Source organism: Aythya fuligula, chromosome 9 (genome assembly GCF_009819795.1).
Source record: "Aythya fuligula isolate bAytFul2 chromosome 9, bAytFul2.pri, whole genome shotgun sequence".
NCBI lineage: Eukaryota > Metazoa > Chordata > Aves > Anseriformes > Anatidae > Aythya > Aythya fuligula.
In genome coordinates this window covers 3,758,099-3,830,187 of record NC_045567.1, presented here as the reverse complement: position 1 = coordinate 3,830,187, position 72,089 = coordinate 3,758,099, and the positions used below count along the sequence as shown (strand labels likewise).

Sequence of the window (72,089 nt, the reverse complement as noted above, 5' to 3'; positions counted from 1 at the left end):
GCCTCTCCAATCAATCCCTATCACTCTCAAAGCTACCATTCATCTTGGGATGTCCTCCTGGGACATTATTACCACGTATGAAACCACGTTTTCCCATTCAAGTTTTAAAACGACCTCTATTAAGCTGAGGGTTGCGTCTTCAGTGCACAGTTAACTTGAGTTATTTGTGCTTGAGTTAATATCTCCCCAGCCAGCCTCACGTCACAGTCACAAGAACAGAGAAGTGGAAGGAATCTCAGGAAATCATCTCGTCCAAACCCCACCTCTGAGGTGCAATCAAGTGCTGTATATCTACACTGCTTTTAAAAGACTCCAGCAACAAAGTCTTCATGACCTCCCTTGGCAGTCTTTAGATTCGAAGTTTTAAATCCCCATTTGCTGGCTCATCCCAGGGATGTTTCGGTCGGTTGCGTGCTCACCATACCGTGTTTTCATGATAGATAAAAACATCATTTGTGCATGAGAACATCATGTAGGACCGTATCCTAGCTGTCTTTGAAAAAAAGGTTCCTCCAAATCCACTAGACCCGTCACACACAGTGGCACCATGATAGCTATCTAACACATTTGTGAGGACAACACAGATTTTAAAGTATCAGCTAATAATTTAGACCATTATTCGGTTTTGATAGTGAATAAGCATTAGCTTTCTGTAAATTCTCCATGACATCCCTCCTCTCGGATTCCCCTGCATTTTCAAGCACAGATAATACATTTGGCTTCTTGACATCATCAGGAGAGTCACTCATCTTCCAGTTTTCTTAAAGATAATGGCAGATAGCTTAGCATTTGCAATTTTTTTCATATTCTAGGATATAGTATCAGGTCCTGCTGACTTGCATAATCTGTCTTATCTGTCGAGTATACCTGACCTGTTCCTTTTTATTTCTGCCTGGTTTTTGTTAAAATTAACTGCATTAAGCATCTGGTCACAATTCATCTTTTCTTTGGTGGCTGAAGGGAGAAAGACATCCAACACCTTTGCCTAGGTCACCTATTATTCGCTCATTTCCTCATTAGGTAATAAACGTCTACTTTCCTGTACTTGATTACTCAGGTATGTCCTTGCTATCCTTCCTGCCTTAGTAGCTGCAATTTCATTTTAGCCTGAGCTTTCTGACTTTTACCTACACGTTCATGGATCTGTCCTGTCAGTCCTTGGCAAGTAGAAATGCACATTCTCCCCCCCACTGCTGTAAATCATGCTCATCTCTCACTTTTGGGGATTGTTAGCTGAATGCTCATCTCTCACTCTCTGGGATCATTAGCTGAGAGCGGCCGCGCTGCAAAATAACACTTGCATTGCACAGAGGGATTGGATTACTGCACAGAATAACTGTGTTAGCAGCTGTCAAACTGTGTTAACTCGAGCTGTAGCCCATTTGACTAGACTAGCCAGGCAATTCAAGCAAAACTGCCACCATCCTCATCTCAAAATTTCTGCATTTGGACAAGACTTGAGCTGGGGCAAAACTGAAGTCCTGACTCCAGCGTACTGCATAGTCAAGGCAAGTCCAGAGAACGCTAGGAAGAGATATTAAGTGAATACATTCCTTCATCTCTACTGATATAAAACAAAAGCAACAGGCTGCACAGCAGGAACAGAGGCCTCGCTGCCCACTCATATTTCAGCTCTGGTGACAATGAAAAGGATAAGAAAGTTTGATGTTTTCAGGATGCGGTTACTCCCGGGGTTGCTCCTTCTCTGCTTTCGCACTAGCTCGCCTGTCCCAGAGGGTGCACAGGAATGCTCTGAGCCCACAGAACATCCTCAATACACCTGCTAATAAAACAAAAGGCTTCTAGCAAACCCAGATGAAGCACTACACAGCAAGTACTGTAAATAAATAGGATAGATGGGGGTCCTATTTATCTGTTTTACAAATGGAAAATATCGAGAAACAAATGTAAATGGGAACAAGCTCCCAGAAATGTCCTGCACCCATAAATTTACCATCTAAGAGCACAGCGGGAATGATGCTGGTAGTTCTGTGCTTCGTTTAGCTCCTGCAGTCATACAGCTCTAAGAGTTTCAGTGGAAAAGAAAATAAAATCCTCCAGTCCTTGGGGAAAAGTCACAGTTTATCTCTAGAAAGCATGAAGCCGCAAATCTGAAAAGATGCCAAAGTTGACAGTTAACTGCCACATACTACTGAAGCCTTTTTTTTTTTCCTCCCTTTTTCTTAAACTCTTTCTTCCCACTCCCAGGCCAGGCTCCAGTTTGGAAGTCACTGAATGAATTCCACAAGTACTACAGTTTGTGCTTTCACAAACAGCTTAAAAGCTGAGCTATCAGATTTCACAGCTCTGTGAAGAGGCTGGAACAACTTCAAAGCACTTCTGAAATATCTACTACTTTATTCTGGAGAGACAATGGCCTCTCCGTAGCTAAGGCTGCAACAATCCTTCCGTTCGAAAGCTGATTTTGACACACGCAGTCTCAACTTCAGTAAAATAACACCACCATGTCTGAAATTCACAAGCAAGACCTTAGGGTAAGGCAAAAACTACCTGAAAATACTGAAGCAAATCAGTGTTTGAGATCTCAAAGTTTTTAGAGAGATTATGTGATCTTGGCAGGCTGCATCTCAAAACCAGGGTGAATTCAGAATCCTAAATTTGCTTCCATGTGCTAGTCCTGGTGGAAAGCAGGTGTTTTTGACAAGTTTTTTTCAGTTACTCAGTTATGTGGCTCAGTTTTACACTATCAGAACTAAATCATCTTTAATTTTTCTCTTGACTTTAGATAAATTTTAGAGACAAATACATTCAGCCCTGAATTTATAATGCTTCATAAAGCCTTCCTATCCTGAATTATTTCAGATAGCCAATAGCCATTTTTTAAACAAACATCGTTTTCTCCTTTGATACTGTAGGAACTCTCTACACTTTCATAACTTCTTGCCTACAGAAAACATGCAAGATTTTATACACTCTTTACCAATCAATTTACAATCAAAACCTTCCACCCAATCTCAAGAACGGTTGCAAATGTCTTTTCCCATAAAGACAAGAGCAGGCATATGTTTACATAAAACACATGTTTACTAGGAATAGCAAATTGAAATAAGAAATAGGAATAATAATAATAATTAAAAAAAAAAAAAAAAAGAAAAGAAAAACAGTTATTTAAAACAAGAGCAGCAAAACTGACTAAGCAAATACTGTACTGAGAGTACCCTTCTAAGCTGCAGGTCAATGGAAAATTTTGATTTACAACTGTATCATGTGTAACAGAGCTGCTACAATTCCAAACATGACAACTGGGTGACACGTGTCATTTCCCATGTTCTTATATGTCCTAGTATTTCAGTTATTAAATGACAAGATAGGAAACAGTAATACACTGATCAGTGACAATAAAGCTGGTGAAGGATAGTCAACATTTATCAAAGTGCAACGGGAGCTATAGGAAGGACAAAATGTTAGTTGCGCTGATGTTTAGGAAAAAGAAACAACTTGAGAATTCCAAGCAAGGACAAAATGAAACACTAGATTCATTCAGGAGGCAGGATGGCATGTACTTGTATGATACTTGATAGAAAAGTTTATGTTAAAAGGAGAGGAAAGGCCAGCTGAAAGCACGGCAATCTAATGCTTCACCATCCCCTCTCCCTCCTCCTAGGAGCCTCCTGGAACAAACTGCACACAGAAAAGAAGACAAACTCCACACTGCTGATTAATCATAGCTCTTGTTGCTAAAGAATCAGAGGAGACAATAGGAAAGTTTCCACTGAGTTTATCAGGAAGAGGAATTTACCCTGATTACTTAATCCCCTTATCCTCTTGATCTGGTGCTTTGCATCTGTACTACTGCTATCCAGTCCCTGGGCAACAAACTGTTCACATGGCTCGCCCTCTGCCACCGTCCTCCTCAGAGCACTTAACTCACCTGTTTCATTCACAAGAAATGAAGGGAAAAGATGTTTCAACCAAATTAGCAGCTGGCTTTATCAACTCACGTTGGTCTTCATCTGTGGAGCTGGACAAGGTGAGGATGTTGAAGAATATGCCCTGCTCTGTCGTTCTCATCTGTGACAGACATTACTCTATTAACAAACTTCAGGTAGATTATGAAAAGTGTGGAAACTGCCTCTCAGAGCCTCAGCCTTTAAGCCACTTAAAAGGCATGAGCTGTTCTTAGATGACACTACTAAATTTGGGAATCTGTCTCCAGTACTGAATGCAAAGCTGATAAGCCCAACATCCAGTTTCTCTCTTCCCACTTCCTTTCCAATAATCTCGTCATGTAACCTTTATTTTTTCCAAGTTTCAAATGCTACAAATTATGCTTCAAGCTGAACTCCCCAAGCACTGTGTAGCCAAGAATCAGCTCAATGTTCTGTTAGGGGTCCCAATGTCACAAAATTCAAAGGCAAAGCAGAAGAAGAGACTTCGATGGAAATATAGTTTACTTTCCCTATTACTCCTCAAAAGCAAAACAAAACAAAAAAAAGTGAGGGGGGAATTTTCTTGAGCTAGCATTTTAAAAATAAAGAAATAGTGTCTGAAAAGATAGCAGGTAATAAAGATCAGCCACAGTACTGGCTTCAGTTTAAACTTATTTAAATTAGGTATGCTTTCTCTATTCCAAGTAGAGAGTATATCGTTGAGAAAACTTTTTCCCATAAAACCCCTTCCACTCCAGTTCAGATGTAGGCATTATTGTTGAGCCACATTTTTAATGATAATGTTTGGTTTGGCAAGTTTTAGTGTGGTTATCTTGGAAAACAAATATTTCAAGCTATGCTGTTTATTTGATCCCAGTATGTTCCAAATTATTTTGATGAAATTTCAGATGTTGTACGAAAGGAAAGTCGTAGCTAGTAAATCACCTGGAAAGCCCCATAAAGGACAGGTACTGAGGGCCTCACCTTGACAAAGAAACAACACTGGGTTGCTGATCTGTTGCAAATTGGAAATGCCTACAATAAAAGCAAGGGTTCTTTTTATTGCAAGAAGGAAAGCAAATATATACAGCAGAAATAATAGTAATATGACCCTGCAGCAATGCTCACCATTAAACAGAAGGATCATAACTCTTCAGAGCAGTCAGCACTGAAGTTCATAAAGTTGTTGAGGTGGTTCTCACAGCATTCACCTCTCTCTCTTTCTAAAAACTTATTTATGTGCATGCATACACGTGTATGTTATGTGGTTTATCAACTTAAAGGCTAGAGTTCATACCAAGCAGGAAAAGAGAACTATTTCTTTATCAGCACTATCTCCTTTAAACAGAAAAGAACAGAAAAAGCACTGCAAATCCTAATAAAATGCAAAGAAGAAAGATTTAAACCCCAAAATGATGCATGATAGCTTACCCAAGTGTGATTTTTTGTTTTGTTTAGTTTTAGGTCTGTTGCTCTTTAATGATGTCATAAGAATGGCTCTATTTTTCCGCAAAATACAAGAGTTTTGCAAATAATTCACAATATCAGAGAATGATATAAATCACTTTTTATAGTTCTGAATGCCTTAAGAAGTTAATTTCAAGAGTGCAGAAGTAGCAGCAAGTGGCTTGGTTCTCAGAAATGCTGCACAACCTCCGATCCCAATGGAGAAGACTATCTGTCACTGCCTCACACTTAGGAAAATCAGGCCAATTCTAACATCTGGAAATAAATAATAAAGACTCTTTCTATGTCTGTCACATTGAAGCAATTGCTAATGACCTTGTAAAAAATTCACCTGTTTTAAAAATAATACTTCATTGGAAAACTCATAGGTTTGTACTAGTTGCATTTTTGCACAAACGTTCAGATGTATCTCTCCAGCTTTTAAACTGTCCTCAATGAGAAACACAGACATGAAACACCTCCTTTTCAGCTTCCTCCAACCCAAATGCTGTCTGCTTAGGAGTTAGGAATAGCAGCAGCAAGCTGATAGGAAAAGTAGGAAGAGGAGAGCATTGGAAAATTGATGCTTAGCTCCACAGCATTATCAGAATAGGCTGACTGATGACTATGATAACCTTACATACTTTATAGGAAATTTCATTATTTCATTTCTTTCATTACATACAGTATTATAAGTATGAACCACAATTAATATGCAATGACAACAGGTAACATAAACATTGGGCCTCAATTTATTTCCTTCTCTATGCCAGTCATTTGTATTGCACATATACCCAAAATATTACACAAGCATTTCAGAGAAATTCTTCAGGTATCATCTAAATAGGTAGGTAGATTTATCTGTGTGTTTGTCTTCTTCCAGGAGAGCCCTCAAACCTAGCAGCAATACAAAAGGATTGTCTAATTTACTGAGTAGCCTCAATCATATACTGACTGCATTTACACTGACAGAGATCCAGGATGACTATCACCTTCAGGAAAATAATTCCAAACTTCCCTTGCTTCAACAGAAACTGCTGAGCCATACACCAATCTCATAGAAATGTGTCTGTTAATGAAATTGAGTCCTGAGTGAATATTTTACACATTTAAAACACAAATAATTCAACGTTTCCTCCAACAGATACTCCTCTTTAAAAACATCTGCTACAGCATGTGCATCACAACTGCAATACAAAGCAAGCCATAACCTGAATCCCATACAAAAAAAAATGACTTGTAATTCACTATGTAATCCAATAATTAATAAATGCCTACTTAATACAGGTGTTAAGGCTGTTGGGGGACAAAAATAGATTTTTCAAGGATGATTTGTGACTGTTGGTTAGCTTGCAATAAGTGCTGTTTGTACATTTGTTGTTTTTACACACAGATTGATACACACACACTTTGATAGACAGTCACTTTCTGATTCTTCTCCCAGTGTGTCCTTCCTTATCTACTACACAACTATATAGTTCATTTTTTTCTTCTTTTTATTTTCCTTTGGATGGCCATAGTGTATTTCCTTTGAGAAAGAAGAAAATAAATACAAGCAATTTTCACTAACCTTCGCACAGAGAAACACCACTGCTATGGATGCTGTCTTCTACTCCTGGCCAGTCAGGTTCTCTAAATAAGCTGCCCTCTGCCAAGAGACTGGAAAAAAAAGCATTTTATAAATAAATTAATTAGCTTCCTACAAATTAAATTTTTCCTTTCTGCAGTCTTAAAGCTTTTATTTACATTTTCCTCTTTAACGATACAATTGATTAAAGTCAAATTGCATTTCTGTAGGCATAGATTTGCTAAAGCTTTTGATATAGCCCGTTCCAGATGCAGGAGCTGATATGATAGATCTTGCCTGGGAAGCTGCCACTGACTCCAGACAGTGTTTGAAGTGCAGTTATGCAATGAAAGCCTCGATGGCCAGCTACTCAAATTATTTGTTCTTCACAATTACCTGGTCGTTTTGGTACGTGGCTAATTCACACAGATCTGTGCTGGTGGCTGCCTATAGAAACTGCACAACTCTTTGGACAAGGCACAGTTTAATATGTGCTCAGAAGTTACTATATACTGACCACAGAAGTGGTCACTGGGAGTAGTTCAAAATGTTTTACAAGAATGCTTTGATGCTATCCAGAGCAGCGCTACTGGCCAGTAGCAAAACTGTAATTACACTAGCTGGATTTGAAAGCCAGGGTTGAATTGCAAGAATTCCCTCCTCAGCTCACCCGTTCCAGAACTTTATCAAGGCCAATGTACTTTTGGAAAGTTCAGTTCCAGTGAAAATGTAAGGCTACAGCTGAAAGCCTCCTGGGCAGTTTTTGTTTTAAAATCTAGGTCACGTCACTCGAAGAGCAGCTGTAGATTTTCCACACAGGTGCAGAGGATGCAGGGATTCTGTATAGACGAGAAGATACGAACACAAAAATGTTTACAAAACCCTAACTGTATGTGGGGAAAAAAAATATTAACACCAATTCATTATAAGCTTTGTCTCTGGCCTTGCTGCCATCTGTGGTGGGGATTTTGTTATGCAGTGAAACAAGAGCAATATACAGCCTTAAACACTGCCTGGAGCACACAAGCCCTGTGTTTATTCCCAGCGACATATTCATAAATTATAAAACCAGAAGAGGACCACTTTGACTGTGTGGGCTGCAGGAATTTACTTAGTCATGACATGTTCTGTCTGCTACTGTGGCCAAGGCAGGCATTCAGGTGCTCGCAGCCAAAGGCTCATTTGTTTTAGTCAGGTATGTTGCCACTGTACACCTGAACAATGGCCCCATAACTTCCCCCATTGGGGGTGAGTGGTGGCTAGCACATGCGTGGCTTCCCACTGCTGGAGATGGGCTGGGTGCAGCTGCACCCTGGGGTGGCAGAGCCCTCACAGCACTGGAGATGCTCCACAGGGAGGGCTGCAGACACTGGTGACCACGGGCTGAGCCCCCTGACAGCGAGGTGCACCTTGCTCCGCAGGCCTCGAGTGCTGCGCGGGGTCAGGCAAGGCCGGTGCAGAGAGGAGCGATGCTCTGGTGCCAAGTGGCTTCAGGTCAGCAGCCAAGCTTCATGCTGGTCATGCAGTGTCCATGGGCAAAGATCACGGCTGTGATCTTGAGACTACTGCCTAACTTCCAGCTCAGCTGAATTTTGCTGATTTGAGGAACTGTTACCTCTACTCTCCACTCCCTAAACTGGCTCTAAACCAGGGGATTGAGTGACCAATAATAATACCAGAAGTCCCTATTTGCTTTGTGCCTCATGGCACTGGTTTATGGAGCAGAGCGTGATGTTCTCCCACACAAGCCCACGCGCAGTTCCCGTTACCTAGAACACCGGCAGGGAACCACTCCTTTCCCCTCGTCCCCAGACAAAGAACCCTCACAACACCAAACCCCCTCCGTTGTTTAAGCAGCCTCACTGCTAGCTACTCTATTTAAACAACATCCAACACCAATGTCTTAGATTACTTCATATGGTATAATTATTTTCAATATAAGCTGCTGGTCTAGAGAATTATCTTCTTTTAACTCAGCTTACTCTGAAAAAATGAATGCTTTTTTCCTGCTTTAAGAAGTCAGGATACCGTATCATGTTCACATATTTCAGTTCACTGCCATACATTACCCTGATTAATTTTGGCAGTGACAAAGTTGTAGAAGGAATTTAAAGTTGTGATCACATGGAAGCTCTGTATTTACTGCAGCAAAATCAGCATTGACAGTTTAACCTTCATGACCTTTCTCCTCTGCAGAAGCACAGGAGAGTTCTGTGCAAAACCTGTTTCTGGAGGGGATTTTTTTTTGGATATTTTGATCATGAACCCTACACGATCAATGAAAATGTGCACAGTCTTACACTTGGAGAGAGAATTTAGTTGAGAGGTAACAACTTGACTAAGAGTATTGTAGTACAGCTATAGCACCAAATAGGTATGTTAAAAATGGAATTACAGAAGAACACTAAGGCTGTTAAATCAAAGATAGTCATAAATCTAAATATGGTTTGTCAACATTACAAACCAAGAATGTAAGTGATAGACATAAGAAACCTGACTTGTTTGTTGGGTAAATTTACCTTAAATAAATAAATAAATAAATAAATGTGAAGACTTACTGAAAGCAACAAAATAGGCAAATACGACAAAGGAGGAATTTGAGTACATTGGACCTGTAATTTATTTCCTTTATTGAGTTTTGTTTCTGGTTTCCTTCTCATTATAGCTATTGAAGTATTTTTCTTTTAGGGCAGTATTATATCTAATGACAGTTACCTATGTGAATTGTATGTCATTCATGTCTCAACTCTTTGAGAATTGGCTTGAACTATTTTCAGACTGACAGTGTACTTCCAGTAAGTTCCCAAAATAATTTCTGGCCATCCCTGGAGCTAGAAGAGCTGCTGATTTCTGCAAAGTGACACATTAAGTGTCTACATAAAGATCAAGTATGAATTTATTAGAGAGCACCTATCTGAATGTCTACTGTGATGTGATCAATCATAGATTCTTCACTGACAAGCATCTGAAAGTGCTTTCAACCCTGCACACACACACACACAAAGGTACTAAGTAGCAAAATTACACTAAGCAAACAACAACCAAACAAAACAGTGAACTCTTAAAGCTGTGATGTTCATCACAGCTCTGCTTGAAAGAGCTAACCTATTTGGCATCAGTTTATATTGCTGTTATACCTGACAACCATTTTGCGTAAATAACAACACTGCTACGAAAATGGATGGACACACCCACATTACTGTTATCACTGTGTTATTTGCTTATCAAGGATATGTGATGATTTTACAGGGCTGGAAGTTTCATTAGGAAACAATTTCACTGCTCTGCCAGCTAGCAAGGTGTTAACAAACACGTTGGGTGAACGAGACTCTGCTACTAACACAAAGTTCATTCTGGATCTCATCAAAAGAAAGTAGCAAATTCACCTAGCCATTAGTCTTCTAGTTTCTTGTTACTTCTCTTCTAGAGCAAGAAAAAGCTTAATAGGTTGCTATGATCCACACTGGAAGTTGACAATTTTTGAGTAGTATTGTGACCTGTGTGACAGTGTTTGAAGTTGTACTCATGAAATAATGTTTAGAAAGGAAAAAGAGAGGAAAAGAATAAACATGTTAGTCAACTTTTTATTTCATAGGTCTTATTTCCAATGAAATCATGGCATCTAGCTAGTTAGGAACAAAATTACCCAGCCAGACAAAACCACCTGGTATTCCATCCAGCCATCATTTTCAACCAAAGATAACAGAGAGGACAGAGCCTTTTTAAACCAAGTTCTTGACTGTGGAGAAACAGTCTTGTTTCCCCCCCACCCCCACCCCATATTAATGCTAGAAGCTCATATACTCTTCATAACAATCGCAGAGGCTGTAGTTGCATGACCCTGTGGCAGCAGACCAATTTCAAGTTAAGAGTTTTGCACTTTTCCTAATTCTTGGGTCATTTAAGTCCAAGTCAATTCAGTGATATTACTCACAGTATGTCTCCAGAAAGCTTTGCTGGTACGTTCTCCTCGATCAGGGAGAAGTGTGACTTCCATTAATAGATTACAAAGAAGGTTTTTGAGCAGAACTGCAGACATGGCTCAAAACACTTAGGTTCTGGTGGGAACACATTGACTGAGCAACAGCTAAAAAGAAACACAAGATCGAAGGAGACTGCTGGGATAGAGAATGAGACCTTCCAGCAACCAAGTGACTGAACAAGATAACACTAAAAAGAACAGAGGAAGCATTAAAGCGGAAATCTGGAGAGAGATGAAGGGCTGGATACTACTACTGTTCTGCAACAATGAAGCTCACGTATTCTCTTTACAAGTACATTTGTGTTACTCAACACTGCAGGAGCTGAGTAGTTCTTATTCTATATTTAATCCTCCTAGCAGCTCTGTGAAGAAGGTAACAATCATCTTCATTTTGCACATGAAAAAGTAAGACAACAAAATTAACTGGTTTATCCACACTCATACAGTGTTTAGGAGGAGGTAAGAACAAACAGCTCGCTCACGCCTCATTGTTAGCTCTAATTTTAAAAATAACAGAGCAGACAGAAGTGTCTTGATCTTTCACATACATGTGTCATGTTCAGATCCTTCCCCTCATCTTTCGCCTCAGATGACAACCCTCTGGATTAGCCACATGACTGAGAGGCTGGTGATGAGCCAACAGATTACCACACCTCTTCACACAGAGAAAGCCTGAAAAAGAATGAGCCCTGACAAACTCTTTTCTGGCAGGTTTGGGAAAGAGCAGAGTTTCAGCTCACCTTTTCCTGGGGGGTGCCCCTGAGGTGCCCCTGAGGGTTGGGATGGGAGGAGGGCTGTGTTACTGAGGGAAGCCAGCAAGCTCCAGCAACAGGCCACATTATGGCCATCACAGGCCCACTGAGAAGCAGCTGAAATTAATGCAAAGCATGTTGCTGATAAAGGCACACTGGCAGTATGAGTGAGATTACTCTGCCATGTAGCTGAGGGAAGCCAGATGATGAGGTAAAATGGCAGGCTAGGCAGGACATCGATGACTTCCTCCTGTGAGGAGCTGAAAGGCATTCAGATTCAGTGCACAGGGCCTTCAGGCTGCACTGAAGAAAATATAATCAAATTCTAGTTACTGAAAACTTGGGAGTATATAAAGGTTGCTGGAAGTTACTGAAAATTTGGGAGTACATAAAGGTTGCTGGAAGACAACCTTTTCCTCTCAGGTCAGTCATATCCATATTTAAACTTATATATCCACTTACATCCATATTATCCACTTTTTGGCCTTCCACGGGCTGTAGTGTTTGGGACTGAGACTGTGACCATGGTCACCTCATTTCTGTAAACTTTTTAAAAGAAAAACCAACCTCTCGTTGTTGATTTCAGACACTATGGCCAGAGGACAAAAAGAGATGAGTTTGCCTTGCACTCACCTGAGCTGACTGCAGAAAGAATCAGGCTGTGAGAAATTCTGTTGTCCTCAAGCTCTTGCACTCCTCAAATTTCCAAACAGTCTAAAAAGAACTGAATCCTTTCTTTTTCAGTCAATGTTCAAAGAATTGGAAAACCATCACTATGTTGCTCTGAATAAATCTGAAGGGGCAGAATTTCACTGTTGAGGAAAAACTGAGAACACCCTGACATTTCAACATTTTGTTGACAATAAAAGATTCACAGAATAACTGACATTTTACACAGTCTAATTGATAATAGGTTATTTAAAAAACAAACAAACAAGCAAACAAGAAAATGAGAGACAGAGGCTATCATTTCCTAGTTAAATGGGGTGGTGGGCCCTGAGGCCTTCTCCCACTACTGTCCCTGTACAGTCCAGCTTTAAGCAGCAGGATGGGATTTCTAGGCCTTCTTCTGCATCAGGAACATTGCTTCATGACATTAAATTAAAAATAATAATAAAAAAAAAAAGTATACAAGAAAGACTGACTTTGTGACTACCACATACAATATACTTAAAATGCCACAAACCTTTGACTTCTCAAACAGGAACAGAGCTGTAAGGAGGAACTTTTCAAAAGTTTCTGGCAAATTGTCACAGGAATTACCCTGTATTTTTATAAATTCTGTGCCATCACTGCTGCTGTAATAGTTTTTCCCTGTGACATTCTACCCTCTACAAACACAGGAGGCAAGTTCTCCAGTCAGGTCTCATTCCTCCAAATACTCTGTGCTTCCATAAATACAAGCAGGGCCTGAGAGCAGCTGAAAAAGCGTAAATATATATATTTACTTATTTTTTTCCAGTCACAACACATTATGTCATTCTGGTTCATTATCATTTATCTGCCTACAGATTAACTTGATTTCTCCAAAAAGATGAATTCCTTTTGTTTAACCCACAGAGTGCACCTAAGTTTTATTTCATTTGTTTGCTGCCAGTCTCCAAATATAACTGTCAAGTATCCTAATACAGCAGAAATAGGAGGCTGGGGGTCCCAGCAGCCAGAGGTACCTACTGAACAGAACCTTTTCGTAGGTTGTGCAGTGTTGGGGGTATTTCCCAGAAGTTACTTTTCCATGCTTTTTTTGTTGGTTTGTTTTTTCTTCCATGCATTTTGGTAATGCAAAGCACTGATTTTCAAACCATCTACCAATTCAGATCAGAAGATCAGAACAGCACAGAGCTTCTTACAGAAAACATACTCTTGGTGCAATTTATGAGGCACAAGGTGTCCAAGCTCCCTCTCCCTCCCAGAGGCCCATCCATTACAAGCACAGACAAACATTTGATTATCCTGTTACTGCAATCCCAAATGTAGAACGTGAATGTATTTAAATGAAGAAGTTCTAATAATGTCTGCTTTTTTACTAGCCTCCACCTTTTCTTCTCATATATGCTTTTTCAGAACATGTGTTTGGAAAGAAGTGTGTGGGGCAGATCATGGTCCTCCCTATCTCAGCTAGATTTCTCATTTCATCCTTTACGACAATAGTATCATATTTTTTCTACAAAGTTCTTTTTTTTTTTTTTTTTTTTTTTCCAATTTCCACTCTTTTCCATTCACCATCCTACAGATGGGATAATTTTATATGGGCATCCAGTATGTTCATAAACAGCTTAGTTATGGTATCTTTGAAGTCGTAGCAAAATGAAATTACTAGTAAGCAGATAAATACAAGGTGAACTGGACAAGTGTGAATACTGTAACTTTACACCAGTGAACTAGCCTCAAGGCTTGCAGGCCAAAAACATAGGCTTCACCCAAAATGGGTGGGAGGTCACACAAGAGATGGGCAAAGGATTCACTCTCACTTTAAGAGGATAAGTTATTAGTTATTTTCAGTATCACTTCTTCAAGGTAAACTAGCTTAGGCGAATTAAGCTGCAGAACAAAGCACTTACACATCTATCCAGACTGATTCAATTAACAGTTGATGTGCTATACTAAGCTCCTACCAAGTACCAGCTTTGGCTAATCATTTCAAAAGCAAACGTGAAAGCTGTTCATATTGCAGCATTACTCTCAGTTATTGCACAGTAGACTTACGTAACTAAAGTACAACATATATTGAATTGATAGAACCCATTTAAGCACATACTACTCATTACACAGCCCTTGAGTGTTACAGAGGGCATGAATAAAAGCATCAGCTAAAAGTCAACTGGTATAAAGATGGACACAGATGCTTAGTTCTTAAATATGCATAAAGTAAGGCAACAGCACTAGAATATACCTACAAACGTGGCCTGAGTTTCCTTTTTCCTTTCTGAACTTGTATGTCTGCTAGGAAAGAAAAATAAAGAAGACTTGACATTTTAAATGCTAATTAAATAGGTTAATATCAAAGGCTAGAAGAATGAAAATGTATCTGGAGCTTGACAACATATGTGCCAACTCAGCAATAAATTTAGCTTTAACACAGCAATCCTTGCAAAACAAACAAAAACCATCTATAAGCATTGCTAGCACTCCTGCAGACTGCTTCAAACCATTTTTCCAACGCCATTCATTTTCAACCTATAGCACTAATAAATGCATTCAGCATTGATTTTTTTGGGGGTGGGGGTGGATTGAAGCTGCCCCAGTTACGGAAGCAGGAAGAAACAAATAATAACCAGCAACTTCCAGATGAAACCAAAAAAACAACCAGCTCCTGAGCATCTGAGTTTGACAAGCTGATGCAGGACAGATCCCATTTCTTCATTTTCCAACTTAACAAATGATCTCTTCTGTGTCAGACAAAACAACAGAATACATAAAGGGATAAGGTAGGGTAGTACCATATTGTTGACAAATTTGTACTTTAATTTAAAAGGGTTTGCTTTATAACATTGTATTTATTAAAGTCTGGAATTTCTAAGAATAATTATGAAAAAAACATCAAGACTATCATTTGGTTACAGATTATTTTTGTTTAAAAATATTATCAAAATGTATTTGCTAAACAGGCAGGTTTAATTTTACTGAAGAAAAAGATAACCACTAAACCAACATGTTAACATCATTAATAAGGACTTTTTTGTGGCAGTATGTACTAATGACATGAATGGACCCATCACAGCAGCACTATCCTCCACCCACTTCTCCAACCAATATAATCACCATTGCCAATATCTACATTTAAAAAATATATAGACTACATAAATAAAATGTGTTCATAGGTCTATCATTGCAAAACAGTTCCACCTCAATTAAATGTGCTCACTAATGCCTCTTAGCATTTAACAGTAGCTTCCAGTACCAACAAATGTTTTAGTTATTGCTGGAGCATGCAAGCTATCTGAAACAATGCGAAGAACAATGGCCATAAAACACTGTTTTATCCAAGGCACTTTAACATCAACACATGCAAATATTTAGCAACCAAATCAAACACTGAGAATTTATGTTAGGATGGAGAAGGCTGTGGGGAAAGTGTTTGACAGGGGTGATTATTTATTCACTTTACTTCTGAACATATGCAGATTGACATTGCAACTAAACCCCATTAAAAAGGATCATAAGATAAAATGAAAATGAGGAACTTACAAATTTAAGCACTCGTCTGAGGCATGTGGCTTTCTTTTTGAAGCAAATGCTACCTTCTTATATATTCATGGTTCTTTAGAAAAACACATATTAATGCTCTTCATGAGCAACGGACAAGCTCCTGTGGATCAACTTGCCCCTTCCTATATAAACAAGGAGCGATGCCTCACATTTTACCAATCAGCATCAGCCTGTTTTGGTGGAGACTGTCCTGGCAGCAAAGGCCAAGATTCCAAAGGCAGCACCTTGGTAGCCACAGGTCCATCTCAGGCTGCAGCCTCAACCATTCAACAACACTCTCTGGTTTGCCAGTATCACTATTCATGCAATTTTTGCTAGTGATCTGGAATGATTCAAGTATTTTAAATATTTTTAAGCTGTAAGATCCTTCTTAACTGAATATTTTAACTTGGCAAGGTCAAAAAGGGGTTATATATGTGCAATGATAACCAGCAAATCTAAGGGAACGATCAGCCTCCAAGCAAAAGGCGAGGTGAAAAACAGCTGTGCAATGTCCCCTTCATCTAGACTGCAGGCAGAAGAGGACACTGCATTAACCTCAGCCTAACCCCAGACATCATAAACACCTCAGGGGAAAGAAATCCTTTCTTTGAGGGTTTGACAGCCATCGTGCAGAGAGGGCTGGTGCACTGAGTGCCTGACTTTTTGTGGTAACAAAAATCCTGTTGAACGTGCCCTGGTCCATAGAGCTGCTTCGCAGAAGCAAGAGGGAAACCAACAGGGACCTGACATGGCTTCATGGTCAGTTATCACTTCAACAACATTTTGCTTTGACATCCAGGATCTCAGTGTTTCTCCAGTCCCCAGAAGCATTACAGCTCTGCAAATGTTACACACAAAAGAATTTCATATGCATAGACCCAGAGTAAAGCACAGGAGAAGTTGCAGAAGAATTCTTCCTCTTGCACCGAATTCCAGACAATCATCTGGGCTGTTCTTCAAAAATCTCACGCTGAAGTCTTGCTGTAGCTTCCCATGGTTTCACTTGCTGCGAATTCTCCTACTGACTTAAGTGGAAGGAGGACTGTATCCTGAAGATTCCCCAGAAAACTGATTAAGAATTTTAGTGAAATATTCAAGGAAGCATACTCCCTGCTACACCTAATTACAGTATTATTTTTTTTTTCATTCTTAAACTGTGGTGATCCACAGATGTTCTTAAAAACACAGTGGCAACGTCAAAGAAAGCTGGTGGGCGAATCTGAAACATGTGAGACAGCTTACCAAGAAAAACAAACAAACAAACTACAGCAGATAAAACAGTATCTAGTTTATTACATATAGAAAGAGATTTCCAGAATTTACAAACACCCACATTTTCATTCCAGGGAAAGAGTTAATTTGAAAAGTTCACCCTTTTTCATGTTCATTTTGTTTTGTGGTTTCCTGTTGGTTGTTTTTTTTTTTTTTCTTTTCTTTACAATATATACAATGGAAGACTTTGATTTCTTTTTTTTTCTGATTTTTTTTTGTCAGTTCCTGTGCAATTGATGAATTCAAGTTGACACTTGTAAATACCATGTACAGTAAATTTTGTCTTCATTGTAGTTAATACAGACTATTATTTTACAAGGAGTACAAAATTACTTTTCTTTTGGAAAGAACTCAACTCAACATCAGGGTTATCTTACAACTGATAGTATCAGTAAATATGACTGTACAATCAAGGCCCAGGGACCAATGACTCGTATTATATTATTTTCTGAATTACAATCTTAAAACAAGAATAGTACCCTAACTCTATTCTTAGAAGCCTTGTTTTAAGCAGGTTTCCCACTCTGTTTACAACAGAATATAGTATACCTCAGTTCCACATCAAAAAAGATGTGCTGTAGGAAAAGTTACATTTTAATTAAAAAAGTACATGTATAAATCAAAACCTATGTTAAATATTTAATACTCTTCAACCAACATTAAGTTTTGTATGTAATAATTTACAATGATGATTTGTCATACAGGTTTTCAGCAGCAAATGAAGTTGTGTAAATGTGCTAGTAAAATACCCATTCTCACCATGACATAGTGGTGGGCACATCAGTTCATTGTGGCCAGCTAAGTCCTTATGGTAGAGGATGAAGTACGAGAGACTCATTGTCCAGGTGTCACAGTGCTTCTGCTTGGCACAACACAGGATGTGCAGCTCAGTCAACTAACTCCTGAGGTTTGTGTAAAGTAAACAAACTGAACTGGATGCATCGTACCCATTTACAGAGGAAGAGGAGGAGGAGGAGGTGAGGTCCTAGTTGTGATAACATGAAACATTTAGAGTCTTGATACCCATGAGTTAAAAGAAGGATTTGCTGAGGTTGTATAGGTCATCAATCTGAAATGGAAAGAGAAAGAAAATTATCATCATGGGCACTTAAAAAATGTTGCTGCAATCATCACACTACCTGTGCCATCCTCCTTTTTTTTTTTTTGTTGCCGTTTTGTTTTGTTTTTGTCTGTTTTGTTTAAAGCATTATCATCCAAACTGAAAACATTAGCACCTTGAAAAATGATGGCATTCACATTTGAACTGTACTGGAGCATCTGAATCCCCAAAAGCATTTCAAACAGATGTTGGCAAGAAAACTCCAAGCAGTCAGAAATACACGTAGAATTTGCAAGAGATTCACCTAAGCAGAAACAATTTAATGTCTATAATGATTAACCCTGACAAACTCCTGTGACTAAAAAAAAAAAAAATAATAAAAAAAAAAAAAGCAAAGCTCAAACCGTTAGCCTGCTGCTGGCATTTTTACCCACTCCAAGATCTGGGCCTCCTTGTAGGGCTTCCTGGCCACCCCCAAATGCCACGTTTTGCATCCACACGATGGAGCGGGGCTCCCGGTGCCCTTCGGTCTGGCATCCTGCTGGGAACCCCAGGGCAGAGCCTTCAGCCCCCAGCAGGACGCGGTTCCCACTGGGGCCTGCATAACACCCCCATGAAATGAATACTGGTTTTGTTTGAGCGGGGGTTAGAGGACTGCCGCCACTTACATCTGGGGAGTTTCACACCAAAACTGATGAAGCAAGACTTAGATTTTACATAAACGTGTGTCTATTTCTATATTTAATATTAACTACTCCTGAAAAGATATGTAAATAGCGTATTTTCCTCAGTACAAATAAAGGCTTCCCATAGACACACTGAAGTATGAAACTGAAAAGACCTCCTGTCCTATATTCTTTAATTGCCCAAGAAACAGAATTTACTTTGTGTGGTCCTTCAAGTGAAAGGAAAGCCTATCCTTGCAAGTGATGTGTGGTATGCTGTGAAAACTCCCCAGAGAATTATCTCACAGATCTCTTATTTACTTTCAACTTTCTTCTGCACTCATGTTGCGATCTACTGGAATGTTCCTCCCAGGATATCTATGTACACCGTCGCAGAGCCTTGCAGTGTTCAGCTATGCTGCACCTAAAATTAGCCAGCAATGCCATACTGCATTAATAAAGACTAACGACAAAGAAGAAATGGCTTAAATTAAATTGAGGAGTGATGCGTGCATGGAAGGGTGCGTTTCACACCCAGCTGGGGCCCAGCAGGGCTGCAGGAAGAGTTTGGTGACCACCAGCAGGGCCCCAGCCTGACCCTGCTTGGACAGGGCAAGATAGAGAAGACAGGTGCCCACCTTGTCACAGCTTATTGTATTAAAGGAATTTTATATATATATATATTATATATATATATATATATATATATATATATAAGTAATAATTTGCAGTGTCACAGTTAGCTATCAGATCTCTTAACTAGCATTCAGGTAATCTCAACTGAAATATATAATCTAGAAAACAAAATGGTTCATCCAATTCAATTCCTCACCCTTTCAGGCAATGTAGTCCAAGCGCTACTCACAGGCGAGTGAGTAGCATTGCTGGATTGAGAAGTCAGAAAAGCAAAGGAAGAAAGAACAACAAGTCTATCTGAAAAAGAAAGCACTTCCTAGAGGAATTCACTAAGAAAATAGTTCTGGGGACAATCACAGTTACAGCAACCCAGACACTCGCATATTGAAGTCCTGAGCACACGTCAAAGGAATAGAAAAAAAAAAAAAAAAAAAAAAACAAAACCCAGTAGGCTGAAATATCTGGGAGTTTGAGACTGGGGATGATGGAACTGAGCCATGCAGGGTGTGAACAGGAGAGTGCTGTGTTTCATCCCAACTTCAGCTGCAGGTGTGCCAGGGGCATGGACCCTGTCTTCAACCTTGTCATTGCACCTCCATCCGGCATCTTTAGTACAACACGGAAACCTACTTGGTACCCCCTCTACAAAATATGTGGGGTGGTGGTGGTGAAGTATCAAGCAGGAAAAAGAAACTGATGCAAGTTAATTGGAAAGCATTACCAGATCAAAACTCAGTTGTTTTAGTCCGTAATGATATTCCAGTGCACAAGTGCCAGTGATCTTGTAAGAAGAACTAGCATCATCAAGGAGTTCTCTTTAGAAGTTGTTTTAAAGAATTCCTATTGCTTTCCACGGTCTAGAAGTCCATTTAAAAACTGCTCATTGCTTTGGCCTAAGCAGAACACCCCCCACCTTTAGAACTGTAATTAAACAAACAAAAAACAATCCAAAGCTATTCCAGTTCTTGGGGTGTCAATGCACATGTTTAAAACCTGCTACACGTTTTCTACGATTTCAGAACAACAAGCTATACTGGAGGAGGAGAAATTTTCTTCAGATTTTGTGAGAGGAAAAAATGAGACTGTATGTTATGGACCCTCCGAGACTGCTGATTGCAATGATTTGCTTTCAACTCCCCAGTTCCTTTTACAAATCTCTTTCCCAAAACAAGGGCTGTGCACCCAAGAACAACGCCTGCTACTACCACGATTTGTCTAAACACCCAAAGTGCCCAGAAAGCAACCTGCAGGGCTTTGATCCAGGCAATTCTCATCTGTGCACAACTTCTAGCAAAAAGCCCCGTCCTCACTTTTAGAGTACAAATGCTCTTTGTTAGACTCAAAGGAGCAGTTCTTAATTTTTTGGCATAATCTTCTCTCCTCAGTGAACGAGTACAGTATGTTTCAAGGAGAAAGCACCTTCTACAGCGCTGAAGTCATCAGCTGGATACCCCATTGTTTCTTATCAACAGCCATCAGCATTTCCTTAACAACATATGAAAACAGTGCGGAAGACAAGTGTTTTAATAGAGAGCACGACGGCTACAGTGAGCTGAGGTAAGGATCATTAAAACCACTGACATCACCGTTGGCAAGCACAGAGAAGGGAAAACCTGTGTTTAATCTATTTCCTATTCACCACAGGCTTTAGCTGGAGTCCCCAATAATGCACTTTGTGGTTGCCTTTATGGAAAAAATTAGCGATGCAAGAAAAATGTACTGAAACAAACAAGCATCTTTAAAAGTTACTGTAAGGTACCTCTGACAAGTAGTCTCTGCTCAACATCTGTTACAGCACACACGCAGATAACACTAATGCACGTTCCAGCTGGCAGCAATTTCTGCTCCGATCTATTAGTCCAGGCAGGATACAACACAACCAACTGCAGTTCCTATTACAGCACAAGGCCCATTCTTAAATCCAGTAACTAAAAATAAGTGGATACCGCATTTTATTTCCATTATGGGGGAGCTGGAGAGGCATACCTAAAGTTCAAATTCTCCAAGAGCAGAGTGTCTAGACAAGCTACCAATATATCTTTCCTGAAGTTAACTGCATTTTCATACATAAAGGAGGTGCACTGTTAAAATATACTCACGGTGCAATCCTTACTCCCTCCTTACAATCCGCCCTTGTTAAAAGGTACCCAAAGACCAAATGTTTCAGCAAATGCAAAAACTGCAGTGACCCTCAAGTAAAAGACTTCAGTCAGCAGTTAAAGTTTCTGTGTATTGCTGAGGGCCAACAGCGCATCCTGCCCCAAAAACACTGATAGAGACGTCCTCCCAAAGGGTCATTCCACTGCAAAAGATGATGTGCAGTAGCTGTTGAATTTCTGTGATCAATGTGGCAAATAAATGCAACTACTTCATCAGGGATGAACGTAGTGGGGCAAAGCACAGCTCCCAAATGCCAGAGCTGCTCAATACCCTGCGACAGCTGGACATCCGTGGGACACAATGCTGACAGCAACGGGAAACAGCTCTGAAGGCATCCCTAAATGAAGGTATCCCTAAAGGCAACAGAGCCAGGGGAATTAAAAGATCACCCCTGACTGAAGAAACAGTAGATTTTTCTACATCTGCTGCAGGAAGATCATGTCCCAACCCTGCTAACCAAACAGATTCTCCAGAACTGTTCCTCTCCCACCAGCATCTTATCTGAAACAACGAACAAGGAACAAATGCATTTGTTGTTTACTTCAGGACTGTACAATGCGTCTTATTCTGTGTAGATTAAAGAGGGCTTTAGTCCAAAATGAACCCATCTACCTGATACAAAACTAAAAAGTTACAAAATTAAAAGGTCATGAGCAAAAGGTCAAAATTAAATAGATAGCCATCATGAAAACACACCAGAAGACTTGTGCAGAACTTCACAAGCCCCAGTCAGCACCTGACCTGGGCACCTGTGACCTGCCCAGGTAACAAGTGTCTTTAGAAGTCTGACACGAGGCAAACATGTTAAATAGTGCTGAAAAACTCGGTTACAGCTCTCAGTGACTTTTGCACGAGCCATTGTCTAATTATAATGAACTGGCACAGGTCTACTTAAAAGCTGAATTTGTCCATGTCTTTGTGTTCGCCACACTCATGACCATAAGTAGTGTCTGTTTACGTTTTTCTTGGCATTACTAACGTGCACACAGATATGGGAAGTATCCCATTCGGATAAATTAAAAACATCAACCAAAACTTAAACTAGCTCAAATAGCTTCTTTTCAAAGAGATGCATACATACGGTACAATTTTCCCAATCTCACACAGACCTTGAAAGAGTAAAGGAATGCAAGAAGAAACAATGGTTGCTCTAGTATGTTAATTGCAGTCTGAGTACTAACAAAAGGAATTCAAAATAGAACTAAACAAGGTAATTACAACGTTGCTATTTAACTTGACAGGCTATAATCTACATTTAATAAGCCTAGACAAGCTTTTCTTCATTGTACCCTAAAATGCCTATTTCAGCTTTCTTGTGAACATCATAAATAGGGAATTACTGATAATTTGGTTTCACCAAGTCCTTTCCTACCAGACCAGTAAGTGGATTTGGTGTTTTCATCTCCTTTTTCTTCTTCATATAGGTAAACATTTACTGATGGAGGCACCTCAAGACTAGTAATAGGTTGTACAGTCTTTCTGCTATGAACTCAGACAAAATTTCCACCTATCACATATAGCATGGGGAAAAAGCCATCTTCCCCACAAGGGAAGAGTCTTCTCTATTACCCAGAAAGAGATGACAGGAATAAACAAAACTAAATGACTTTTAAAATAAGATGAAGAACACAACAACATCCTCACACTTCTGAAGCTCACACTCCTGTTTCCTGTGTTGTGAGTGTAATGGGAACTAAGCCATGGACATTCTTTGAGGGAGCTTCTGCCCAGCGAAGAGCTTGAACATCTAATTTCAACTTTACAGCACGTCAACCTGACTTACACTCACTCAAGACAAAACTAAAGCCTTCACTGAAGTCAGCAAGAAAGGAAAGGCACAGGCAGGAAACCAAGGAGCGACTGCCAGCAAACATCTAGCACAGGGAGAGAGACATCATTAGAGGTCAGGTTTGTCCTTTGCCACCTGTAAGGAGCAGGAAACAAGCCAACTGTCTGCCCTGCTATGTCGATACTGGAAATAGTCATTCACCACAGAAAAATTGTTTAATGCATCCCCTGCTCTTTTATGCCAAATCAGCAGCACTTACAAGGCTGAACAAAACTGATTTAATTGAATTTCTGATTAAATATCTTTTCAATTATAGGGAAAAATGTACTGAGTTTTTGTTTTTCTTAAAAGAAACAAGATACGACTGGGTTTAAAAAGAAAGACCTTTGATTCTATCAATAGACTCTGTTTAATAAATAAATGCTGCAACTTTCCTTGCTGTGATGCAGCTGAGCATTAGAACAAGAGGACCGCCCAGTAGTTACAAACCAAACAGATGTAGTCCGAGATTCAGGTTGGGTTTTTTTTCTTCTTTATGATGAAATGGAAAACATGAGAAGAGTATCTGTCATGAAAAAGCGCTACATTGTAAGTGGGATTATCATCATTTTTCTTCCAACTTTCTAAGGACAGAAGGTCTGGATCTTTCCCCTTCCTTTGCTAATAGTCCAGGCTGAGTAATCACCTCAAGGCTGAGCCCAGCTTACACAGAGAAATTCCTTCTGTTTCAGGACTGAAAATAATAATGTTACTAGTGCAGTGTTTATGGCTATATCCTTGAAAGAGAAAACCCCTGCTCAGTGTTTATCTTTATTAAAAAATGTAACTATATATCAACCACGTTAACAAGTAGCATTCAAAAACACATCTTCATTCTGCACTTGGCTTCTCAAAGGAGCGTTCTTAGTAGAGATTTTTTTATTTTACTTATTACTTTTATAGTAATTTGGAATTTAGTAAAACTCAGCAACGCTGGGAACCATTGCAACTGCTCCATCCCTATGGGGAAGCAGATGATCAATGCACTTTTAGATGCACTCACACACCCTCAACTTGCTACTGATTTAAATACACACAATTAAATTTGACCAACTTGAGCTCATGGAAGCTGTGCTCATACTATATCAAAGAAACTACATCAGCAGTAGAGCTGAGCAACTCCTAACACCCCGTGTAGCTTCCAGAGCATTAGAATACAACTCAGCCACTGAATCGTGTTCGTTATCTTCCTGTGAACCTGTATTTCACTTGCCTTTCTGTGCTGTGGTCTATCTCCCCACTCCTGCAGCCAGCATTGCCACTTCTCCTCCCTGCTTTTCTCACCCTATCTTATTAAAAGAATAAAGTAACAACAAGACCCTGCATAATTAGTCCCATCTACCTTGGAATTATTTCTGTGACACACACTAAATTGTAAGAGTTCCACCTTAAAGCAAGGTTTTGCACCATTTGGTTTAGCTGGAGCCATTTCCTCCCAATGGACAGTAAGAGGAACAAGACGGAAGAAAAATGGCATTTAAAAGGAAGACATACAGAAGCCCCGTGGGGGATAACCTGGCCAGCTGACCTTCCCTTTGAAATTCTGCCAGTGCAAATTAAGTAGCTAGTCTGCAGCACTTCTGGCAGCAGCGTGGGAAGGAAGTTCGGCAGTGATTTTGGATGAAACACTTCCTCAATTCCCAACAACAGCACATTAAATATCAGAAAGGATAATAACGATAATAAGGAAGTGCTGGAGAACACATTCTCAAAAACAAGCCAAGAGCGCACAGGAGGGGATTTGCAGAAATGAAATGCGATGAAGTAGAAAAAATGTAACCAGAAGTTCAAAAAGCTGAAGTAGATGCAAAGCAAACATTATTTTGACACCATTTGCCATGACTTAATAATAGCAGTTAAAAACAAATAGAGATAGTGCTTTGTTAAGACAAGGAGAAGGCCTTCAGTAAGTGGCAAAAAGCCCCAGTCAAGTTTGTTATAACTTGAAGCTGCACTAGAAGATTATCGAACCACAGTAATCTGTACTCATCCGAGCTGACCTCCCCAGTGCCTCGTGAGCGGGCGCAGCCGTGCTCGGGAGGCTGTGGGACCCCCGCTCCCCCTCCATCAGCTGCTCACCACCCCTGTTTCCAGCCCTAAGATGCTTCCAGCAGTGTTGGTGACAGCTGGATCACAAATAGCTGCCGTCTGTGGATTTGATGGCTTCATCTTGCAAGGTGAACGGCACATATACAACAAACCTGGGCTTCAGGACAACACGAGGGCAGCCTCTGGTTAGATCAGGCAAGGGTCACCAGAGACCTACCCCCTCTCCCACTGCCGCACACGGCTGTAGTGGTGCATCCATGCAGTATTTTCCCCTTCTCAGAACTTCAAACCTGGTGTTCAGGATCCTTTGGCACTTAAACTGACAACTGAAATCCAAGGCACCAGCCAGTTCTACTCTGTTCATACTACACGGTCTTAAACAACAAGAACGCATGTGCACAGGGCAGGGACAAAGTTATCAGTGCTTACAAATGACATAGCATTTGAGATTTTTCTGACTGTATATTGCCAAGCACTATTCTACATTAGATCAGATTTGTAAAATTAAGAAAACTCTACAAGCAAATAGAATTTTTAAATGGAACAGGAAACAAAATTCCAACATAGGAATGTGGGGTTTTTTTATTCATAGGACATGAGTTGCACCCTTCTACTCGCACCGATTTTGCGATGAAGATATTCTGAGCTGCGACGGGATTAACCTTAAAAATAATGCTGAGCACTTCACTGAGGTAGCCTGTGGCTCACTGTACCATTTGAACACTGAAATGGTTGTTTGTACATAGATGAGGTTTTCAAAACGATTGTTATCCAGCTTATTTTCAGAAACCATAGTAACAAGAAAGGAGTAAACAGAGGGCGATGAGAGGGCACAAAGGCAACGTAATGGATTCCAGACACGGGGCTACCTCAAGCTGGAAGCCCATGGGCAGAGGAAGCAGCACCTGGCAGGCTCTCCAGGCACCTGTTTGGATACAGCTGTGAGTTAAATCCAAAGGACAAACACCGATCAGAGAAATCAAGTAAGTCCTTTACTGCTGTTTCTTTAGAGCTCCACTCTGTGAAATCCTAAAAGCCTGAATGCCTGCCAGTATTGTATTTTAAAGATACGAACAGCTTCAACAGACTAGTCTTCACTTGCTCAGTTGCTATGATTTCAGAAGGGAAACTGATCAACACTCACATTAATAACCTCATTTCAACACCCATCTAGCGTTATTAGACCGTATGGTTTCACAAGCAAAAGTCAAAGTAGGTAAAAGTTGTTCTCATCGCAGAATTTGCAGCCAGGCATTTTAATTCAGTAATTCTTTAACTTTTTCAAGGCGTGCCAAGGAGAAAATTTCCCCATATAATGGAAGTTGTTCACAACAGTATCAGCAAGTATCTTGCCAGATGATAGGTACCGTGTTATTGTGATACATAAATCTTCCATCAGTTGTCACATCCAGTATTACGGATAACCCCGTAGAAGCTATTAGTGTAAGTCAACAGAAAATTAAAAGCATATAGTAATACGGATTAGAGGCTTAGCACACACACAAAAGGATCTGTACATGATATTACATCTCATTAAAACATCATTAAGATGTCTTGGTTAATCAATGATTAAAAACATCCACTAAACATTAACCTTGACAAAATATATATAAAATCAGCTTTATGACACAGTATGACTACACTATACAAGCTCATAAAATAAAAAGTTCTCCGTGTTCTTATAACCTAGGACATGAACTTACACCATCTGCCGCCCAGTCTTTTTAACCAAGAGAGGAACTTTTAACTACCTTGGGCTGCTGACAGTCTCAGTGGCTACAAGTACAATTGATGCTACAGCTAAACCCCCACAAAAAATAAACCACATTAATCACTCTTTTGGATTCACTTAATACGAAATGTTACTCAAACTCCTGAGTTTGATATTACCCTATGCTTCCTTTTGCCATCAGGTGTTTTAACAACTGTGTACCCCACTACTGAAATCTTTGTTAACGTTCAGCCACACCTCAAATAATCCATTGATTAAAATAGCCTGAAAAAAGCATTTCTAGGCACTTAAACTTTTTCTTTTCCTTCAGGACAACTGCTCAGCAGATTGCCCAAATGGCAGCTAAACAGGCCAGTTAAGGGGCAAAGACATTCATCTGGAGAGAAGCAGAAATACGGGCAGTTAGCACAAACACAGACAGCACGAGCAGCATGGCTGGTTGCCAAAAGCAGAAAGTATGTCCAGCCATACTCAAGAAACCTCCGCTTGCACTGGTTTCTTTGGTCTGGCTTCCTGAGTAACTGGAGCTCATGCGACTGATTTCAGAGATACCAAGTTGCCTGATGATTTGTAAAAATCTCCGGCCGAGTAAAGGACTCTGCTTCTGAGGCACAGCTCCAGCCAGCGTGGCTCAAGAGGCAGCAGAGACCAAGGGGATCAGCATCCACCCCAGCACCCTGTCTGGCAGAAGAGGGCAGAGGTGTGCTGGGGGCAGGAAAGGACCCATCATACAACACATGGAAAAAAATCTATAGGAAGTAGGGCCTCATTAGGCCCACTGCTCACAGATCATCTGTTGGTATTTGCAGTTTTGCTCAGAGCCGTGTCTTGTCGCTACCATCACTGTTACGTTATACAAAGAGTGTATTAAATTCTTCAATATTACATGAGATTTCACGGCTCGTGTATCGTACGTGGGAGGTCAAACGAGGTGAGTAACATTCTGCTCAGCCTCATCATATCATTTAAAAACCAGAAGCTTGCAGTATACGTCAAGGAGCAAGTGCAGTCACAACGAATGCCTGAGATGGAAGCACCCTGATGTGCGGAGCAAAAATATCAGTGGTTGTAACAAGCAACAGTGCAGTTTTTCTAAAACTCTTGCAGCTTGGATCTTAGTTACAAAGGTAACCCAAACCACAGCAAGACCACAGCCAAGCAGCTACGTGATTCGGTGTATCTCGTGGGAAGTCACTTCCAAAGATCCTGTCTACCTGTGTCTATCCTGAAAATCCATATACCGGGGGGAATAGTAGCAGATACTAACAATTAAGCATGTCCTAAGAAAACTTTCTAAAAGATAGGAACTAGAATACCCCCGAAGTTGCTCATGAGACATCCTTTATGCAACTAGTATCAAAAAATGAAGGTAGTGTGCTGCCAGGGACAACGGAGAAGTGGTAGATAAAAAATTCTCACCAAAAACCCATTAAATTCCCTGGCATAATTCCTTAATTATCCAAGGGAAAATGAAAATAAAAATATTTTTGTTAATACAGGCAACATAAGCAGATTTGAAATACTTCCAGCTTTGAGAGAAAAAAGCAAAAAACTAATACGATCGATAAATAAGCTTGAATGTAACAAGTTGAAGAAATGGTTTTCTAAGCGAACTATCCATCTCATTGAGCCGAGTTTCTCCCCCTGTCCCTTCCAAAACATTTTCCACTTTCAGAAGGTATCTTTTTAAAATTCTCCTTGCATCCCTTTCCTTATCCAACAAACTACTGCACTCATTTTTTATTTTTTTTTTTTTTTTTTTAAGATCTTCATGTGTTTGGAAACTCTCTGCACACCTAGTGGTAGGGACTGCAGATGTTCTTGCTACAGTTAGGAGTACAGATGAAGAATGGCAGAAAGTATCTAGACTTCTACTTGCTAGCTGCCTATTCATGCCTGCATCAAAAATCATTTAAGTATAATTTTAGGTCCATTTCTCTTAAATGAAAGCTTTAATTAAGTTTTATAATAAAAATGCTAGTTTTATCTTTGTTTTTCACGGGCTTTGGGGGAAGAAAACAAACAACACATAGAATCACAGAATTTTCTAGGTTGGAAGAGACCTCAAGGTCATCGAGTCCAACCTCCAACCTAACGCTAACAGCCCTCCACTAAACCATATCCCTAAGCTCTACATCTAAACGTCTTTTGAAGACTTCCAAGGATGGTGACTCCACCACTTCCCTGGGCAGCCTGTTCCAATGCCTCGCAACCCTTTCAGTGAAGAAGTTCTTCCTAACATCTAGCCTAAAACTCCCCTGGCTCAACTTAAACCCATTCCCCCTCGTCCTGTCACCAGGCACGTGGGAGAACAGGCCAACCCCCACCTCGCTACAGCCTCCCTTGAGGTACCTGTAGAGAGCGATAAGGTCGCCCCTGAGCCTCCTCTTCTCCAGGCTGAACAAGCCCAGCTCCCTCAGCCGCTCCTCGTAGGACTTGTTCTCCAGGCCCCTCACCAGCTTCGTCGCCCTTCTCTGCACCCGCTCAAGCACCTCGATGTCCTTCTTGTAGCGAGGGGCCCAAAACTGAACACAGTACTCGAGGTGCGGCCTCACCAGAGCCGAGTACAGGGGGACGATCACCTCCCTAGCCCTGCTGGTCACGCTGTTCCTAATACAAGCCAGGATGCCGTTGGCCTTCTTGGCCACCTGAGCACACTGCTGGCTCATATTCAGCCGACTGTCCACCATCACTCCCAGGTCCTTCTCTGCCTGGCAGCTTTCCAACCATTCCTCTCCCAGCCTGTAGCTCTGCTTGGGGTTATTGCGCCCCAGGTGCAGGACCCGGCACTTGGCCTTGTTGAACTTCATGCAGTTGACCTCAGCCCATCGGTGCAGCCTATCCAGATCCTCCTGCAGAGCTTTCCTACCCTCAAGCAGATCGACACACGCACCTAGCTTGGTGTCATCTGCGAACTTACTGAGGGTGCACTCGATGCCCTCGTCCAGATCATCGATGAAGATATTAAAGAGGACCGGCCCCAGCACCGAGCCCTGGGGGACGCCACTAGTGACTGGCCTCCAACTGGACTTGACTCCATTCACCACGACTCTTTGGGCCCGGCTATCCAGCTATCCATGCCCAGCACAACAACCAAAGAGAGGCCAGTCTACGTTATTTTTCCATCTGTTTTCAGTCAATTTTCAGTAACAGTCAATTTTTCATATTATTAGAAAGGTTTTTTGAGGGGACATTTCATCTTTTTAAATCACATAGGAAACAAAAGAAAACACCCTTGCAACTATTTCATATATAAAATACACATACCATGCAGTTCAGAATTTCATCAGTATAGTGCGCATCACACTCCTCTGCAACATGAATTGCTACTTATCATGTGCATCATATAAATTAAAGGGGTATAATGAACCTTGCCTACAAGTATACATATATAAAAAGATGAGCTAAAGGAGGCTATAATTGCATGAAAAAAAATTATTTCAGTTCATTTCTGATACCTAACACAAACTCCGAGTGGTCTCGGAAATAAGAACTCTCTTGGAAGGAGGAGGAGGAAAAGCAAGAAACAGTTATTTCTACAGATAACTACTTCCTGTATGGGCAATGATAGCTTTCTATTACATTTTATCCACAGTCCCAATAACTGCCTCAACATCTACTTAAAAACATTCCTTTCAACTTCTCAAATGTGTTTCGTTTCTAGTTACCAACTAGGTAGGATGCTTAATGAAATGTTTAATGTCAACTGAGAATTACGACAATTAGAAGTCAGAGCTCCTGCAGCATCTGTAGATATCTTGTTCTTCAAAGACACCAAGATGAAATACAAACACAGGAAACTTTCCTTTCCATGGGTCAGCGTCCTGGTGTTTCAGCAAGGCCAAACAAGCTTTCCAACTTTTCTTTTTGTCTGTGGTTCTCTTCTAGCTACAAGTCACAGCTGGTAGGAGAAGATGCATCAAGGTCTGCAGAGGCTGGCACGTGCAGCATAGCGGGAGCCACAGCTTTCAGAAACAATAACTGAAAGGTGTAACAAGTTCTACTGTAAATACAACTCCGCAATTTTCAGTTATTTGAGTATTGACATAACAAAGCATGGCTTTCAAACAAATACAGCACCTGAAATTTAGAGAGGACTTCCTTCCAACCTTCAAGGTCACCATTTGACACCAGCAACACATCAGAGCTGCTCAGAGTACTGCCGGGAAGGGCTGGAAGGTACAATGCTCAGCCATGCTCCTGAGGATGACCAGATAAAGCTTTCCAATAAATTTAGACTGAGGGACACTGGTACAAAGCATGGTAAAATTCATCCTTAAACTCTGAAAGTTGTCAAAAATATTAGCAAATTATGCCTTCACAGCTCATGGGAGGTGGTGTCCCTGCCCAGGGCTGGAGGCTGGCCCTGGGTGGGCTTTAGGGTCCCTTCCAACCCAACCCATTCTGTGACTCTATGATGATTTACACAGTCAAGATTATTGCTAGCACAGTCCTTGCATAACTGTAAATGTAACTTTTTATTAAATAAATACTCCTTTGCTACTGTTTTTATTTGGCATCTATTTTCCAGGTGTGCTTAAGAGTATGCCCACACATGCTTCCATCCTCTTAAGTCCTTCTCCATGTGCAGACAATTACTTGCTGCTATATTATTTCTCATCTTAAGCTTTCAAGAATGAAGTAAACAACGCATTTTTTTTTTGTGCTGTTCTTTCAGTCAGAGCCATCTTAGGACAGCAAAAAATAGTAACATATTCAGACACGTGCAAGATTTCAAAGCTGTATATTTCCAATGTTGAACTGGCCACTTCAAACACATAAAACATGACTTCACTAAGCAGAGTTATGCTTCATTGAAAGTCAGATCAGAAAATTAATGGAAATACAAGAAAGAAATAACAGGATTTTGGAAACACCCCACAGTTCCCATTGAAAAAAAAATGATTGAGCCAGATAAGAACACAGATGTCTGCTGACATTTTACTTTAGAAGACTTGAAAACGACCTTCCCCTTCACTTAATGGTTTACAAATCAGATCTGGTTACAAAAAAAAACCTGCTACAATCTTTATTTATAAGAACCCCTAAGAAAGCCAAGTTCCTTGCTAGCAACGAGCAGATTTCAACATAGCGGGGCCAGTACCTGCGCCACGGAGCAGCGGCCCCGAACAGCCCGGCTGCTGCCTCCGTCTGCACTCACTGCCTCATCACGAGGCTTTGGGAAAGGCAGCGCCGCTCGTCTTTCTTCTGACTTAGGAAACCAGCATGCAACCCTGAACAATATGTTTATAACATTATAATCCATATTCTGTAATATGTAAACAAATACCCATTACTTAGAGGCCGTAGATGTGCATAATATTAAATAGTAACAGAAAACAGCTGCCTTCTCCTTCCTGATTGTTTATATTTCTAAAGCATCCGCTCTTTAAAATATTGTCCATGCAAATCAAAACATGCTGTGCCTAAACGAAGGACAAAACAACAACAACAGTAGTTTTAAAACACTGCACTTCCTGCAATATTACGCAAATCCAACTCCAGGCTGCAGCCTGAGAGCTTGCCTGCTTCCAAGGAGGAAGAAGCCAGAGGTGGGGAGGGACAAGAGGCAGGCCTGGCTCTGCTGCACAGCTCACCCCCAGCACCTCCCCAGCACCTCTGAGATTGCTGTTAGGTACACACAGGTGTTTTTAGGTGAGGGTGCCTACTCTTTGCCTTCCTTTGCCACGAAACTGTGCTATTATGTCTCTCTCTCTATACATCTGTACAGAGAGATTGATTACATAGAATATAGATATCAATATACATTGATATATGTAACTCAAAATATACAGACACTCATGCTTTGCTGGTATGGGTTAGCGGGAAGCAAGATTTTTCTTACAATTTCCTTCAAATGCCTACAGTATGTGTTATGTTTCCCACTGGTATTAGCTATAGGTACAAACCACGTGCACGGATTTATCCACTACTAGAAAATAACCAACCCAAAACAAATGATCCAGAAGCTTTCAAAGCTCTTGTGACACATGTTTGAAGCAGCTTATAGGCTAACCGAGGGAGAAAACAGACACTGAAATCACTTTTAAACTTAGCAGCTGTGGCACATTGTGTGATCATCAACATTGCTTCGAAACATGTGATGAACATCAGGCTACCTTACCTTTTGCCTTCATTTCCAGCAAAGCAGCATTCAAACAGAGCCCTGTTACCTGCACTGCAGCAGTGCCCAAAAGCAGCTGGCTCGGGGTTTTGGGGATGAGATATGGTTGCAAACCTGCAGGTATCTGCAGAGTCTCACAAGCACATCTGCACAGAACTCGCAACCCAGATTTCAGCCACTTCACAAGGACATCAGTCCGCTGCTGACAGAGCTACCTGAAGTGATCACAAGTTGACCATCTCCTTTCCTGCTCATCCCCAAATGACCTGCAGATGCCAAGTGACAGCTTGGCTACCATGTCACGAATGAGGCGCCATCAGTAACTAGTTCAGCAGGCAACTCCCTTGCAAACAAAGTTTTTAGTGGTTTTGCTGATTTTAGTTAGTCAGTATTGCTTTTATTTTAGCTCACCAAAAAGCTTGTAGAGAGGCTCTTGTGAGAAAAGGACCTGGTGTTTACTTTCTGTCATTTTAACCCTTACCAGAAAGAAAAAGGAAAAGAAAAATTAAAGCTTTTAAGAGCCCCTGGTACCTACAACACCAAAACAACCCAAACAAGCGACACCCAGCCTTCCTATAGCGATAAAACATTTTCTGCATTGGTGGCCATTGTTTCAGGGAAGACCAAATCCCGTGGTAGCAGCAGCATGTGCTGACACACAGGCCAGTTCACCCTTCCATCTCACAGGCTGTGAAGAAGACAGGAGACCTGCAGGAAGGCACTGCTTGCTTTGACTTTGAGAAGAATTTATCTGTCCCCGGATTGAGTTTCAGCGGGGCCCAGCCACCCCTCCGCACGTTGCTGGATCTGGCCCCTTTCCAGGTGGGGAAGCTGCCCGTGCTCCTGCCCCAAACCCGCAGCTCCTCCTGCAGCTGACTTCACTCGCAGGCTGATCAGCCGGGCGGTGGGAAGTCACAAACGCCCAGCCTGATTACTAAATCGCTGGTTACGTTAGCGTTTGCGAGAAATGCTGTTTACAAATTTGAAAGGCCATTAACTAAACACAGTGCAAAACAAGTGGTCTGCTTTATGTTTTTCTTCCGTCATCCCATTCCTACCTCTTTTTGGAAAAAGTGCCTGAGTGGTTCAAGTGGCAGGGCAAGCACCGAGCCCCAGGCCTGCACACGCCGCTGAGCATCCCCGGGTACCAACCCCTGCACGGCAGCTGCAGCAAATCCAAGTCCTTGCTGCACCAGTTTTCCTGATCACTGAATGGCCACCAAGTGAGGGAAATTTTTTTAAACAAGTGAAAAGACGGGGCTAGCTCTGTTTCACATGTAGCAAGATGCTTATAGTAACCACATAGAAAAAAACAAAACAAGCAAGAGTGTCGGAGGTGTCACTAACACAGCCACGAGGTCGCAATCTTGGTAGTTACCGCAAACACAGGAACATCTGCAGGCAGCAGGTGAGAGCTCCAACGTGTACACAAAGAAGAAACAAGGTGAGCTCACGGGAACACTCCTCTACCATTAGGTTCACACTCGATGTGTCCCGACACCCCCGCAGCCAAACCTTCCCCACGGCTCCCCAGCGTCCCGCTCCACCCACCCATCGCCTGCTCCTTCCCTGCTGCACCACACACCTCCACCTGCCTGCCGCTACCCTGCCTGTAGACATGCTGAGAAACCAAACACAACAGTTCGAGAGGCAGCTGTAATTACCTCACATTTCCAAGCACATCTAACAGCCTGCTAGCTCTCCTGCATGCCTCTGCACATCAGCTGGGAACCACCACTCTAGGTGCAGTCTTTCCACAGCTACAAAACTGAGTACGACGAACCTTTAGATAGTGCAGCTGAGCTGTAAGTCAACGAAAAATGTTTATTGCAGATAAAAAAACAACAGCACTGAAATGTCAGATCTCCCCCGTATTTTGTTCTCACACCATTCACCAAATGTTTTGAAGGAATTCATCAACTTAATTTCTCTTGCAGTATCACCCCAAGGCTGCAAGAAGGCATCGAGAACAGCTATCAATATCATCATGGTCATACATCGTTTTTCCTAAAAAGCCAAAATCAAGCAACTGTGTAACTGCACTGCTTTCTTCTGCAATTAGACGATAAGATAGCCTTGGAAATGATGACATCAAGTCACCGCACTGCCACAGCCCAGCATAACAGCGTGCTCTGCAGCAGAGCTTCAACATTTGCTGGAGCTTTCCTATCTGCTTCAATGAAAACCAATACCTCTGGGTTTCACTGCTGGCTGTTTACGTGAAACTAAAGTTAGAAGGCAAGCTGAGCACATCGGGGGAATCAAGACAAGTGTGCAGCCAAGAAAGCTGATGCACAGGGAGCCTGATCTCATCCTTACTCAAGTAAGGAAGTGAAGGAAGTAAATTCATGTTCTGCCAACAAATGTTACCCCGAGCAGAGATTTTGAGAGGTCAAAAAGATGTGTATTTTTAAGTACAATGAAATACAAGTGCACGTCATGGAGAGCTTGCTACCTTTTTATAACCGTCTAAATGCCATTTACAGCAGACAGTTTGGGCTAAACATAAAAAGTCACAAATTTCATATACTGAGATAACTTCCATGGAGGTGCTGAAATTACCTTTCAAACCATACAACATGACTTCTCCCTTCTCATAACAAATAGGTTGTTTTAGAACAGCCAGGAAAGGGCAACCAGGCAGTGCTCTGAGATTTGTGGGAGCAGAAAGGCTGAAGAGATTATATGGATACTTTATGTATCGTTCCACAAGAAACTAAAGGGTTGGAAACACCAAAGGCAAAACCTCACTCAGCGCATAGCTTTGGCCATCTCTGCCTGTGGCCGGGCTGGGTCCCTGCTGCCTGGGGCAGCTGGATTCACAGGGCTGCCATGGGAATCGACTCCTGCAAGGTCTGATGTTCCGCAGCACCAGGAACCTGAGGCAGGGAGAGGACAGGAGCCCAGGCAGAGGTTCGCAGCCTTCAGTATTTAATCTTCTCGTTAAAATAATTTTTCCATTCTAATGGCAAATGTGACAGACGGGCTGCCAGCCCCACGCTAGCCAGAGGTACAAACAGAATTCTGGATACAGCTCATTCGACAACTTATCAGATGTTTTTTCCTCCTTCTAACAAGCTCCTTTTGTATTTGATCCAACCAAGCTGCATCTTTTCTATCTGTGGTAATGTCCTGCAGCCTGCAGCAGCAGCTGGGGACAGTAGCTCTGATTGTCCCCACTTCCCAGCCGGCTTGGAGCTGCATGTCTTCCACCGCCTCTCCTATGCCTCGAGCTGCTGGGAGGATGCAGCTGCCCAAGAAGCCCTCCCTGACATGCTATGTTATGGTCAATTACTTCATTATTAGAGAAGAGTATTTTGGACTCCTTCTGCCAACCTCTCACAGCTAAATAACCAAGCAAAGCTTCAAATCCAACTGCCAATAGGAATACACATATATTAGGAAGTTGGATTGGATTTCAGTTTCTGCTCTACAAATATAGTTGAAAAAAAAAAAAAAAAAAAACACACACCAGGAAGACCACAACAAACAGCTTCCATAGAAACAGAGAAATAGAATTGCTCCAGTTGTACAGGCTGAGAGCTCTCTCCCTTCAGCAGCGAGCAGGCTGTAACGTTATCTGAGCATCCATCTGCAGAAGAATAATGCCCATGCTTTAAGCAGCAAGGCCACTTGAATGGGTATCGAGTGCTCTGAATTCATCACTCTCGGTATGCAGTTTACAGCTTTACTTAGCCACAGAGAGAATCTCAGCATCTTACATTCCTCTTTATGCTGCGTTTGTCAAATCCTCTCTCCCTCAAAAGCGTACTCAGACATGTGCTTTCAGCTGCCATTTTTTTATTCCTCCCCTCGTGTTGAAACTCACCCCTGAGCACTGGTATGCGACACGCAGGGTCTGATGGCCCTCTGCACACCTCTGTGCTGCAAGGGGGGCTCCGCGTCACCCTCAGACTTCACAGAGTTGGGCCAGCGCTCACCTTGGGCCTAGGCCCACCTGGAGCCCTGTGCCGTTTGGAGGAGTGGTAGGGCTGCCAATGGATGCAAAAAGCAGCCCGGCAGTGTTTTATGTTATACTTTGCCCTTCCCTAAAAGGCCAGGTTGGAGAAGGTCTTAATTTCCCCACACACTTCCTTCATCCTCACAGCTGATCATTTCTAGGAAACAGGAAGAAGGCACAGTGGCCTCACCGCCTTTCTCCCCAGCCACCAGAGCAGTAACGCCGTAAGGCAGCGGGGCGCTGAATTTCTCCTGAGTTTTTCAGGCAGGCGCATCCTAGAAGGTGACAAAAAGCAAAGGAGGCTTTCTCCATCCACTTGTTTTTCAGTGCTGCATGCCATGGCTGGCACCAAACCAACTGAAATCCTAAGCCTCCTAAGGTCATGTCTCCGATGTCAGCGCTCATCATGTTACCAACCACTCTGATCATACTCTTTTAGTGCCTTCCTCCCCACCCACCAAGAGTGGCTTTTAGATAGGCTCATCATACTCATCTAATGCAAATTAAAACAGTATTTTTAATTGGTAAATACAGCATCGACATTTAGCAGCATTTTCATTGGACTGGATGGAAACAGTAGATACTCAAAACCAAACCAAAAAATGTACAGAGCTGCTTCAAACAGCAAATATGAAAAACAGTTCACAGAGTAGTAAATATCGACATTTGTATGTACATATTTCATAATTTAAGAAACTATTCCCTGGTCTGAAGAAGCAGCCTTTTTTGTTGTTCTTCAGTTCTGAAGTTACTGAGCAGGCTTCACTTTATACACTTGCACTCGGCATTAAAAATAAATAAATAAATCAGAGGCTCTTTTTCTGTATTCTAAGAAGTCAACGTCTACAGATGAGATTTATGGTCTCTTTCAAGGAAAGACTTTCATATAACTTAGGATTAATTTACCTTCTGAGCTATCAAATTTTACTTCTGAGTTGTGGAAAGAGAAAGAAGGGACAGAGGGCAGGAAGAGAGCGAGAGAAGCTCTCACAGGGCTCATGCTCGGCCTTCTTCCAAGACAACTATGCCCCAGCAAGAGAAATTCAGATGGATATATCCACGTGAATAACCAACTATTGCTAGCACAGCCTTCTTAGTGACAAATGCTAGAGCAGTTTGACACTAGACTAAGGTGAAGGCTGACTGTGTTCAGATTTGGACATAACCTAGCACTTTTATTAAGAGAGCTTTCCGGCAGAATAAATACATTGCAGAACAACAGATTAAAAATGGGTCAAGTTTAAAACAAATGTCTTTGAAAGGAATGTCCTCACCCTTTTTTCTCTTTTTCCTGTTATGTCACTATTAGCATTTGTTCAAATTGGATGTTTTTAGCCTTGCAACCTCTCCAGTCTTAAAATTATGCATAGACTCCAACTTCTCTTTATTACTATGACTTTTAGAAGATTTCCACCCAGCTAAAAATATAGCGAAGAAAACCACTAACAGCACTAGGCATACTGTCTTCCAGTTACTAGTGGTTACCACCCTACAAGCCACTGCTACACTGAAGTTAACTTTAAGAGATTTTCACAAAACCACATTTACTTGAAAATGGTGTAATGCAATCTCTTAGACTCTAACAAAAGAGCTACTCACATTCTTCAGATTAAGATTCAATTTCTTTTAACTGAGGTTTTACTCCCCCTCAGGAGTCCACCCAAGTACTTGCATCAATACGCAGCACTGGCAACTTCGGCAGAGGCTGAAGAACTCACACTTCTCAAAGTGCAGCAGGACATAACCAAACACCAAGGAGTATGTCGTGCTGATCAAGTGATAGAAGGTGTTTGGAGTCTTGTTGCATAAACAAGTGTACCTGCTCCCCACCACAAACACTAAAGGGAGCTATATCTAAATAAAATCTTATCACTTCTAGCTGAGCACTGTCCTGAACCTCTCCTTGCAATCCGAAAGGAAAATGATGAGTGTGACCCAGATGAATCACATTCCCAGATGGATTTCCCAGTCTTTTTTTCCTGGCTAGAAAGAAGGAAATTTTTTCCAGTTTCCTATGAAGCAATAATCATGTCAGCTTGCAATACTGATAAATTTAAATAAGTAGATCAAAAGTCTCCCTGGGAGGTACAGCTTGTTGAACGTGAAAAAAACAGAGAGGAGCCTTCACGCCTCCACCTAACCCTGCTACAAACGAGAATATAATTTTGAGCGAGTGACAGAAAGATACCACAGAGCCATAGAGCCCAGTGTACAAAGTGCCCAGCTGGGTCAGACCCACAGCTCCCCTTGTCCAGAAGGCGTCTCCAGCAGGGCAGCAGAAGGTGCTGTTTCGAGAGAACCTATAAACCATGGTCTGTGCAACCACTACCTGCTGACCAGGACTTCTCCTGACCCTGTCTTGAACCTGCTCTGACTGCCTGTTTTCAAAACATCCTCTGGCTGCAAGCTGCATAAATTCACTAGCTGCTGTGTAAACAAATACTTTCTTTAATCTGTTTTAAACTGATTCCCAACCAGTTTCATCGAGTGTCCTGTAATTCTGGTACTGCAGGATTTCTGTCAAGTTCTGCATTCACCTTACCCACCACCTTCAGGATTTTGTAAATTTTTATCACCTTGCCCCTCTCGGCTTCTCCTCTCCTAACTGGAGCCTTGCAAAAGACAAGAAGTGCTGCTCCACACAGGGCAGCGGTACCATCCCTCTGACCTTGAGTTGCCTTTCTCTGTACTTTCCCTAAACTACATCTTTCTTAAGATGCAGACACCAAAGCTGCGCCCAGTGCTCAACATGCAGGCACACCAATGTTTTAAACATTGGCAAAATGACGCCTTTTTCTGATTCTCAGTACCTTTCTCTTATGATGCCAAAAAGCACTGCCTGTGGTTTTCCGGCTGCTGCTGCTCCACGCTTGCAACAAGGATAGAGGGGAGCTGTGAGTGACAACGACAAGGCCTCTAACAAGTTACAACCCTCAGGTCTGAGGTCAGCGTCACACAGGCACGGTTTAGACACATTTTTTGCTTACTGGAAAAAAACTTGTGCTTGAAGACTTGTGTTTACCTATGCTGACGTTCCTCTACCACGTTCCTGCCCACTCAGTTACAACGACGGCCTTCTGGAATTCCTCAGCACTGACGAAGCATCTGCCTACCCGTCAGGAACAGTAATGTTGGTTTTCATCAGAACTGGAATTATTCTGAGGCTGGTACAAGTTAACAAATCGGGCTGCTGGGTTGAGTAATGTCTGGAAGCCACAGGGAAGGCAACTGAGATCAGTCAATACCACTACAGCTACTTCTATCATTGTGGGAAGATTACTAAAGACAGAAGATTTATTGAGCCAGGCAGAAATCATGGGCAAAATTTTAGAATGTTCTAAAACTAAAGAAAATAAAAAAGAATGACCACACCTCCATGAGTGATGGATGAGGATAGCAAACAATCTCTTTTCCTATCACCTGATCAGATTTGGGAAGAGTACCCAAAGGGCTTTTGAGACATTAAAGACCTGAATTTTGATCTTAAAGGGATTTTTTGGACATTCTCTGCAGCTCTGTTTATTGGCATTAATACCAGCCCTTGTTTAGTCTACAGCTAGCCCTCCCACCTGTGAAAGGGGTGGTGCTTGAAGAAAAAAATAGAAGTACAGGGTAACGCGTTTTTCAGTGCACTTCCATTCATTTCTCCCTTAACAGGCAAACATTCCCTTACAGTCCTCAAAGTCAGAGGACTGATTCTGCCCGAGTTTCACAAACAACTTGCCCAATCCCAATGCCTTCAACTGAGCTTGGAAAACAGACTGAGCAATGCCCAGGAGCTCAGCATGCCTTGTGTGGGCTGGGATGTGCCAGCAGGCACTGCTGATCACTCAACAGGTGGCACTGTCTTTGGACACGACACATTTTGGGTCTTACTGCATGATGTGAGTCGGTAGTATTTGGAACAAAGAAGTGCACCAAATATTTTTAAATGTGTTGAATAAATTAATTGAAACTTCGGTATTTGTAACTCAGTGGAGGGGGGTTAATCTCTTTTTTGTCTTTTATTTCCTACTTGACTTTTCCTTCGATTTGACTTCTCAAGTCCAATTCACTTCTTTCTTCTTATCTGTTTGAAGTTTAGCTGTTGCATGTATCCATAATACCAACGGACAATTCCCTGCATTTACATATAAATAATATACCAGACTGTAATGGATTGTTCACAGCATTTCAGACAGTTCATGGAGGCAGCTACTTGATCATTGCTATGGAGGAAATCAGATCTCCTGCAACACTAACTCTGGTAACGCTCTGGCACAATGACCAGCAAGCAAGGTCCCTAAGGCACTTTCAGATCCATCAACCATCAGTCCTCACTCCTGCTTTGCAATAAGAAATGACTGTGAAGACAGTCTTCAAAACTACCTTTTAAAAAGTTAAAGGAAAATCCAAATAACATTAGAGGAAAAAAAATTACTATCATGGTGAAGCTTGAAGCAGGATTTTTCTGCTAAAGAATTCTGTATTAGAACAAAACTGAATCACCACAATACGGACAGAAATGAAACTAAAACTTATTCAAATTAGAGGGTTGCGACAGCTTATCACAGAAGAATAATTGACCAACAATGGTAAACAAAAGCCTTAAGAACATCTGTGATTAATGCAAGACCTTAAGAAAACAAGTATTTTGGCTCGGCTGCCTCCTGAGCACTAGCTGTTGTACCACCATAGGAACTGTCATCTATCACACACAGCACTGCCAGGAGCCGTCCCCTAAAAGACAGCACACAAACATCACGTTGCATAAGTACAACACTGGAAATCAAAAAAAAAAAAAAAAAAGACAAAAAAAAAGACAAAAAAGAAAAAACAACACTAATTTTGAAACTGAGAGTTTCATCAGACTCTGAAAGCTACTGTTCTCAGCCATAGCTGGTAGTAGATTTAGGTAGCACGGCAGCAAAGCGTGCACTCTCAATGCGAGCAAAGCAGTAGTAACTTGCTGGGAGTCTGCTTCCAACCAAATATAAGTACCACATTCCTTTTGTGTTTTTCATCTTAAAAAAGAAAAGTGTATCCATTGCACGTAACAACGAAGATCTATCCTATTTAATGGAAAAAGGCATCCCGTCCCCCTCCCCCAAGAACTCCACTAACCTCATGATTCTGCGTGCTGTCTCTTAAATAGAAGTCTTTTTTTTTTTTTTTTGCTTCTTTCTGTTTCCCTACAAGCCAGCCAGTCAGAAGCACGCTGCACTATGGTGTCATAGTGGCAAAGCCATGCAGAGAACTTTTTGAACCCACTCAGCAAACAGGACAGACAGCACACCCCCTCCTAGCCCCCAGGGCAGAACACGGCCATGGGCACCCCGAGGCAGAGGTCGCTTTTCCTTCTCTGCTTTTCTCAGCCAGGCACCCACTGCTCTGCTGGACACACCACTGGCATCCCCTCCGCACAGCTGTCCCCAAATAGCTGGATGCTAAAAACAAAATAAAAAGCACTTCCATTCCTAAATGGAAAGAAAATTATTAAGTGACTTCGCTATCAGTAACCTACTGCCACCGAACAAGAAAGATCTCTTTGCAGTGCTACTCTGCTGGAAGCTGAAGCAGGAGGCACATCTCCTCTGCCAGAGGGTTTCTCTGAAGGAGCAGGAGCTGGCCCCCGGGCTCCCAAGCAGGTGAAAATGGCAAACCAGCCCATGGAACGAGCACAAGATTTCAGACCAGACAGCAAATTAAGCACTAGCAAACGTGGGAGGCATCAAGAAGTTCAGGAAAGAAAAAATAAATAATAAAAGGAAGGATTTGTGTAGTAAGAAATGTTACAAAGTAGACATTAGTGTTGTTGCAGTGAAGGAAAAATAGCTGGAAGCATTCAGCTGCATGGCGCTACGTGTTGCGGCCTCTCAGTCTTGACCACACAACCAGCAGCTCCAAATTCCTCTGGGGACTATCAGGAGAGAGCAATTTGGCTCCTAATTATCATGCATCACCATTCCCTCACGTAACGTGCTGACTTTCTGATTCTACACAGGGAATGGTGTTTGCCTCAACATTCAAGTAAAAACAGATTTTCACATTATTAAAAGAATAAATTTCTCTTGAAAGAAAAAAAAAAAACACCTTTCTTACTTATATAGATTTTTATCTTCTCCTTTCCTTATGATTTAAATATTTTCTTTCACTGAGGACAGTCTGTTTACACTTTTAAACAAAGATGCAAATAGTTCATTAAAATGAAGCCATTCTCAAACGTTCTTCCTTTCATCCTAAAAATTATTTCCTCCCTTGTCCAGCTCCAGATGTTCTGCCTACTTCGATCCCACAAGACATCAGAAAGATACAACTTCATAACCTGAAGACAACTTTCCACTCAATGTTACATCTGCTGTCTTTTCCTTGTGAAGTGTCCTAAGTAACAAGTCTGCTGCTCTGAAACCGCACTTTTATCTCTGTTTTACTTTCCTTACAGCCTTTGTACGCAGAATCTGTTTTCACAACATTTTGAAACCTGCGTGTGCAACAACTTGTTAGCGAGTAAACTGCCAGAATACACACACTTGAGATATTAGCATGTGCTAAATCAGGTTTTGAGTTGTAAGTACCTTACTCGGGCATTCCAAGTTTGTTTAACTCAGTGAAACAGAAAAGGACTATTACTATCACATTTACCTTGGCACGTATACTCAATCCTCCACAAAAAAGCACTTGGCCCCACATAAGTCAGAGGCAATAAGTAACATCATTTATAATCTCCTTAGGACAGGCAATGACCGTGTCTCTAACACTGTAACTCATCCCTCTCCTCTCTCAACTTTTCTGCTCTATGTCCTAGATCAAATCTTCTGGTTTCTTTAATCTGCATTTGCCATTTAAAAACACATTAGATTGAAAAAGGCTCCCTGTAAAACATGTGGTACTTTCTAAAAGGAAACAGAAGAGCTGACACATGAAATGAAGACAATGCCTGAAAGATGCACTTACAACCTCGGTATTTGTCTTTTTATACATCTATCCACAGGAGTGAAGAAACATTCACTTTCATTTCCAAGGTGCTGCAGGACTGCCCCAGGGATGTCCGAGCTGAGCACTGCCCGTGTCTGCAGGGGTCACTTCTTAGCGCTCAGCCTCGCCTCACACCCCCGACTGAAGCACCGAAGGGAAGATGCAGTCACCCTCAGTTGACTAGCACCGTTTACATGTGTTCATTTATATCTGTCTTGTTCCATTTGAATGAATTATTAATTTGAGGTTCCCTCTACTAGGACTTTCATCTGTTAAGGCATTAAGCTATTAAGGGAGGTGAGGCACATGATGATGACAGGTTAGTGAATCTAAGATGATTATCTATTATCCTATGTCTTTTATGAATTGTTCATGCTTGACCACAAGGATAATGGACACAGTAAAGAAGAGTAAACAGTTTCATCCAAGATTTTTTCAGCAAGATCAAGCTGTAGCATTCTGTCAGTCACGTGTAACTTGGCCTGCACATGAGAGCAGCAGTGATCCCGCCATGAATTATGCTCACAGAGGTGGAGCACTACAGGGTCCTACTACAGATAACCTTGTCGCTTGCTCTACAGAAATAATCTGAATGATTCACACAAAACTAATACAGGTTTGATGGTCTAAGGAAGTGGCATTTTGTAGCAAGGGATAAGAATTTCAGCACTAATTAAAAGGCCTGATGAAAACAGAATTAAAGTACAAAACACAATGTCAAGTTGCAAAAGAAACAGTATGCGTATTGCCAGTGATAATTAAAGGAAATATTGCACATGCACTTTTCCAAGAAGAAAAGTTAATTCAGTGCTTGCAAGCGCCACGCTCGCTCCTGTCCGTGCTGACTCCAGGGCGTGCAATCCCCTGCGTGTCCCTAGAACAGGTTTTCCTTGCGCTGCCGATCCCTCCTGCTTGCTTGAAACTCCCTCTGACCTCACCAGCAAAAGAGAAGCTGTCCTGGCTGCCAGGTTTAGCATGGCCTGATGTTTTAAAAATAATAACAACTTAACATGTTAGCAGCACGCACTTTAATAAGAGAAGTTGAGGAGGAAAAGCGGTGATGCGGCTCTGGGAAGCAGCGAGCAAGCAGCTGGCCGGCAGCTGGCGCGACCGAGTGCGCACCCGCGAGCTGGAGGCGAGCGCTGAACTTTGCCCCATTTCCCGAATTCCCGTCCCGTGGCTCCTGCCTGTGAGCAGCAGCCCCAGCGCTCGCAGTCCACAGGGCTGCTTTCTTCAGGTTTGTCAGCAACACGCTGCCAGCTCCAGGCCCGAAGCAGCTGAGTAGGTAGCAGCACCTTCCAAAGAGAAGGTTTGTGTCCTGCCTCTCCACCAAGCCACCTCAGCCTCCCACCACGCCGAGCGGGGAATGGACAGGGAGGCCCAGCTGCGAACAAGCCGGGCCACCAGCAGCTCCCCTGCACCCCGCGGCGCCTGTGGCACTGCACTTCGTGACCTGGGGCACTGGACACCACACCTAAAGCCTCTACAGAAAAATCCACACATCCCGAAGTAAATATCTGACTATTTCTAAATCACAAAAGAAGTTGAAAGGTTATTCTATTTTTCCAAGAACTTAGTTTCTGTGCAGCTTTCCTTTTTCTTTCACTTCAGCTGCGGTTCCATTTGTGCCTTGCTAAGTCTCTGCTAATTCCCACCCTCAAATTGCCCCCCCCCGCCCCCAGGTTCCCTGTTAGTTCACCTGAAATGGCTTTTCAGCCCTGCAGCCCCCCCAGGTCACCTGCTCACAAGATCCAAAATACCCTTCTCCCGCTTCCCAGAACACTCTGAAACATTTTTCCATCCTTTACGTGACCTCACCCTTAAGGACACTTTAGAAAACAGCGTTCGATGCCTTCTGACTCACAGCCAGTGGTTTCACTGGCAGCCAAACATGTGCACTCCAAAACACTCTGCAATCTAAATTGCAAATACAGTACAAGTATATCAAGTTCCCTTTACAGTTTACGGCTTCATATGCGAGTGGAAAAAAACTCAAAAATAAACAGAATCAAATGCTATACCCTACCTTATGGAAAGGACTTCAGTTATGGAAGGACTGTGAACGTTTGTGAACGAAAAGATATCCCAAGCGTCTATCTGTGCTTTGATAAAGCTAAGCAAACAGCTTCCAGCAATAAACACAGGGGGAGATCTTTAGATGGCAGTAGGTAAAAAAGCAAGTACAAACCCACACTGAGAAAGAATAAAGTAAAGGAAAACATGGTGGGGAGGAGGGGAGGGAGAGGAACCCATACCTTTTTATCCCCTGAAGTGCAAGATGGAATAAAAAAAAACAAAACTTGTTACAGAATGATGGGTTTGGCATCAAAATTCATAATTATCTTCTCCCTTCCTTTCACCTCTCTAAAATTCTAAGTTAATTTCAGAGCTTTCTGAACTTCTTCCCCAAGGCAAAGATATGAAGCAAACTTCCACTGGAAAACTCCCTGCCTCTTCTCCGTGGCAAAGCACAGCTGTGGAAGGGAAGGGCGTGCTCTCTTTGAAGTCTCGTTATTAGCAGGTCTATTTGTTAAATTCAGCTCTCCCTCTTGCACTGCTCAAGTGATCATGCTGTGCATTTTGATACCTTTCACTTGTCTGCGTCAGTTGCCTGGCCTGGTGTTCTCTCAGGTGCCCTCAAAAGAAGAGCCTCCCAGGCTATCCAGTTTCATCATTGCTGAAATCACTGAGGATTCAAAGTTAAATGACCCGGGTCAGAAAGAGTTGGGAGCTCTTCTTCCCTCTTCAAAATGCTTAAGTTTCAGGTAGTTTTCAGGGCAGTGACCACGTCTGTCTGCTCCACTGCACCGAGAAGCCAAGTCCGCAGCTCACACGGCACACAAAGCACGCTGCACACCCCTGCAACCATTGCAGAGGATGAAAAAGAAAAAAAGAAAAAGAAAAAAAAAAGAGGCAGATCATCTGTCATTGGCTTTTTAAGCATCACTTGATGTTACAAAAGATCCAGTTCTTATAGAATAATGAAAGATGGGCTTCTTAAAAAGCTCTGTGTTATTCTTAAATTCCAATCAGCAAGTAGAGACAGCAAGACAGATTACAAGGTAATGACAGAAGTTACACGTGTGATTCAAAGTTAAACACAGGAAAGGAAGCTGGTACATCCATCGTATTCCTGGTTATAACCTTTATGATGCAGGCTTGAAAAAATCCTACAGCCAGCACTTCTGGGCATGTTTCGGCAGAAACAGCTACCGGGATGGAGGAGAGGGAGAAGGCCTGACGGCTTCACTCGAGGTTTATAAGCACGGTGAGGCTCACCAATCTAAGCCTTATGAAGACTTTGAATCTCGGCAGCAAGTTGCGGGCTTGGACCAGACCCAGCATGGCACCGGAGCGGGTGCAATAACCCGTGATAGTGGCTATCTGTATTGCTTGCACTGCAAGCGCGCGGCAGCCTCAGCCGCAGGTGAAGGCCTCGCTTTGCTGGCTGCTGAGCAAACAGAATAAAATGACAGGCCCTGCCTCAGCAGACCTATAGGGAGAGAGAAAAAAGACAAGCAGATACATCGGAGCACAGGGAAATAACAGCGTAATATTTGTCAACGTGTCGCGAGCTACAGTGCGCCTTGCCAAGGGACGCAGCTGGGCTATTTCTCATCGATTAATGAACGTACAGCTGCAGTGGTGCAACCACCCAGCCTCCTGCCTGTGTCCACATCAGAGGACTTCCATCCAAATGGTGAGGACTCTTATCTTTAACTGTGCTTAGCACACCAGCACAGCTCACACCACTCCAAAAGGCTGAGCGCTGCAGGCTGGGCTTAGGCATTTTCATTCTCCTACCTCAGGTGACTATTGTCCTGCACAGAGTAAAGCTTTAGAAACACCTCTTCACTATTACCAAACACCAGGTAACATTTGGATGGTCAAAAGATAAGTGATGGGTTACAGAGGCAGAGCCTCCATTAACTCCTTCATGGCCAGAGGCCTTGGATGACGTGGGTGCTGCCTCCAAACGCGGCCTGCTGCAGAGGTCACCGCACCACCCATCAGTTACGCCACCCACAAATCTCAAGGCTTCTTCTTTTGAAGTAAAAAATTTCATTAACTCACTTTTGGTCTTAGGGACTTACTCCTTACTTGGCATTTCCTGAAAAGATCCCTACAGTTTTTCTTTGAAGTTCATTATTTTTCTCCCCTCCTCTGTCTAGCTTCCTAGGCCTCAAACACAAGGAAAAATCTTTATTTCCCTGCTTGAAAGAATGCCTTGAGTTATTAGTATTTCATCCATGTTACAAAAACAAGGAAACACACATCTGTTCTTAGCTTTCAAACAAGTAATAAAATGGTAGAAAGCCTAAACTAAAACATTTGCATGTAGATCTTAGAAACATAATCTAGAATATGCCTTGTGGTGTAAAGAAGAACCACCTTTTAGGGCTTCATGGCAAAGTGAATTACTCATCCCTTCTCTGTATGTCAAAGTCCTGCACTGGGCACCATAAACAACCTGCTCACATTTTGTTGATAATGATGTGTTTATAGAACAAACCTCATTGTATTTTTCTACTAGCTAAGTGTTACAGAAAGTTTTGTGCGACACATTTCCCAAGCAGCAAGAGACTGTATGCTTCCAGCAAGCTCAGAGAAAAGAGAGAGAGCGCCTTTCAGGACAGCTAACTCAAGAGAAAACAAAACAAAGCAAAACAAAACAAATCAACGGGAAAAAAAAAACACACTATGAAAAACAGAAAAACAAAACAAAACAAACAAACAAACAAACAAAAAAAACACATCAACTTTGTGCATAAGGCTCACTTCCACATATTAGACTGCAAAAGTTTCCCTCACCCTAAAGCAGGAAGAGACCTCGTCCCTTCTGCTTCACACCACCAGTATAATGCCTCAGGACCCTTCTATCATCCTGCCCAGATGAAATCAGCACTCTGAAAACCAAATGAAAATGTTGCAAGGAGATGACGGTCATGGTTTCATACCTACTTGAAGCCTGTGCTGAAGCTCCAATAACCCCTTCTTCCTCCTGACATGGTATCTAACAAAAAAATAATAATCAAAAAGGAAGCAGCACTCAAGAGAAGGAGGCTCCTCCAAACAATGGAGATCAGAGGCACTGGGGGACAAAGGTAGAAATGAAGTGGAAAACAACCAAGTTTGGAACAGGGTAGGGAATGTGACCTCTTGTCTGCCATCTGGACAAAGGAGGGGTTTTATCAAGGCTCCACGAGCATACAATGCATTTATTTTTGGCAGAGTGGAGAAAGCAAAAGCTATCATAAGGTTGTAAAAGGAGAACAAATATAGTTGACCTAACAGCCTAGGAAAATTGTATTTCCAGCCACACACAGTAGATGTGTGGATTAGATGAGGAAAAACTAAACAAGCCAGAGCTGAAAAAAGGAAAGCAGAAAGTACTGACTTCAAATGACAGAACTCTGGACAAAAGCTGAACTGGGAAACTAGCAAGAAAAAGCCAGCTCTAAAATTTTACAGTCCGCAGAATTTAGATATACAGCTGGAGAAGGAGGTCCGAATCAACGACAGCATGTTCACATCAGCAGCCTGATGCAGCACAGGAATATAATGTCATATGCTGTGATCAGAAACACAAAGGACTTACGGGGGGCTGGGGGTTTCTGGTTTAGCCACATGGAACTTGAGCTGATGACTGAACCTTGAACAGCTGCTCATACCTGCAGCCCACATAAGTAAACAAAGTCACTGAACCTACCCTGGTTAAAATTATACCCTGCTGTAAAAAAAGGAAAAAAAAAAAAAAAAAAAGAAAAAAAAAAATCTCATCTGCTATGGAATGTCTTTGTGTCTTCCCCAAAGGTCAAAATGAATATTTTGCTTTATTTTACAGCTTTCTTTTTGTCCAAACCAGCCACTATTATGCATGGTATTGAAACACTTACATAAAAACGCTAACTTCTTCTAATTCACACTTCTTGTTTCTCTGTGCAAGCATGTACATAGGCCAGCCTTTAAAATCACAGCATTTCTTCTTGCTTAATCAAAGCCTTGTGTGAGGACACTGACACACAATAACTTGGTACTATGCAGCCAAATCAGAACACCCCACGTTCAACAAACAGACGTATGAAACAGATTTTACAAATCCATGACATACATGTCAGAAATATTTCACAAGTGATTTTCATTTCCAATCTTTGATGACCCTTTTTTCTCCAGAAAACAATGCTCTTGAGCAGATTGGCTTCAGCAGCACTGAGCATACAACCCTCACTCTAACGCTCACATACATGTCAGTAGGGAAGTAAGAACCAGAGAAAATAGGAGTTCAATCACATCCGCTATCAACTTTAAAACGCTGATAAGGAATCCATGGAAAAGAGCATTTGTGGACATGAGCAGCACTGCGGCACAGCAAGCCCTATCTGCTCTCTCTGTAGCAGTGAGGACGTGCCACTCCACTGAAGTGGATGGCAGTTTTGCTCCCAAACCCTTGAAGGACAAAATTCCTCCATAGTGTGCATACACATGAGCCAAGCCATCTCCTCCTGCCACCCTCAGGGTAATGGCGCAAAGCACAACCTGACGTTAAAACATGCTAGCAGTACCAAGAAACCAAAACAAGCCCATTTTTTCTAAGGCAGTGCTATTCCAACAGCAAAAGGATCCAGAAGGCAGCTGTGGAGGTGAGGAAGAAGCCCCGTGGAGATCAGCCTCTCCAGCAGAGAGCAAAGTGCCTCCCCTCCAGCCGGCGGGGCGGGATGCCCCTCCGAGGGAGCTGCCGCTGCACAGCGCCCGCGAACCCAGCCTGCGCTGCGCCTCTGAAACAATACGCTCAGCATCTTGGTTCTGCTTTTCTTATTTCTGGTTTCCATACCATTGCTAATAATGAGCTGCCAGATGGCAAATGAAAAGAGTGTGCTGTGTGACCTTCAGTTGCTGAAGCAGAATGAACTTGGGGGAATCCTGTCACTGACAGGCAAGCACATCGCCTAGGAGGTGCCAAAATACTTGCACTGCCAGAGCCTCTTAAGGTGGAGGAAAACTACTCATCTGTCTGGACTGCTGGATTTCCGTGAGGCTGTGAAGAGGAGGAACATAACTTAAACACAATACGGCAAGATCATGAAAGCAAAATTAGAATTTCTTTCTGCAAAGTTGTAGGAAACCTGTGCCTGTGTGCTTTTGCGTGTGTTTTGGAAACACCCAAGACGCACCTTTATATAAAGAAAAGGGGAAAGAACTAAAGTTCCCTCACTTCCTTGCTCAGAAAACATTCATTGTTTGGATAAGCCACTAAATTAACTTCAGCTGTAGAGAAAATGACTCATTAAAGAGAACAATCAAAAATTTCACTGGAGAGAGGGGGAGGAGGTAAGGAGGAACTTTAACCTTCCCCCTATCCTGCCAAATAAATGACACAGTAGTTTGAAAAAACAAACAGAACGCAATAACACCTCTTAATAAATAAGGCTTAAAACAGAAAGCTACAGAGAACGGAGGTGAATGAAAAAAAAAAAGTCAAGCTAGAGATGATTCTGGTAGTTCTTGAAGCATGTTAATCCTCCAGCTGTACTCAAACTACATCTGGAACCGCTCCGTGGAGCGGCAGGAAGGCAGAGCTATCTTTCAGAGCTTGCTTCCCAACACGAATCATAGCGTTAGAAGCTCATCACATAGTTAAAAGCCAGTTTTCTTCTTGCAATCACGCATCTGCTGGACAACGTGCATTCAGCTTTTATATCACACCACAGGGGACAACACGCAAAAGACTTTTAATGAATGAACAACAATTTTCTTCCCCAGGCTCATCGGAGCAGGGAATGTTTCAGGGAGACTGATGCTTCCTCGTGTCTGTCAGTGACTTACCAAGCCTCCTATAATGAACTGGGGTCTGGGGGCAGAAGAGGGTCCCTGCCTGTTTCTCATGTGACATCTGGAGTAACCCAGCAGCTCCGAACAACCGCTGTCTAAAGCCATTACACGTACTTATCACTTTCACCTGAAAATGATTTCCATGTACACATGGCCTTATCTAAACTAGAAAGCCTGATTCGTCAGCGAGGCTTTTGGTTTTGGAGGAAAGGTTTGTCTGAACTGATGACAAGCACAAACAGCTCCACCAGTATGGATGCTCAAAGCAGCAGTACTGCTGGTGAAAGATGCCTTTTCTTATATACAGCTTACTATCTTTTTACCTGGACCAAAACAGGCCATAATGGAAAAATGTTTTCTCCATAGCATAAATACAGGTATACCACGTTTGAGTCCTGTAAAGCAAAGGCTACAATTCAGTGTTCTGCAGTCTCGTTTATTCTGAAGACTCACCATACAGCACTCCTGTGTTTTGTACAAGTCCTTCTCCTTTACCTGTTTCCTCTGCCTAAATGCAAATGCTAAAACGTGACCCAGATCCATACGGCACCATTAACATCACAAGAGACATTTGCTAAAGGAATAAAAGCTGATGAGCTACTCTAACAAACATAGAAGTAAACAAGCTTGAATTGAGACAGATCAAATGTCTGCACCGATCTGCAGAAGAATTTTTGGAAAAGATGAAATACCCAAGGTAGGAGATAAATTAGACAGTGAATTACAGATCATTTTGTAGCACTTTAGAACTAACTCATTAGTAGAGCTAATTAAAATTAATGGAGACTTGCTATAAATTCAAACAAGAACAGTGTAGTAACAGCTTACAGAAGAAAAAAAGTTTAAAGGGACGCATCCTAAAACGAGGTATATGATGCCCCAGCCCCCTCAGCTTCAAGCGGGCTACCACAATTTATATCAGCTGCAGATTCCTCCTCTTTCCCACCAAGATGAGAAATATTTCATAGCACTCATGCATAAGAATCATCGTGCAAACATTCCTCCAAAATATGTTTACACAAATTTTACCAATATCTTACACCATTTTTTTTCCTCTAACAATCCTTGGCACGTCAATGCTTCCTACTACTGCAAGCACACAATGAAATCAGCGTAAGTAACTTCATTCATACCTATGTTTAAAATTTTATAACAGCCTATCAAGCTAAGAGATTATGATTCATCCAAGCCATTAAAGCCCAATTACACTGACTGAAATGTGAGCTCCCAGCCCCATTCCAGTTTCTCCTTTTGCTCACTCTTTCCCTGTACCCCTGCCTACACAACGTTGCCTTCTATAACTTCGTGAAACGCCTCTACGCTCTTATCCTTCATCACACTGAAGCTCCAGTTCTCTGTCCTTGTGGTTTGTCCTCTCCTCGCGCCATCACGACCTCTCACCATGCCACGTGCTGTCTGCTCTCCTCCCTCAGATCACGCGAGGTCCTGTAACCAGGTCTCTTCTGTGGCTACGCTCGATTTCTGCTTGATCATATCAGTTCAAATATATTTAATTATCATGTATGTACTGACACTTGACTTCACGGTGGATTAATTCAAATTAAAGTGATTAAAATAATCAAATTTAGATTAGCAAATGAGGAAACTTATCTTTTTTATGTTCTTAATGGTCATTCTCAAAGGGCGATAACCAGTAAATCATGCTGATTTGCAATACAACCTTTTAATTTAGCATTTGGTGTAGTCTCCAGTTAGACAATGCCATTAGTGTATATTTATGCAGATTCTCGATCAATAAAAATTAACGGCCAATGCAAGTCACCATTTGCTCGTTGGTTAAATTTCGTATTTATGACTCCTCAAGCTGTATGTGAATGAAAACGAGGATGAAATGTTGATAGCATGCTCTGTGCTTAGTTATCAGTCAAGTAGAAACTAACAAAACATCCTGGATACATAAAGAAGTTGCTTAACAAAATAAACCTTGCATTTAATTACAATTTATGTTTTTAAAGCTGATTCCACATTTAGTAGATGAAACTGAATGGGCTAGGTTATTATGGACTCCCAATTTCAGATTTAGTAAATGGGTTTTTTTGGTTGTTTTAAACTGAACAACTGCAGAAAATAAATCTTTTTTCCCATCTTTTCAATTTCAGCTGATCTCACTCAACTCTGAATATACTACTCACATAATCACACTAGCTGTATATTAAAATCAAAACGAAGTTCTCTGAGTATCTACCATAGCAGCTGCTGTTCTCAAAAATGAGTTTTTAGCATTTGAAGCCCCGATTCTGGATACTTCTTCAATCATGCTCGCTACAGCAATAGCTTTGATTTCCCTAAATATTCGATAGTTACAGTGACCAAACAGGTCCGTCTTAGTTTAGCTAATATTGGTATATTAAAGCACATTTAGTTCCAAACCCAGGTTTATTTTTCGGAAAACATTCCAAAAGTTATTCCAACCCGAACCACCCTACTTTCTCAGCCTCAGCTTGCTTTTCTCTCCAGGGACGTGCTACCACCACCTCAGGGTCAAAACAGAATCTGAGAGAAATGTAAATATTTATTCTCTTCCCGGAAAAGCACTCCACGGAGCGGAGGGAAGAAAGGGGATGTGTGCCCAGGGAATCGCATCGGGGTAACCCGAGAGCTTTGCTAAGCCGGTACCTGAGGGGTAGTCCCTCACTGAAAAGATGCACCCCGTTTCCCAGAGCTTCCCACCCAAAGAAACACCCCCGGGTGGCCGGGCGCGGGTGACGCCGAGCCGTGCCAGCCCCTGCTCAACACAGGCTGGCGTGCACCAGGCTCCGAAGACACAATAACATTCCTCTCGCTGGCTTCGAGCCCGGAGGCTAAAAGCACCAAATAACTATTCATTCTTCCATCTTGAGACACATTCCTAACCTAGTTCAAAGGCCTGAAAAAACATGCCCTAGCTACATGCCTGCACACCTCCAGAAGGGCTTTTCCCTTGCACCACAGCTCGCGAGGAAAAGAAGTTTCACACCAAGAAGAATGAAACCTGTACGAAAGTTTTGTTCCTGAACATTGTTTAAAGCATTTGAGGCTGAGCTGCGTACAAGCTCCTCAGCTTCGCTGGCCCATGTAAGAATGAAGTTTCACCATTTACGTGCTCGACCTACAGCGGTTCCTAGTGGGGTGCTGGGAGGGGAGGGGAGCCGGCCGGGACCTGTCCCGCTTCCACCACCTCTCCCTTCTTCTGCTCAGCATCGTCTGCCTCTGGGCCCCCAAACTGAGATCGGTGGAAATGGCACAGGGCTGCACACCCCGATCAGGACGTCCAAGGACTGCCAGCACACTCAGCTCATGTTGGCCAGATGATTATGTAAAGTCAACAAAATACAAGATTATTTCCAAAATATTGATGCTAGGACAAATATTAACTTTCAATAAGAAAAATATTTACAGCTTTCAACCTACAGCTTCCTAAACAAACTAAATTCCTCTTTATACTTTTTATTTTGCCCTTTCTCAGAAAACTGCATGCTGTTATGTGCAAAATGGGAAAATATAAACAAGTTACTAAATAATACGCCGACCTAACTACAGTCACTGTTACTTGTACAGAACGAGTCAAGGCACAACTGCTGCAGATGCCCCTGGTCCTGGCCACATCTCCGTGGCTGGTGCAGCTCCCTGACCTGTCACAGGCTCGCTCTGCTCCCCACGCCAGCCGAAAAATAAGGCAGAACGACGCAGGCATCCCTGCACGCCGCCTGCCTCCCCCGAAGGCAGAACAAAAGGAGCAGCAGGAGCAAAGGCCAAGGTGAGCCCACCCTTCTCAGCACAGCGTGCTGCTTACATCTGCCCCAACGCCTTGCGGGCCCGCACCCCAGCTGCAGCAGCCAGCCTGCTTGTGGAGATTCCTCAACCAAGGCAGAGGGGGAGTTCCCTCTGGTTCTGGTTGCTTCGGCACACCTAAGCTGTAAAATGCTAGGCTTTCCTTACCTCTGGTTCATATGGATCACGTATGTGATCAAGCCATTAGCTATCTAGTACTCGTGTACTTTCCGTTGCTTTTAAGGGCTAAAATACTTATTATTAAGGAATAAATACTTATTATTCTGAAGTCTAGTTGCCATTACTTAAAAAAAATTAATACTCAACTTTGTTCTGCAATGCAGAAAATCAAACATGGACAAAGTGCTACAAACACCATAACACAGCAAAGCAAGAAAGGCTGGTGCACTGTGCCTGTGCTTTGCAAGCAGAGAAGTCAATAAGAGAAACAGAGTAAGTGGAGCAGGTTAAGGGAGGCATTTTTTTCACCTTTACCAAAGCAGATCACACCTGCCCAAACCACATTCTGACCATACTAAGGATTTCAATTGTCACTCATTTTCAGCAGATGAAAATTGTGTAGCTTGAATTGACTATCCCTGCGGGAAGACGAGCATTGCTCGCTCTTCACGTAGCCATTGCAGAGATCTTCATCCCCACCACGACGAGCAATACCTCGCCCTGTGGACATCTGAGTCCTTCTGAACCCTCTGAGCAAGCCTAGGTGCCACAGAGTCACAGAATGTCCCGGGTTGGAAGGGACCCACACGGACCATCGAGTCCAACCCCTGACTCCACACAGGACCACCCCGAAACCAGGCCACGTGTTTGAGAGCACTGCCCAAACGCTCCCTGAACTCCAGCAGCTCAGTGCTGCGACCACTGCCCTGAGGAGCCAGTTCAGTGCCCGACCACCTCTGGGTGCAGAACCTTTCCCTAACCCCCAGCCTGACCCTCCCCTGTCCCAGCTCCGTGCCAGTCCCTCGGGTCCTGTCGCTGTGCCCAGGGAGCACAGACCCCACCTCTTTCTACTGCCACGCAGCTGTGCTACCCGCACTGGTCAACATAGTATTGTTGCATTTCACCCACCATGAAATGCAACAATACTATGGAAGGAAATATCCTCAAGGATATATCCAACCTAGAAGGTTGCTTGTTCCTGTTCTCTAGGGGTAAAAAATATCTTTTCTAACACGTAACCTGTTCTCCAAAAGCAGGCCAGCTATGCTGAAGATGAATCACCATCCAGTGCTTTAATCTAGATACCCTCCCTGACACGACCTGCTGTCAGCACGTCTTTCTGCATCTCGCATGCAGCGCAGGGAACGAGAAGCTGGGGTCTGACCTGAAGCAAGAAAGTCACAGCTCCAGCTCCCCGCCCCCCTCCTCCACGGTCACTTACAGCTGATAAGCAGCAGGACTCAAACCAATAAATGCTGCAAGAGCAGCAATGAACTCAGCCAACCTGCTACCTCCATCTATGCTCCAGGAGCTTCTTCCATTCTCTTGACGAAGACACGTGTCTAGACACTGCTCAACAACGATGTTACTGCTGATGTCCATGTGCCCATCAGCTCGTGAGGAGGATGAAGGTGGCTTGGGGTTGGTTTGGTTGTTGTTTGTTGAAGATTTTTCTGGTTTGGCTTAATCTCCTTCACTCCAGCTTTTTTTTTCCCCCCCTCTCCAGGGAACTGCTCGGCTGTAGGGCAGCCCCTGCAGAGCCAGCCTAAGGAGCCGCTGCCCCATAGGTGTGCTTTAGCAAGCACCGTGCACCACACCAAACGCCAGATCACTGAAAGCTGACAAGAATCAAGGCTGATGGATACGACACGTTTTTCTTCATTCTGTATTTCAAAGAAAACTTGTCCCATGCTTAGGCGCCCTAGCAACTTACAACTATCCAACCTCCGCAGACTGGAAAACAAACAAACAAAAAATACACAGTAAATTAAAAGCAACCCCTAGGTGCTCCCACACTACTGCCTTCCTGCATTTGCACCATGTATCAGCAGACAGTTCAGATGCAAAAACACACTTCAATAGCCCTACTAGCTGTAAGGAGTGAAACACTTACAGCCTGATTCCTTTCCCCCTGAAGTGCATCTTACTTGAAAATTTAATAGGATATTTTTTGCACATCCCCAGCTCCCAAATAAATGGAGTTTTACAACAGTTGTCAAAACATACACAGGCAAATCTTCCGTGCTGCGGCACAGGAGCGGTGCCCCTCATCACACGGCTCAGGCGGCTGACAGCAGGTCTTTGAACTAGGCTCCCGAATTCCTACAAGCAGCTGAACACAAACAAACTTTCGCTGTCCCACCTACCCGATCAAAACCTCCTCTGAAGAAAATACAGTTTGCAATTACCCAAGGTTAAATCTCTAATAATAGTCTTCAGAGAACATGACCTAGATGTGTCAAACATGATCAGAGAGATATATATCAAGACATCTTTTAGTTAGTTACGAGCGCCAGACTTATTTAAATCTCCTTTATCTGTTCACACCTTGGCTTTTGTTACATTTCTCAATATTTCTGTAAGTGGAGAATAAAGCTGTTAAGCTTCAGAATCTTTTTTAAGTTACTGACATCTCTCCTTCGTTACCTTTATCTCATGAAGTCAGAATAACAACCATCATGATCCCCGTTTATCTAAACCACAGAATGATGTAGAAACAGAAAGCCGCTACTTGCTTTCACAAATAGGTACTCTGATATGTCTTATTACATATGGAAGGCCAAAAGCCAGCTCTTAGCGCTCTGACAAATTGGGAATTTAGATACATTTGTTAATATTAACATATTTGCATTGCTGTTTTCACCACAAAATGAAAACCTCAAGATCTGCTGTAACAAGCCGTAACATTTTTGCCATTTTAAATCTTCTTTTACAAGATATTCTGTACACTGAAGAGTTTTAAGGGAATCTATACTTACTAATCCAGAAGACAAATCACAAAACACTAGTGAACCTCATTTTAAATCAATTTATCATAACTGTCCGAGCAGTACAGTATAAAGAAGATGCTGCCATGAAATAAAGTCTGTGTGAATACAGGTCTCCTTTCACTACACGTTTTACAATAACAAGATTCTTTCCCGTACTAAAAGTCACTCATTCTTATTTGCTTTGTACTCAACTCATATCCCTAGCTGTGGTTTACTGTTGTGGTTGTGACAGGGATGCTAGAAGACAAAGAACTCGGGAAAGAAGAGCCTGAGGCAAACTCGGCTTACCTTACCAATGCACATCATCCTGTTAAGGCCAGCAAACCGACCAAATAATATATAAAACTCAAATCTCATCACAAGTAAGGGGTACATATGCTTTCTAAATAATGTCTACTGGTTATAAAGGTGAAAAGAAAAATATAGACGTAAAAACACCTCCAAGAAACTGCAGCACCATGCTAAAGGAGCACCTCTGGAATAAGCTCTTTGTGTGTACACAGGCTTTCTGCCTTTCTCTCTACAATTCCTCAAACTTTCCCTCACCAACACCCCAACTCCCATCGGATCACAAGCACCCTGCCGCTCTGTCCACCCACACCATCATGCCACAGCTCCTCTGTGCCCCCCCACGTCCTTTCTGTGCCCCACTCCCAGCTCCCTGCCCCACCAGTTTCTACAGCTGCTCCCCAGTCAGTGCCTCCAGCTCCCATTATCTCATGTCAGCATCCCACAGTTTCTCCTCCAGCCACAGTAGGGGGCCCAGCAACAGCATCTCCCCCATTTTCCCTCCTACCTTTTACCTAATGTATGTCAAAACTGTCAATCAAACGCAGTAAGTAGTTTCCAGTGCTACTTGGAACAGAGATTAAATCCGGTGTCTGATTAGTTTTGGAAAAGCCTATCTGTATTTCTGCCAGATCACTGGACACTAAAGCATGGTTTTTTTAAGTTTACTTTCTCTGATGAATTTACTGAATCTCTGAAAGTGGACGTGTTCTCTTCTGAGTATTGTACAAGCGATTTTTGTATATAAACAAAAAAATTATTCACAAGCAAGCAATTGCAAACTGACTGCAACTTGTCCGAAGGAATATTCAAGCACTCTTTAGTTGGGTACTTGCACTTACGTATCTATAGAGTCACGAAGGACTGGATAGTCCCAATGAATAGCAAAATTGCAGCTAACATGAAGCATCCCTGAAACAACACAACACACTAGGGGTGTCAGTCGGTCGGCATTCCTCCTCCCGAGCTGCTTGCTGCGTTTTGTTCAGGGGTTGTAATTCCCCATTTGCCAGTGTTATCTAAGCAAACACATGACTCGCCGCAGCTGCTGGCTAAAAACGAGCATCCTCCTGGCCCTGCAATGCCCTGTTTCATTTGAACTGGTTTCTGAACGTGGTTTAAATTTGAAAATATTGAGTAAGTAGGAAACCTATGGGCTGCAGAATTCCAGATAGTACTTCATTATCTACTGCGTTGGTTTATAAATCATACGGCTGCAATTTTTAAGCCAGGAAAACAAAAAAGAAAACTCTTAAGAAGCCTGTCATTAAAATCAAGGGAGGGAGGGAATAAATCAATACTAAAACGCAATGTAGCTGTATTAAAGGAACTGATCTACAGCCTCAATTATGAAAGAATGAAAAGAAAAAAAAAAAAAAAAAAAAAAAGAAAGGCATTAATAATAAGCTTGTGGTCTTGTTATGCAGGAGAACTGCAAATATGCAAGTATGTGGAGACAGAGGCTCAATTTTGGCAAATAATTAGGTATGGGGAAAACTGGTGTGTGCATACAGTAAGAAATCGACTGTTTTGTCTACAGCACACCCATAGAGCATGGAAAAGTTTCATAATGTACTGGTATTTGTGTTGGTGCTGACCCAAAACGAGGGAAACTTCTGTTCTTTCAGTTCTGGAAACAACCTCCCCCCAAAACTTATTTTAATGGTACACGTCTTGTTTTGGCAATTGCTGTGTTTAAGTTGTTCCACCTTAAGCTTCTAGCTCGAGGAAGCAAAACCAACTATTGAAAACTATTAAAAAATAAATAAAGCAAAAAAAGCCAGCAACGCGCCAACAAACCATTCCAGATACACCAGCCACGGATCACCCGAGGTATTCTCTGTTTACCATTATGTGTATTTTCAGAAGCAAAACATACGTTCGAGCTTTTCGCCGCAGCAGCGCTTTGCTTTAACTGGAGGCGGACACGAGGCAGGGGCACCTTCCAGACGTCCTCGCCCTGCGTGCTGGTTTCCTCCAGCACCCAAACGCCCACCACGCGCCGGGCAGAGAGGCATCGTTAAGGCTGCGAGGGAGCCAAGTTACCACTTGCTCGGGCTGCACATATTCCATTCAGTGTTATTAGTGCTCACTTTCACAAGTTCTCAGACTCATCAACGAAATGGAAATGAGGCGGGGGAATAATGTCTCTGCTTTGAAGCTCTGGAGATCAAAGCCACGTACCTGGATTCATTCTGCCATCCTGCTTCAGCCTTTCCTGTTTCTCAAGAGCCAACGTCTAATGGTTTCCTTTCTGGAATATTTTTTGACTGTATTCTCTGAACACAAGCTCTCAGCAGCTCATCTTCATACCCCTGCTAATTCTAGAAGGTTTCTCTTCTCACAGCAACTCCAAAAGCAGGTAAGAAGCACATCCGCGCTATCTGCTCATCTGTGTATGCAAAATCCTGAGCAGGAGGAAAATGCCTTACAGCAACACCACTCCCCCCAGCTACAGCCTCAGCTTCCTCGCCTCACAGGCCAGTGTTTTCCAGCAGGATTTGGCCACTGATGCATGGAAGTCCACCTGCCATGGGACCCAGGCACCAAGGAGCCACCGGCTGGGCTCGGCACACGTAGCAATATCCACTTCTCACAAGTAGAGGGAAATGTGTGGGCAGAGGAGCTTGCAGGGCAGCTTGTCAACCACTGAACTTTTAAAAGGATGAGAGAAGAAAGGCAGCTAGGGCAGGGCCACAGGTTACAACGCAGCCAGGAACACAGAACAGGGAAAGCAATGGGATTTGAGGGGGAGTGCAGAGAAGTGCTATGGATGGGAGAGCTTTTATATTTTTTTTTTAAATTTGCAAATCAATGATTATTTCACCTACTATCTTTAATGTTAGGAGAAATAAGTACCACTTGAACGAGGACAAAACCCCTGCAGAAGGTAATGCCTCAGCAGCCTGGAAGTGGCAGGGGTGGGGGAAAGGACAGGGCAGAAAGGAAGAGCGGAGCAAGCAGGCTTGCAGCAAAGCAACAGCAATCATTTTACCCACTGGGAGCTGAATGGCAAACATGTGAGGTCCTTGCCTTGTAGTCTGGAACAGAAAATTCCCGAATGGGTAAAGCAAGAGTTATCCAGATAGTTTTGGCCTTTGCTGGGGAGGAGGGAAGGAAGACTGCTTTATGGAAAGGGAGAAAAAAGAAAGTAAAGAAATAGCACGTGCAGTCCTTCTGCCACTTCTGAGATTACAAGCGTTAAGTAACAGCCCACAGCTACAACAGACATGGAGAACAAAGAAAGGGCACTTAAAGCAGCCTTCCCCACCCCTGATTCCAACACCTGCAGCTTTGCCTCTCCCTCCCCAGGTCCTGACGTTCTCCCTTCTCTGCTGTACCTGCAAACGGCCCAGGTGGCTTCCCCTTGCTACTCCACGCTGCTCAGGCAGCATGAGGAGAAGCAGCAGCAGGAGCAGCCCCCCTGCCCTCACAGCCCCCCTGCCCTCGCAGCCCGTGCCTGCAGGAGCAGCGCGGGGCGATGCTCAGCAGCTCCTTGGGGAGGGCACGCAGAGCCCTGGGACCTGCAGCGCTCCCCACTCACAGGAGAACGGTTTAGCTTGAGGTGCTCAGCAGCTTCTGCAGGCATGTGCAAGCAGACTGTGTGCAGGCCTATAAATCACTCACCTCCGGGCAGCTTTTCTTAAGGATGGCATAAGGTGTGCCCTACACGGGCCGATTCCCCTGCCTAACCCCAGTTCCACCCGCAAAGCCGAAAAGGTCTGAGGACTGGTCTAAAAACAGATGTCAACGTGGTGTAACACAGTTTTTTTCCTTAACACACTCAAGAAGATGAGCTAGTTGGGCTGAACTCTGAGGAAAGCTGCAGCTGATGGTAAGAAACGCAGCGTGGGAAACAGGAGCCCAACGAGTTAACGTCTGAGCAAGCTGCGAGCAGCCGAGCTGCATAAAGGGGAGGGCACGGGAACAGGCTCGGCTGCTGACTCCCCGCATAATTACAAACCAACTCTTCCCGGCCTCCCAGAAGCCGTGCTCGCTTAGTCCAATCCTAATTCGGGGAAATAAGAACCAACTTCAGATGGCAAGGACTCCACTAGACACTACATTTCACCACGCTTCTCTGCGAGCAGCTGCGCGGTGCCTTCCCGCACCTCCTGGTGCCGGCTCTCTCCTGTCCTGATCCCACAGCACTGCGGGGATCTCCCTGCCTCCGGGGTGGAAAATCTGCTGCAGCTTTTACGCTAGCAGTGACACACTGGATCGATTAAGGCAAGGTGTCTGCAGCAACGTAAGCAGCGCAGGTGCAAAAATCTGTGCAAGTAACCAGCTGCGGCACTGCTCCTCCTCAGACCTGCGTTCTCTTCCTCTCACACATTTAGCATTCATCCAGATCTCAGCAGTGGATTTTCTCTCCCGCTTGCTCCCCCCATCTTAGCACACAACAGGAGAAAATAGCAATACACCCACCGACGTGAGCACAACACGCTGCATCCTCCGATGAACATCCCCACAGCAGGAGCTCGGCGCTCACAGGTCAGGGCGGCACGACACGGCCAGCCCAGACAGCCACCTGAAAGCACCTCCAGAAGAGAGGAAAGGCGTGGTGGGTAGGGCTGCTCACCAAGTACTGTGACAGCCAGCACGCTCCTGTCACACAGCCACGGAAATGATTGTTTCCTACAGGCACCACTCGAAGCACACCTGCAGTACCCGTGCTCAGGTGAAGCCTCACCTCGAACGCTGCAATGAATCTGCCGTTCACAGCTCACCTAAGAGCAGTACTTCTCACTGCATTGCTCTGACAGGCAATGGTGGGAGTGCTAAGCAGCAAATATGGAGAGCTTGTTTCACCTTTGTTCAGGTATATAAACGTGTCCCGCAGTAACACGGAAGTGATGATTCCAGGCACCTTTCCAACACGGGCTCCCAGCACTCCTGCACACCGAGTGAACGCACAGTACAAACATTATTGTGCTTCCAGTAAAATAATAAACAGCCGTATGGGATTCAGCCCCTCATATCTCCTCGTATACACTCATAGTGATACCTGCTGCTGCTCAAATACGGTGCAGCTAGCCGCCAGTGCTCGAGGACCCTTTCACGAGGACCCACCCGCACGCACCGTAACGTGCCTCCTGGGCCCCCAGCTCTGTGCTGCTACGCAGCAGGGGCATCACAGTGCTTGTGATGCTGCTCACCTTGCGCCTGGAACCAAGGTGTGACAGCCTGGCCAAAGATTTTCCCAAATTAAAAGAGGAAAGTTGTAAGGGAAAATAAAGCACAGCAATGCAGCCAATGGCAAAGGCACCGTTCTGAGGGCCTGTTTTCTCATGCAGTCTGTAACCCTGCTGCAAGCCCCAGACAGCCACGCTTCCTATCAGCTGAAGCACGAGGGATGGATACAGGGCTTTGAAGACTTTCAAATCTTTCTCAAATTCACAGCCCTTTCCAAGCAAAGCTGAATCGGCACCCATCACAGCCCTATGAGGTAGGTGCCATTAGCCGTGCTTCATGTGCGGGATAACAAGAGTTGGCGTGGGTCGCTGCCTTACCCCGGCCACAAGAGCGATTACTGACCAAACAGGGATTAAAATGCAAGCTTCCCATTTCCAGCCCTACACCCCCAGCTACTTCACTTGCTCATTTCCTACACCCACTTCTGAAATACACCCAATCCTAATTGCTGAGGAGATGAGGCAGTGCCACAACCAAGTCCCATCTCTGTCTCAGCAGGAGCACCCTCACCAGAGGGGACCCTGTCCCCCACCTCCAGGGTGCTGCACCCTCAGGCAGCCTGCAACAAGGCCAGGCAGCAGGAACCTGGGTGCAGACGGGCGGCAGAGCCACCCCAAAGGGACTCAGAGCCACCCCAAAGGCACTCAGAGCCACCCACCCTTCCCTGATGCCCACCGTGAGGGTCCCGGCGCCCCCAGGGAGCCCGGTGCCGGCGGCGGGGCTCACCTTCCCTGGCTGGCGCCTGGCTCCTACATCTCCTCCCGCTTCTGGAAGCTGATGCTGGCGTATGCGCTCGAGTCATCGCTGGGGTGGCTGCTCCCACGAGGCTGGCTCGGGGACTTGGGCTGCGGCGGTGGCGGGGGCTTCCCCCCCGACAGGGAGGCGCCCTCGGCGGCGGGGTGCAGCTGGTGGTGGTGGTGGTGGTGGTGGTGGCGGCGGTGCCCAAAATCCTTCACCAGGTCCAGGTCAATGTAATTGAGCCCGTTCTCCACGGCGGGGGCAGCCCCGGGCTCCCTGCGGGCAGCGGGGGCTCCGGCTGCCTCCCCAGCAGCGGGCCGCAGCCACACGTTGTCGAAGGAGGCTGAGCTGTGGCGCTTCACCTCCTCGGCTCCCCCCGCACCCCCGCAGGGGAACGGTGCCCCGGGGCAGCCCCCCGGCGCCCCACGGGCAGCAGTTGGCGTGGAGGAGAAGGTCTCCGAGCTGTGCCGCCGGCGGCCGCCCTGTGGGTCAGCACGGATCACTTTGGCGCTGGGCGTGCGGCCGGGGCTGAGGCTGACGCGGGTGAAGGCGCTGCCCGCGCCAGGCCCCCCGAGCAGGGAGGAGGACGAGGAGCGCGGAGGCGCTGCCGCCGCCAGCTCCGGGGAAGCCACCGCCGGGGGTTTATCGGCATAACCCAGCAGCAGGGCTGGCGAGGAGGGCGAGGGGCTGTCGGAGCAGGAGCCCCCCAGCCGCATGGTCACGTAGTCCCGGCCAGAGGGGGCCGCGGGGGCCGCCCGCGGGCCCAGCTCCATGTTCATGTACTCCTCAGCGGCCTCGCTCCCCAGCGGCCGTGGCAGGCCCAGGGCGGCCGCGGGGAAGGGTGGCTTGTCGCCGGCGATGAACTCGATGTTGACGTACTCGCCCGGGCTCTTGGGCTCCGGGGGCAGCAGCAGCGGGGGCTGCTCCCGGGCCCGCGGCAGGGTGCTGGCCTTGGGGCCACCGAGCGACAGGCGCGTGGGTCGCGCCAGGCGGCCCTTGGTCTGCACGGCCGTGTCCACCTTGCGCGGCGGCTGCGGGTGGGACAAGGGGACACCGTCAGGGCCGCCACCGCCGCCGCCCAGGCTGTCGCTGCTGGTAGAGGAGGACGAGTCCTCGGCAGCATACAGGAGGCGGCTGGAACCGAGGGCAACGCGGGGCTGGGGACTGCCCTCCTCACCCGCTGCCCCGCCACCACGCCGGTGCACGTGCTTGAAGGAGCGTGGCAGCGAGAAGTAGGAGTAGATGGGCTTGTGGTGGGCCGCAGCAGCAGCCTCCTCGACGCCCGGCTGCCCCGCACCCCCAAAGTAGCAGTCAGGTGGTGTGCTGGTGGTGGAGCCGCTGGCCGGGGACATGTTGATGTAGTCGCTGCCGCCACAAGGGAGCTTCCCCTCATTGCTCTCCACCGAGAGCTTCGGGTGGTGGCCGGCGCCATTCGTCCAGATCTTGCCGTAGCCTGCGGAGCCACTGTCCGGGGAGTAGCTGCCGCTGGGGGACATCATCATGTAGCCGTTGGAGTCCACCGTGGCTGGAGGGTGGCGGCCCCCCCTGCCGGGGTTGATGATCTGCTGTGGGGCCGACACACTCTTAGGACTCATGGGCATGTAGTCACCGCCCTTGGGGGGCGCCCCACCGCTGGGGACGGGGGCCACGCCAGGTGACATGGGCATGTAGCCATCATCTGTGTGAGGGGCGGAGTTGGTCCGATGGTGGCCGCCATCCAGGTGGTGCATCTCCAGACACTCCTCTGGGTAGGAGTGAGTGGGCACAAAGGCAGAGTGCCGGTAGGAGGGCAGCCGGCCACCGCCACAGGGGTACGAAGGCAACATCTCTGTGTACTCCTCAATGGAGGCCACTGAAGACTGTGAGGGGGTCTTCTGGTGGGAGATGGTGGGTGAAGTACCTGCAGAGTGAGTCCGCTTTCTGAAGGCCTTCTCCAAGTCGGCAGCGTCCTCGCTGCCACCTCGGGGACAGCACGGCGTACCAGGGTAGCGGGGCTGCTGCTGCGGGTGGCAGGTGCGTGGGATGAAGTGGCCATTGGGAGCTGCCAGGCTGCAGCAAGATGAGGTGGCCTTCCCCCCCATGCAGATGTAGTTGAGCTCTTCATCGCCCCTAGCTGGCGGGGTGTGCCCCAACGAATCTGGGGTGACACTGCGAAAAGAGCTGCGAAAGTCACACGGGCTAGAACCATACTCATCAGAAGAAATAAATCCGCCATCGCTCGGGGAGCCAGAAACCGAAGCACTAGACCGTCGTGGAAATAGGCAGTCTGACGTGGAGCCATGGCCACTGGTGCTACTGGATGACAGGCTGACAGGGCTGGTGGCTGAAGGAGAGCAGCGCGAGGAAGGCATCGGGATGGAACGGCTGTGGTTGAGCGGAGGATGGAGCCTGGAGTTGCCACGATGTCTATGCGAGTGTGTCCGGTTGGCGCTGGGACTAACTGGGCTGCCATCCACGGAGGCAGGCCTTGACATCGTGCCTTCCCCGTCGCTTGATGCGCGAACCCGGAAAGAGCTGGGTTTGCCACCCGCGCCTCCACCCCCTCCGCCGGCAGGAGAGGTGGCCGTGACACTCTCAGTCCTGGAGCGGCGACTGAGCCCCACTTGGCTGGGCGGAGGGTTGTTGATGTGGTGCCTACTACGGAGGGGCACAGAAATGGGGTTGGAACAGTTGGAGGAGGACTGGCTCTTGCTGCGGGGCCGGAATTCCTCACTCATGGCTCGCATGGCCTCCAGGATGGTTTCGTGCATGTTCTGCGCCACCACCGAGTCATCCACTTGCATCCAGAACTCGCCGGGCCCGGTCACAGCCGAGCGCCCCACCTCAATGAAGAAGAAGTTCTCGGAGTGACCGCAGCGGCGGATATTGAGCAGCTGCAGCACCACAGCAGCCGCATCGGAGTTCAGCTTCACAAAGCTGATGGTCTTGTTAGTCAGGCACAGGCGGTAGATGCCAATCAGGTTCTTTGTCTGGCCTAGCCCCTTCGGCTTCAGGATTACTTGCCAAACCTCCTTAAAAGCCGGGCCAGGGGCTACCTCGCCATAGCTGTCCTCTCCCGCCTCCCCCAGCCCCACGCTGCTGCCTCCAAAGGTGACATCGCTGTGGTGGTGGTGGTGATGGTGGTGGAGGTGGTGGTGGCCCTTGGCCCGGTTGTGCAACTGCAGCAGCGCTTGGTACCAGCTCTCCTGCTCGGGCTCGCTGTCAGCCGCAATGGCAAAGTGCTCGTCCTTGGTGTAGAGGGCCACCAGGTGCTTGTTCTTGGAGTCAGCCCGTTTGTTGATGTTGAAGCAGCTTTCCAGTGGGATGGAGCGCTTGGGGGCCCCTGACTTGTGTCTCCATTTCTTCTCATTCTCGTAATACTCCAGCCGGGCGGGTCCAGACTCGCTGGCTGCCCTCAGCACGAAAAAGCGTTTATGCATGCTCTTGGGTTTGCGCAAGTAACCCACCTTTCTGACATCCGAGAAGAAGCCCTCGTTATTATCTGTGGGGCTGGCCATGGCGAGAGGTGGCGGTGCTGTTACGGCAGTCAGTAGTCCACAAGACCCCAAAACAGCCAAGCCAGCCGGAAAAGACAACCACCTAAAACAAAATTCATGCAACAATTTACAACAACAACAACAACAACAAAAAAAGGCAGAAGAGCTCAGGATCCCCTTTCGAAACCAGGACAGAAGCAGGGGGCGAGCAGCTGTTCAGCGGCAGGGGCAGCTTCCAGCACCGAAGCAGAGTTCGTGTCGCTGTTTATGCCCGAATCGCCCTCCGGTGGGTGAGCGTGTCCATAAAGAGTCCAGCCCCGCTCGGTGCAGCCGAAAGCCTCGTCCCAGGAGCGGCGGCCGGGGAGGGGACACGCATCCTGCGGGCCGGGGGCGCCCGCCTGGCCCAGCGCCCCGCTCCCCTTCGCAAGTTTGCCTCGGCGAGCGGCGATTCCTGCTGCAGATTAAATATCCTCCTGGGGGCGGGGATTGTTTTGCAAAGTCCGGGCTTTGCACCCGAAAAAAAAAAAAAAAAAAAAAAAAAAAAAAAAAAAAAAAAGCACTCTTCGTCGTCGTCGTCCCCCCCCCGAAATAAAAAACCCCCCAAAAAATAGCGAACAACCACGCGGCAGCCGCCCTCCGAGGCTCAGCGCTGCGGCTGCTGCTGCTGCTGCTCCCGCTCGGCCGTGCGGAGGCTGCCGACCCCATTCAGTCCCATCGCGTTAGGCGCTCCGAGAGCCATCTCCAGGCGGGCGGGCGGGCGGGCGCATCCCCTCTTCCTCCTCCTCCTCATTCCAGGCGGCAGCGCCTCGGCGCCCGGCGGCGCAGCCCCCTCCCGCGCCCCAGCCCGGCGGCGGCTCCGAGCACTTTCCCGGCGCCCCGCACCCAGACCGGCGGCGGGGACCCCCTCCGCCCGCCGCCGCCGCCGCCGCGGCTCAGGCTCGCTGCGAGCACAACGACGCGGGACGGCGCCGCTGCGTGGACCATCCCCGGAGCCGCCGCCGCTGCCGCCGCCAGGCTCCCGGCCAGCGCTGCGCTCCCTCCCTCCCTGCCCTCATTCAGCGCGGCCGCGGGGGCCGCCGCCGCCGCCGCCACCGCCGGGCCCGGCCCCGGCTCCAGCCCCGGCTCCGCCCGCCGGGGGCCGCGGCCCGCATTGGTGCCGCCGCCCGTCAGTCAGGGAGGCGGCGCCCGGGCCGCGCTGAGGCGAGGCGGGGAGCGAGGAGGAGGCGGCGACGCCATTTGGCGGCGGGCGGGCGCTGCGAGCCGCCGCCGGGGCAGCCCCCGAGCTCCCCCCACAGCCCCCCGGGGCAGCCGGGGCAGGGTCCCCGAGGCACAGCGCGGGGCTCGGCGCAGTGCCGGCGGCCGGGGGTGGTGCCGGGTGCTGGGCTGGGTTACCCCGAGCGCCCCGCAGCTAGCAGGGCCGAAACGTGCTGCGCGCACGCCTTCCACCTCCGAGGGGGAAACGCAGCGCTGCGAGGCAGCTGGGAGAGATACATTGCTGAATGCTGCCATCTCCAGGCCGCCCCGCAGCGCTCCGGGCTCGGCCCCGTCCCCGCAGGCAGGCGGGGGCCCCGCGCCCAGCCCGTGCCCGTGCCCGTGCCCCGCCGCCATTTCCCCGGCTGCCCCTCAGCGGAGGCCCCCAAGCTAAAGGCTTCTCCAGTGCGTGGCCAACCTCGTTGTCCAGAGACCGTGGCTGTGCAATTATCTGAGGGCACGGCTTTGCTGCTCAAAATGGGAAAAATTCCCCTGGAATATTTGCAGACACGCGGAGAACTCAGAGAGGACAACAGGCAGCACTGCAGAGCCCGTCTCTTGATGTCTTACAGATAACACAAACCATACAAACCATAGCTCTGCTTAAAGGCATTTACCAAGCACATGGTAACAATTTGCAATGTAAGAGCAGAATCTACTTGGTAAGACACAAGGACTGAGCAGAGAATAGCCTATACCATAACGACCCGTATTGTCATCTTGTTCTTTCCTCCCCTTTGTGCTGCAGTTCACCATGACAGAATCACAGAATTGTCTAGGTTGGAAGAGACCTCAAGATCATAGAGTCCAACCTCTGACCTAACACTAACAAGTCCTCCACTAAACCATATTGCTAAGTTCAACATCTAAATGTCTTTTAAAGACCTCCAGGGATGGTGACTCCACCACTTCCCTGGGCAGCCCATTCCAAAGCCTCACAACCCTCTCAGTCCTCTCAGTAAAGAAGTTCTTCCTAATATCCAAACTAAAACTCCCCTGGTGCAACTTTAGCCTGTTCCCCCTCGTCCTGTCACCAGGCACATGGGAGAATAGACCAAAAGAAAGAAACGTATGTTTGTATTGAAAATAAATCCATTGTATGTACCTTGAGACAAAGCTTGCTACATCCTGAAATAGGATGTCAGGAAATTGCCTCCCCAGCCCATGTCACGGAGTTGTGGGACAGAATTCCAGCCGTGGGGCAGTATCGTGATCATCTATCGTGGCTGTCACTAACGCCAGGTACGCTGTGTTGGCAGAGGGCACTGCCACCGTACCCGCGTTGAGCTGCACACACTAAAAAGGTAGTGGCTCCTGTGGCAAGAGAATAGCTCCCGAGCTTCCTCTCCCTGTCCCCCCACAGATGTGGGAATGCATGTTTGTGCACAGAATATAGACTATTCTTTAATCAAATATTTTACATGTAGTAGGTAATGTCATTAATATTAAGTAATAGCTGGCATTTACTCTGCCCTGTTCTTTCCCTTCCAAAGGATCCTGATGTCCTTGGCAAGTGATACAGCATGCAAGAGGAATGAGCTCCTGATGGAGGACAAAAAACACCTGATGTGCACTGTGTTGCACAAGGGAACATAGATCTGAGGGTAAAAGCAGGAGATGGTCCTGTCCACAACATGTGGGTAGACAGTATATTTAACTTGTTCCATCTGTCATGGGAACATTCCTTTTAATAACAAAGCTGATTTGACAGACGCAATGACTTTTGGTTGTTATCTGGTTTTCAGTGGGATTCACTGAGTGTCCCAGAAGTGTTTTCAACCTTCATGAAGATTCATGTCCAGCAGAACTAACAGGCAATAACTAATACTTCTAGCATATTTTCAAGCCTATTTTTCGAAGATATCTTACATCATACCACAGGACATCTTGGAATTGTTTTTCTGTTTTTGTTTTTTCTCTCCTTGCGTTCCAAAGATCTGAAATACAATGCTTTTATGTAAGGTACATAAGCACACACACCAGTAGATCAAAGAGAAGAATACGCCCTGGCTTTTTCTATTAAATATTCCCCCTGATTTGACAGGGGACCACTGAGAGTTAGGGCTGCATAATTAATTGCAAAGGGCCTCACATTGTAGAATATCCCAGCAGTAAATCAATACAGCATAAAACACAGCAAGTTACTCAGGTCTTTGTCCAGCTGGGTTTTGAATATCTCCAAGGATGGAGATCCCAGAGCCTCTCTGGTGACCTGCTCCAGTGTTTGACCACCCTCACTGTAAGAAAGGCTCATGTTTGAGCAGAATTCCCTGTATTTCAGTCTGTGCCTGTTGCCTTTTGTCCTGCCACGGGGCATCA

General features: G+C 44.7%; 1 protein-coding gene across 1 annotated transcript; it reads right to left on the bottom strand.

Moving 5' to 3' along the window:
- Window positions 1-17,308: 17,308 nt before the first annotated feature.
- IRS1 (insulin receptor substrate 1) lies at window positions 17,309-68,844 on the bottom strand. The gene is made up of 2 exons (XM_032193740.1): window positions 65,032-68,844; window positions 17,309-18,169 (listed from the first exon to the last, which is right to left on the bottom strand). Exon 1 carries the CDS (start codon window positions 68,538-68,540, stop codon window positions 65,055-65,057), a length of 3,486 nt encoding a protein of 1,161 aa, XP_032049631.1. The 5' UTR covers window positions 68,541-68,844; the 3' UTR covers window positions 17,309-18,169; window positions 65,032-65,054.
- Between the last annotated feature and the right edge of the window lie 3,245 nt (window positions 68,845-72,089).

Excerpts from the sequence above, each read along its gene's own strand:
- IRS1 (XM_032193740.1), bottom strand. The coding sequence starts at position 68,540 with ATGGCCAGCCCCACAGATAATAACGAGGGCTTCTTCTCGGATGTCAGA.